Source organism: Solanum lycopersicum, chromosome 5 (genome assembly GCF_036512215.1).
Source record: "Solanum lycopersicum chromosome 5, SLM_r2.1".
Taxonomy (NCBI): domain Eukaryota; kingdom Viridiplantae; phylum Streptophyta; class Magnoliopsida; order Solanales; family Solanaceae; genus Solanum; species Solanum lycopersicum.
Genome location: NC_090804.1, coordinates 8,573,451 through 8,645,539, shown reverse-complemented (window position 1 = coordinate 8,645,539; position 72,089 = coordinate 8,573,451). Strand labels below are relative to the sequence as shown.

Genomic DNA, 72,089 nt, shown 5'->3' with positions numbered 1-72,089 from the left:
ATTTGAGGTTTTCCATCCGATAGAGCGGTGATGATAATTTTGCAAATGGCCAGGGGACAATAACTTGATATTATTAAAACTAGTCAGACTTATGGCTATTTTTGTCCCTTTTCCTATATAAATGATGAAAATATCAAAAATTGCTTCAATTCTTTATGCATTCTTCTTACTCTTCAATAAAATTGTAGATTTTGAAGTCGAACTGAATTTGTTTGTCGATCTAACAAAAGTAGCCAAGTTGGAATATTAAAATTTCCTATATAAATGATGAAAATATCAAAAATTGCTTCAATTCTTTATGCATTCTTCTTACTCTTCAATAAAATTGTAGATTTTGAAGTCGAACTGAATTTGTTTGTCGATCTAACAAAAGTAGCCAAGTTGGAATATTAAAATTAAGATAAGAAAAGATATTTCAATGAAAATAGGAGGGATGTGTAGAACACATAGGATAACAAAAGGCAAGAGAAAAGTAAAGTTTGATTGTTTCATTCATGACAAAGTCAAACAATAAAAAAGATTTCCTCAAAGATAACAACAGGGTTCCGTTCTTCTCTGGTTATTCAATTACACATAAACAAGAAAGACCACTCCAGGCCCACAAAACTAATAGTACTTCCAAGCAAAAACTAAAACACATTGCTGTCTTTTGCTCCCCAGCAGCATCAATCAAGCCTTAGCCATATGGCAGATCAAATCAATCACACGGGAACTGCAAAACATAATACATACATATATGGTGGTGTTAAAACTTCACTAGTGCCAATGTGTCAAAGAGAAAAAGCTAAAAGCACACAGCATTACCTGTAACCCCATTCGTTGTCATACCATGACACAACTTTCACAAAATTCTTGCTCAAAGCAATTCCAGCCTTGGCATCAAAAATGCTTGACCTACACCAAATGTTATTATTTCACATTAAACTAAACTCAAATACAATTCAAGACGACCCCCTTATGAGTGAACTGAACAAAGTATATTACCTGCTGTCACCAACAAAGTCTGTGGAAACCACATCATCTTCAGTGTATCCCAAGATACCCTTCAATTTACCCTCTGATTCCTCCCTATGAACCAACAACACACAAATAGGTTAGTCTTTGTTGCACAAGGGACCAACCAAAAACAACACAAAGTGATCAAACTGAAACTTACTTGATTGCAGCCTTAATGTCTTCATAGGAGGCTTCTTTCTCGAGTCTTACAGTAAGATCGACAACGGAGACATCAGCAGTTGGTACTCTGAAGGCCATTCCAGTCAATTTGCCGTTAAGTTGTGGGAGCACTTTTCCAACAGCCTACATTATAGTGAATGCAACTAAATCAAAGATAATACAAACTACCAAGTCTAATAGCTCTGTCATTACTGAAAGACATGAATTTGCAAATTAGACAACAAGTCAAAGTAATGACACTGGTATATATATCCAATAACTACCTTGGCTGCACCAGTGCTGCTAGGGATGATGTTGAATGAAGCAGCTCTTCCACCTCTCCAGTCCTTCATGGATGGACCATCAACAGTTTTCTGGGTGGCTGAGTAACAAATCATTACAACAGGTTAATAACTAGATATAAAATTCAAACACATCCAAATCTCACAGTGACTGCGAAAAGACTCACCAGTCATGGCGTGGACAGTGGTCATGAGACCCTCAACAATGCCAAACCTATCATTGATAACCTTAGCCAAAGGTGCAAGGCAGTTCGTTGTGCAACTAGCATTGGAGACAATGTCCAGCTCTGGCTTGTATTCATTCTCGTTGACACCCACAACAAACATGGGAGCATCTTTGCTAGGAGCAGAGATCACAACCTTCTTGGCACCACCCTGAACAGACAAACATCCAAGTAAATTAATTCGCTTTGTTTTCTCGGCAAATGTAGATCTAACACTGACAAACAAGATCTAAGATGTTTCATAACTATATTCAACAAGTTTCAAAAATACGCGTGCATCATAGATCAAATCTAACAACAGAAATGCAGATAGAAAAATCAATCAATCACACATACCTTCAAGTGAGCAGCAGCCTTGTCCTTGTCAGTGAAGACACCGGTTGATTCAACAACGAAGTCAGCACCAGCTTCACCCCATGGGATATCTTCAGGGTTCCTTAACAATAGTCGAAATCCCTTCAGCAAAAAACTAAACTGAACTAAACACAATGATTTATTCACTGGAACAAAAAAAATACCTGATTCCAAAAACTGTAACAGCCTTCTCTCCAAAGAGAAGTGTCTTCTCATCCTTGACCTTTAGCTCATGATGCTTCCATTGTCCATGTACTGAATCATACTTAAACATATATGTCTACACCAACCACACAGATCCAAGTTAATCCCCTCTACAGATCTAGTCTAAGCACATAAATGAGTAAAGAGATCTGGTCATCAACAAACAATACCATGTAATCAGTGGAAATAAATGGATCATTCACTGCAACTAGTTCAACATCATCTCTCTGTAGAGCAACTCTAGCCACCAAACGACCAATTCTACCGAATCCTATTTCAAACAATAATATTGAAAAACTAAAAATCAACATCACACACTACCAAACACAAGCAGATCCGCAGATCCGACTAATTAAACATAAAAATGAGAAAAGAGTTACCGTTGATTCCGATTTTGATCTTTCCGTTTGCCATTGCTAAGAAAAAAAAAGAGTATGAAAGCTTAAGCAAAGATGTAAGAGAGAGAAATTAGGTTATGGTGTAAACCACAGTCAATGTAGCAAGAAATGTATGGCTGTAGTGCGGAATATAAAGGAGTATTAGGGGAGGGAGGAGTCACGTGACTAGTGAGGGGAAAGTCACGTGAGTAGTGGTTGTCTTGGTGAAAAAGAAATGAAATGCCGAGTCAGCAACGCATGGTTTGAACCGTCGGAAACTTCTAGAAAGTGAGAAGAAATAAACCTGGCGGAGCCGGTTGATTTGGAATATTCAAAAATCAAGATGGTAATCTTTTTTTTTCTTACGAGCCCATGGTAATTATATCCCACAGATGTAAATTACCATTTGTATAGAACCTAGATTTGTGAGTGTATTTATACGTGTTAAACGAGATTGTATCGATTTTTTTAGATTTTAATTGTATGTTTAAATGATTAAAATGTTATATTTAAATTTGAATATTGAGTGATTATGATTGTTTATTTTTCAATAATAGAATAAATATTATTTATTATTGTATAAATGTAATAAATGTATAATTTAAATAAAATTATAATTCGACAATCAAGAGAGAAAAGATATTCAACCGACACGAGAACTTGGAGAGGGAGAGTAGATGTATACAGACAGAGTTTGACCTCTATGGAAAATAAATAAGCATTTTGAAAAGAGAACAAATGAAAATAAGACTCCTGTAGATTTGTGAAATTTTATTGATATATTCATATTAAATTTGAAATAATTTATAAATTTATGATATATTGATCAAGTTAAATTAGCGATTAATAAAGTTTAAATTAATACTTAAATCAAAATTACATTTAGATCGATCAATTAAGTTGGCTAAACAAGTCTAACTCGTATTCTTCAAGTCTGAGGTCCTCTAAAATTACTTGAAGACTAAATATCCCCAAAATCTTAGCTTACAACTATATAAAGAGTCTTTATAAGATCAAAAAAATCCTAGCTTACAACTATATAAAGAGTCTTTATAAGATCAAAAAATGAAGAAAAGAAGAACAAACGAAGATACATAGAAAATTGTTGTTCTTTTATGGTGATCTGAACCAAATGTTGAACCACAAATATAAGTGTTGAATCACATTTTCATCAAATCAAGAATTGTTAGTGAAAAACTTACAAAATAGTAAAATTGCAAGATTACAATTGAAAATAAAATGAAGAAATTAATCTCTTCAGGTTGAGGCGCGGATATCTCGCTCTCTTTAAGGAGATTCAAGCTCACTGCAGCAAATGTTTTCACCGGTCCAGCAGTAGTCCTCTTTGACTTGTCCCCTCCAGGATACAACAGCCTTCACAAAGTATAACTCAACAACTCTGGGCAAGAGTTGAGTCTAAAGCTCCACAAAAAAGAACACTTCCCTTCAACTAATAAGAACTCTCTTTTAGACTAACTCTTTCACTCTTTGTTTTCTCTTATGAATTGTGTGTCTCTAAAACCAAATGAAGACTACCACTATTATTAGTGGTAGTCTTCATTTAGTGGTAGTCTTCATTTGGTTTTAGAGACACACAATTCATAAGAGAAAACAAAGAGTGAAAGAGTTAGTCTAAAAGAGAGTTCTTATTAGTTGAAGGGAGGTGCTCTTTTTTGTGGAGCTTTGGACTCAACTCTTGTCCAGAGTTGTTGAGTTATACTTTGTGAAGGCTGTTGTATCCTGGAGGGGACAAGTCAAAGAGGACTACTGCTGGACCGGTGAAAACATTTGCTGCAGTGGGCTTGAATCTCCTTAAAGAGAGCGAGATATCCGCCCCTCAGCCTGAAGAGATTAATTTCTTCATTTTATTTTCAATTGTAATCTTGCAATTTTACTATTTTGTAAGTTTTTCACTAACAATTTTAAGGAGATTCAAAGATGGCTACAATTGAAAAACCGCGGATGTCAAGATGGGAGATCTTAACAAGCCATTTCGGTTCAATGGTAACCATTTCAAAAGATGGAAGGGCATTGCAGAGTAAGTATGATACCGAAGAGGCTGGAGCGAAAAAATATGCAGCTAGTAGATTTTTTCGTTTTCAAATGGTGGACAACAAATCTGTAGTAGATCAAGCTCAAGACTTCATCATGATTGTTGGAGAGCTTAGGTCCGAAGAGGTTAAAATTGGAGATAACCTTATTGTTTGTGGCATAGTGGATAAACTTCCACCTTCTTGGAAGGAATTTCAAAAAACTATGCGTCACAAACAAAAGGAAACCTCTCTTGAAACCTTGATAATGAAAATCCGCATGGAAGAAGAAGCAAGGGGCCAAGATGCACTTTTACAAACTGAAGAGAACAACATCACATCTTTAAATTTCATTACTTCGAATAATGCTAAACCTGAAACTCACAAAAATACTTCTTTAAAGCCTAAAAAGAAAAAATTTAAGAAAAATAATGGTAGATCTCCCAAGAAAAATAATGGTGAAAATCACCAAGTTCAAGAAAAGGGACCATGCTTTGTTTGTGGCAAGAGTGGGCATATTGCTCAATTTTGCAGATTCCGAAAATGTAGTCCTAACCCTCAGGCAAACGTTACCGAAGAACCTTTTGTGGCGGTGATTACCGACATAAATATGGTTGAGAATGTTGATGGATGGTGGGCTGATTCTGGTGCAAACCGTCATGTCTGTTATGACAAAGACTGGTTTAAAAATATACTCATTTTGAGGAGCCCAAAACCATCATGCTTGGTGATGCTCACACTACTCAAATGCTTGGAAAGGGAGATGTTGAATTGTGTTTTACTTCTGGAAGGATATTAACATTGAAAGATGTACTTTATACTCCTTCTATGAGGAAAAATTTGATGTCTAGTTTTCTTCTTAATAAAGCAGGCTTTAAACAGATTATTGAATCTGATCGATATGTAATAGTGAAGAAAGGTATTTTTGTGGGGAAGGGGTATGCATGTGATGGGATATTTAAGTTGAATGTTGAAATGAATAAAACTTCTACTTCTGTTTATATGCTTTCTTCTACTAATTTTTGGCATGCTCCTTTGTGTCATATTAATGATCGTTATGTTGAAATCATGAGTAGTTTAGGATTAATCCCAATGGTTAAAAAGAATTTTGAAAAGTATGAGGCTTGTAGTAAAGCCAAGATCACTAAAAGGCCTAATTTTCAAGTTGAAAGAAAAACTGATTTGTTAGAATTAGTTCATACTGATATTTGTGAACTTGGTGGAATTCTAACTCGTGGAGGTAATAGATATTTTATCACTTTCATTGATGATTTTTCTAAGTTTACATATGTTTACTTGATGAAAAATAAAAGTGATGCTTTTGAAAATTTCAAAACTTATCTCAATGAGGTTGAAAATCAGTTTGGAAGAAAAATAAAAAGAATTAGAAGTGATAGAGGCCGTGAATATGAATCAAATGAGTTTAATTCTTTTGTTAGATCATTGAGAATAATTCATGAAACTACTCCTCCTTACTCTCCTTCGTCTAATGGAGTAGCAGAAAGGAAAAATAGAACTTTGGTTGAATTGACTAACGCCATGCTTATTGAATCACATGCACCTTTAAATTTTTGGGGTGAAGCTATCTTAACTGCTTGTTATGTGTTGAATCGTGTGCCTCATAAAAAATCTAAATTGAAAATTTTTGAATTGTGGAAAAGTTACAAGCCAAGTTTGGGATATCTAAGAGTTTGGGGTTGTCTAGCCTTTGTGAGGCTAATGGATCCCAAGATTACAAAGTTGGGTAAGAAAGTTACTACTTGTGCTTTTCTTGGTTATGCTTCAAATAGTACAGCCTATAGATTTTTTAATCTTGAAGATAATATTGTAATAGAATCTGGTGATGCTATTTTTCATGAAAATAAATTTCCTTCTGATACTAAAAATAGTGGGGGTCAAAGGATTGAACAAAATATTTTGTCACTACCTAGTTCTTCTACTTCAACTTTGAAAAATAAAGAAGTTGTTGATTTTGAGTTAAGAAGAAGTAAAAGAGCTAGAGTAGAAAAAGATTTTGGTCCTGATTTTTATGTGTTTAATGTTGAAAATGACCCTCTAACTTTAAAAGAAGCATTATCTTCACATGATTCTATTTTTTGGAAAGAGGCTGTAAATGATGAAATGGAATCTCTAATTTCTAATAAAACTTGGAAGTTAGTTGATTTACCACCGGGTTGTAAAACAATTGGTTGTAAATGGGTCTTACGGAAAAAGTTGAAACCGGATGGATCTATTGATAAATACAAAGCTAGGCTAGTTGCAAAAGGTTTTAAACAACTAGAAGGCCTAGAATTTTTTGAGACTTTTTCTCCGGTAACAAGAATTACATCCATTAGACTTTTAGTTGCTATGGCTGCAATTTTTTATTTGCAAATTCATCAAATGGATGTAAAAACTGCTTTTCTAAATGGAGACCTAAATGAAGAAATTTATATGGACCAACCCGAGTGTTTTGTTAAAGCAGGCCAAGAAAGCAAAGTATGTAAACTTACTAAATCCCTGTATGGCTTGAAACAGGCACCAAAGCAATGGCATGAAAAGTTTGATTCCTGCATGATTGAAAATGGTTTTAAAACAAATGAGTGTGATAAGTGCATATATCATAAGTCTTGGAATAATTCTCATGTGATTATTTGCCTATATGTTGATGATTTGTTGATCTTTGGCTCTAACATGAATGTTATTGATGAAGCTAAAAATGTTCTTAGAAGCCATTTTGATATGAAAGATCTTGGTGAGACAAATTTTATTCTTGGAATAAAAATAACAAGAACATGTGAGGGGATTTTCTTTGACCAGTCACATTATGTTGAGAAAATTTTGAAAAAATATAACTTTCATGATTGCAAGCATTTTGCTACTCCTTTTGATTCAAGTGTTCACTTATTTCCTGTTGAAAGTGAAAATGATGTAATAAATCAAAAGGAATATGCTAGTATAATCGGAAGTTTGAGATATGTGACTGATTGCACTAGGCCTGATATTGCATATGCAGTAGGAGTACTTGACAGGTTTAAAAGCAAGCCAGATAATGAACATTGGCATGCTATAACAAGAGTTATGAGATATTTAATTGGAACGAAAAATTGTGGTTTGTTCTATAAAAAATATCCTGCTGTACTTGAAGGCTTTTGTGATGCGGATTGGAACACTTTGTAAGGTGATTCCTGTTCTACAACTGGTTATGTCTTTACTTTAGGTGGTGGTGCTGTTTGTTGGAGATCAAAAAAGCAAACTATAATTGCTAACTCTACTATGGAGGCTGAACTAATTGCTTTAGCTTCAGCTAGTGAGGAAACGAATTGGTTAAGAGATTTATTGTTTCAAATTCCTTATTTTGAAAAACCAATTCCTCCTATTTTAATTCATTGTGATAGCACCGCTGCAATTGGTAGAGTTCAAAACCGTTATTACAACGGTAAATCCAGACCTATAAGGAGGAAACACAGTAATGTAAGATCGTATTTGACAAATGGTACCATTAATGTTGATTATGTCAAATCTTGTGATAATCTTGCAGATCCTCTTACGAAGGCCTTAACAAGAGAAAAGGTCTGGAGCACATCGAGGGGGATGGGATTGAAGCCTACAAATCCTTGAGTCATATATGAGGAAACCCAACCTGGGGACTAGAGATCCTATAACCAGGTTCAAAGGGAAAAACTAATCATATGATGACTTGTTGTGAAAAATGCACTAATTTTTTTTCCCTCCCTATGATGTGAGTGCATTATTTCCTGTAGTTTGTGAAGGTTGAGTTGATAAAACTCTTAATGAATATCTGTAGCCCGTATGGGTGGAGTGTTAATCTTACAGGAGCACTCTCGACAGATTTCACCTATGTGATGTGTGGAAGTAGGTCGCTTCCTATGAGAATGGGGCTTATTCTCAAATGCACTCATGAAACCGGGATAGCACATGGCCATAACGTGCTGGTTGTTAAAGCTCATGTCAACACCTTGATTATTATGTATGAGCAGTGATATTTTATTTTCCTTAAGCAGTCATAGTTCAAGTCTGAGACCACTACGACTCTTGAGTAAAAGTTACTGTTTCACTAAGTAGAGGTTCAATGCAGAGCACACCTTCATTATGCATAGTAGTCTTCCTTTAACTGATATACTCTCTTATCTAAATATTAAAATGAGTGGGGGATTGTTAGGTTATTAGCATTTTAATAATCTAACAAGAACAAGTGTTGAACCACAAATATTTCATCAAATAAAAAACAATCGTGAAGAGTAAAATCAGAAAATTACATTTTCCTTTTTCAAAGATTGTAACTGTTGTTTATGCTGCTTTACCATTCTATTTTTTGTTTGCCTGTTTTATCTTTCTCTTGATTGTTGTATTACAGGAATGGAATTTTAGACATACACAACTCTTAAAGAGTATGAATAGAAATATGACTTTAAATCTTTTAATCAAAACAAATGTTTTCAAATTCATTAAGAGATTATTTTTTATTAAAAATAAAAAATTTAATTACCTAATGTCTTAACAATTTAGATTTAGATCTTCATTATAATTAAGTACAAATCAGTCTACTTTTTAAAAAGGAAAATATCTTTAATAATCTTTAATCTGAATTCTAATATTAAAATATTAACACACATATCTACAAGATAATATATGTAAATAACTTGAATACAGTTATAAACATGAAATTTAACTTGAATACAAATATACAATTGTAGACATTTGAAATTTTATGTGTTTCAAGAAATGTGTTCCTTTCACTTGAGATTCTTGAAAATTAATTAATCCTAATCTCTAACTCATGCATTTATAAAAGATAGATACCATAGAAGTTTCATAAATTCATGAGATATTTATAAAGAGATCAACATATGACCTCCTATGTTTGAGAAATACTATAACTTTAACATTCTCAAGCCGTGCAGAGAAGAATCAAGAGATGAATAAAATTCTACCAGCAATATTTATGATCAAAATATGGCGTTCAATTCTAGTTGACACTCTATTTTAAGACGTATTCAATTTCAATCAGATTTTTTGGAGGTTACCTGAACCCTAGATTTGTGTTTATATAAAGATGCCACTAACAATCTCAAATCACGGAGAAGTATTTTTTTAAAAAAATGAATAGAATGAACAAATAGATTTTTACCATATTGTTTCATTCACATTTTATTTATGATCGTTTTATTTTTAACATATTTAAAATTTGTTTAGAAAATGAGTTTCTTGGATTATAATATTAGTCTTTGAGTATATTATAATGTTAGATTTAACCTAATGACAAAATTTGTTATGAATTATGATCCCATTTCCTTGAATAGGTAATTAGATTTAAGGGCAAATTTGATAGATTTTCTTGCGTGAAAAGTTTGGGTATAATAATTATTACTCGTGTAAATTTAAAAATATGTAGATGTTTAATCTAATTGTAGTTGGCTAAAAAGTAAACATAAATTTTGTCGTGATTATATTTGGTAGTGGCATATTCTATGGTATATTCTATAAAATTAAGGGTGATGACTTTTAGATATGGACTTCTCAATAGTTTGAAATTCCACTTAAAAGACATCTCAAAATTCAAGTACATTTTAATTTCAAAGTTGGTGTTATTTCTCGTCATACTAGTTACAAAATATATTCAAAAATTTATTTTTTGAATAGTGTCAATAAATGACAGTAAATTATTTGATTACAGTATAAAATCAATAACCGATAAATATTATTAATATTGATAAATAATAAGTGCTATATATTGATCAAATAATATTAAATTTTATTCTAAAATGAATGATAATACATCATTCATATGATGGTAAATTATCTGATTTTTGCCGTGCAAATCTAATGTGAAAAGGCCCGTTGAATCGTACATATTTAAAGTTTTTTTCTTCATTGATTGTTGATTTTTATCCGGAGTATTCAAAACAGTCAAAGCTAAAAAATAAGTAAAACTTCCTCTTAAAGGGTGTTTACACTAATTTAATATATGTATTTCATGTGTTAAAATTTATAATTTATTTTATTTAACTTTAATTAATTAATATGTGTTTTACTTCATCAATTCACATAATAATGAAAATTTAAGTAATTTGATGTAAATATCCGATGCGAATAATTTCTTTTTTATAAAAAAAAATAAAAGATAAAACTCTAAAACTAAAGCGGGTTCCATAATTTGTGAAAAATCATGCACTACTATTTAAATTAAAAGGAGGTCATAATAAACACTTTTTAGAACTCCGAAAATACTCTTATTAAAGTAGATATATCGAAGGAGATATGTCTGCTTTAGCCTCATCCTCTCTCTCTCTCTTATTCTTATACAAGAGAAATCATTAAAATTAGGCTTGAATTCAAGTTTAATCCAGCTACAACGTGAATATTCAACACTGAATATAAAACTCCAAAAAAATATGGCTTTGGAAATTATTTAGTTTTCGACTTTGATTTAATTAATCTATGTATATAAAAAAGGGAATACAATTCAAGAAAAATTATCTAATTCTAAATCTATCTTGCCACTTATGATTTTGTATAAATGTAAGTTCTACTTTGAAATTCGAATTGGCAAGGAGAAAGTAGGAGTAATATGTTATACTCCTTTTTCGCTCTTCCACGATGTCACGGTTCAACTTAAATGATCATTAAAAAAATAATAATTGGTATGCATTTTTATCAAATTATTTCTATTAAATGGTGTTTACTATTTATTGAGTCTTATATAACAAATATTTAATATTAAGAATAAAACATAAAAAAAACTATATGCCAAAATTAAGAAGTAAATATAGAAATTTATTTTAGAAATAATCGAAAGTGATCTAAGTTGAATACATATTTGAAATTAGTCCAAGCAAATTTGGTATAAGGATTACTATTTCACTTTATTTTCATTAAGTCAACCTTAATTATTATATACATAATATTATAATCACAACTAATTACATTTTTTTTTTAAAAAAGAGTCAAGAGAATGGAAAATGAGATTTTTGCAAAATAATCAGATAGCCTCATTTTCAGTTATATACATTGAATGAAATGAAGTCACTTTCTAATTAAATTAATGAAATATTGAGGTAAAGTGAATCCTTAATCATTTTTTAAAAAGTTAGTTGGTAGGAAACTTTAATTAATTATTTTTTAATCTGTCAATGCTAAGCACTCATGTCTCTTAGAAATATTCATTGTTCTTTTAATATAAGAAAAATCGAATTTGACAAAAGAAAAAAAAAACAAGAAAACAAGAAAAAACAGCTAATTTATATTAGGTTTTCTCCAATGTAAGGATTGGAGAAAAGCACAACAAAAAAGAGACAATTTTGGCTTATTAAAATCAACATGATCTGAGATTACAACTTAGAAGAAACAATTTATTTTTTTTGTAACTATTGTTTGCTATATTGCATACTTAAAACATGTTTAAAAATTTAAAATTATCAGTGAAACCGTATTCACAAAGAAGAATAAAAAGTGAAACTAGATCTAAGAATGAGATAAGATTAGATCTGATCCAGATCCAATCGAAAAATGACATTAGAGATTAACTTCATAATAAAAAAGTTTTAAAATGTGGTGGAGAGTAGAGTTCTTGAATTCGAATTATAAATATAAAAAAATATTAGTAGGAGCCACTAACCCGGATGATGTCCTACGTTTAATTAACGGTGTGCTATTTACCGTAAGAACTCAACTCCTTCACTAAAATGGAGACCTATTATCACTACGCCAAAGGTATGACTTTTGTAAAGGATGTCCAACTTTAAAAATATATATATCCTGTAAATATAGAATTTGTAATATACGACGTAATTTTTCGATGAAAGGTGAAACACCATGAGATAGCTCTAGCTTCTCCCCTATCTACGTGATACATATCCAAATTGATTATCTTTCATACTGAAATTTAATATCGAATAAAAACTAAGAAAAAAACCTTTTTATTTCTCATAAGAAATAAACTCTAGACATACCAATAAAATTATATCAAGCTATTATTTAGCAGTAAAATATTAACATGACATCAAGAGAACCATTAATTTATTTTTTTCTTTTTCATGGTCTGTGGCATGACTTTAGACGTCATTGAGTATGCTACTTGTTGCGTTGACTAATATTGGCAATAATTCAACTATAATATTCGAATACTTTTTCATTTGTTGGGGGTTGAGTTGTAAAAGTCAATAGAAATTATTAACATTAAATATCTGATATAGTTTTTTGAGAAATATATTAATTCTTTAAAAATAACATAATTTTTATTTATAAATTTAAAACAATGAAAAATGCTAATAAGTATAATAAACATGTTACGTGAATTATTTTTTTAAAAAAAATATAAGCTCCAACTTATTTATAAATATTTTTCAAATTTAATATATACAATACTTAACAAGTTTTATAATGAGACTCAAGAACGAAAAGATTGTAATCAATAATCAAGATCATTCACAAGTTAGATCACAAGAAAATTGTTCTTATTCGTTAACGTATGCTTAGAAATTCAAAAAAACAAATAAAACTAAACTGCTAAAATAAATTTAAAAATGAATATTTATAGCACATGAAAATACCAATAAAAATAAAATTCGTGAAGCAAAACGGCATCGCATTGTCACACTAGTTTTGAGTCGCGTTTGAATTGTGATGAGAATTAGATAAAATACGTCACTACATTTTAAAGCTTGTTTGGATTAGCTTAAAAGCTCATCAAACTGACTTAAACGTTATTTTTTTTTACTTATTTAAGTGTTTGACAATTCTCAAAGAATAAACTTATTTTAAGTTTAAAAAAAAACTTATTTTAAGTCAAAAGTTAAAAAATGAGAAATGAGTATTTTTTTTATCTTTTAGCTTAAAAACTCTTTTGAGTTGACCAAATATTTTGCCTTTTTGCTCTTATTTCTTTTATTTTTATTTTTATTTTTATTATTGTTGTTGTTATTATTATTATTATTATTATTATTGTTAGTTCTACTATTATTATTTTATTATTTTATTATTATTACTCTTTATTATTAATATTTTTTTTTATTATTTATTTTATTATTCTTTATTATTATTATTATTATTATATATATGTGATTGAAATTTTGTGTCGTTTACAAGTGTTGGTGTAATATACCATAAGTACAATAAATTGCAGTTGAAATAAAATGAACAAAAATGTATAAACAAATCTGTAGGTCAAGCCACGAATATCTCGCTCTTAATTAAGAAGATTCAAGTCAACTGCGGCATAATCTACACCGATCCAGCAGTAATACTCTTGACTTGTCTCCTCCAGGATACAACAGTCTAACAACATGTACAACTTAAATAACTCCGAATTAGTTGAAGAGTCCAAAACTCCACAAAAGGAACACCTTCCTTCAACATGGATCCGTCTCCTCTCCGTTTCTCTTCTCTCCATTTTCCCCAAGTTCCTATTTGGATTAATGACACATGTCATAGGTTAGAATAAATGATTAAGATTTAATTTTTCAAAGTAAACCTCTCACCATGATTTAATTAATAAACATATTATATATCAAGTATCAAAATTATTATAATATCACAATCTTAGCAACATATTATTTTGTCCATAAATATAGGGAAAAAAGGTTCTCTTCCTATTATTTCTTTTTACGTAGGATTTTTTTCTTTTATATAATTTTTTTTATCTAATTAGATAAATAATTAACCGAATAGAAGTATGGAAACTATAATTAACATACCGTATGTACTGGTATTACTGTATTCTTAATTTTATTATGAAATTAAAATTAGTTTGTCAAAATGGTTTGATTATCTCTAGGTAATTTATTAATCACGAACCAATATACCTTTAACAAAAGATTACAATAAAAATATTATATAAAAGAAAAATAAAAGAAAGATCCTACGTAAAAAAAATTATAGGAAGAAAACTATTTCACATAAATAATATGGACAAAATAATATGTTGCTTAGATTGTGAGATGATAATAATTTTGATACTTGATATATAATATATTTATTAACTATATCATGGTTAGAGGTTTACTTTGAAAAAATCTTAACCATTTATTTTAACCTATGACATGTGTCATTAATCCAAACAAAAACTTGGGAAAAATGGAGAGAAGAGAAATGGAGAGGAGCCGGATCCCCTTCAACATATAAATGAGGATCATAGAGGAGGTGATGTGGCACCTCTCTATGACTTCATTTGCATTTAGCTTTTTGTTTTTTTTAATATATAAATTAAATATTATATCACTAAAAATTACTTAAATTATTACAAATAAATATTTTATTAAGGGAAAATGCACATGTACCCCCTCAACCTATGCCCGAAATCCCATAGACACACTTATACTATACTAAGGTCCTATTACCCACCTGAACTTATTTTATAAGTAATTTTCTACCTCTTTTTAGCTTACGTTGCACTAGTTTGAAAAAAAAAGTCAAACATCGTTGGGCCCACAAGATAGAGCCACGTAGGCTAAAAAGGAGTAAAAAGTTATTAATAAAATAAGTTCAGGGGGGTAATAGGACTTTAGTATAGTATAAGTGTGTCTCTGAGATTTCGGACATAGGTTGAGGGGGTACTTGGGCATTATCCCTTTTATTAATGGAGGATCATTTATAGCAAAAATTCTTCATATTTTTTTTCTCACTTATAATAAAAGGAGAAACATAACTTATTTATTTTTGACTTTTTTTAATTTAAATTAATTATTGTATTGTAAAAATATATTGCTTTATTTGTACAATAAATATTTTATCAATGTAGGAACATTTATAAAAAAATCTCTCTATATTTTTTGTCTGTTTGTTTATCTCACTTCTAATCATGAAATGAGATAATTATCTCAATATTTCATGTGTATTAGCCCAAAAATATTTTGGTGTATGACTTCCAGATGACTTCTTTGTGAAATCTTTAAAGAACCCTCCATAGAGATTTAGGGAGCAGTACGTACAATCTCAAAATTTTTAGAGTCTAGTGCATTTAGGGGGAAGTTTACAAGAATTAAGAGATTTCCATTGTTTTTAAAAATAATTGTAGTGATTCCATTCGTTTGATGAGAAATAAAAAGGAATATCAAAAATTCGAGTGGCTGAAGCTAAAGTAGCCACTTTCGAAGTAATAGAAAGAAAAGAAATGACTAAAATGTTAACTTTTACACATCTCAACTAATTTCAGGAAATACTTGCTATCCTTCTATCAACAACAAGTATTAGGTAACTATATACGGCAAAACTTTTTTTCTTTATAATGTTCTTATTGTTGGGTTAGAAAAAGAAGGATAAACACACAGTCAACTTGTTCAATTTGTCAAGATATTTATTAAGACACTCGAACTAAGTTTTATTTTAATTGAACACCTCAACTTCTATAAAGAATTTTAATTAGACACATTCAATTTACATTTTGAAAAAAAGACTTCTGCTTATGTTTTCATATAAATTAAATATATAGAAGATAGGAACATGCATGAAACTAAAGTAAGATACTATATTATTATAATCCAACATAATATGTTTGCAAACCAGATTAAACAATCCTTTAAGTTTAGATCAATGCCATAATGATTTAGTCGGGTCCCAATCTGGTTAACCGGACACTACGTGAAACCAACAAAAAGGTTATCTAAAAGGCAGAGTTTCACATTGCTTCCTCAACCTGATCTACAACCGCAGATCAAAGACACAGACCTTCTTGTTTGCGAAACAAGCTGCAACCTTGTTGCCTTTCTTGTTCCAACACACTTCAAAAATGCCGCCATCGCCATTGTAAGTTCTTACAAGCTTGGCCTCCTTCACCGACCATATATTCATGCATTTGTCCACTGATCCACTTGCCAAGTACTCACCATCCGGACTAAATGCAATAGAGTAAACAGGTTCCCTGGATTCAAAATGGAACAAAACCGACTTAGTAAAAACCAAAAACATTAAACAAGAAAGATACAAAGATTTGATGAACTAAAAGAAAGATACACACGTATTGATAGTTCAACTGAGTACTAGTAAACAAATTCCATAATACTTGAGCCTAACATTTGACAGTTAAATAAGTGTAAATTTATTAAGAGTGCCTCACTATCTCCTGTGTCCGTTCCAAGTAGACATAATTAGTTAACATTCGCTGTGACTGTTGAAGCTGTGAAGAAGACGCCCTTGGTGAACATCCCATAGCTTCACGGTAGAGTCAAATGAAGCACTACATAGACACACAATAAAACAAAACCAATAATCTCAATCAAGAACCTTGTGCTACCACCACATGTGAAATAATACTGTAAATATGACCGTAGCAATAGATAGCATACCTTGCCAGCAACAACTGTTGATTCGGATTGCTTGTACCAGCGCTAGTTTGACTCCATTTGATGGTATATATCTCCTAACAAAACCATAATAGTCAGGAGTTAATGTCTGATTTGATTAAATGAATCAACAAAGAAAAATAAGAACAAAAAATAGATACTTTGCTATGTTCTCGGAATCATGCTCCATATCAGCACAAAAACAATAAATTATTGACAAAATCCTTGAGGGCCAGTGGCACACCGCACCGCCTCTCTACCTTATCCCATTTAAAAATACTAAGCTTATGTCTGCTGCACGGTTCGAAATGTGACATGCGCCTAACCTTTAGAAGGACAAGATAGGAAATACCTTAACTGTGGTATCATCAGAGCAAGAAGCCACCAAAGAACCTGAGGGGTCCCTATCGATAGCATTGATTTCATTCTGCAATGGCAAAGTAAACAACCCTTTAAGACTATTCCCAATGGATACATCAATGTTCGAATCAAGCATAACATGCTAAGATTCAGTCGTCACTTGATGTCGAGAAGTTTTTGACTGGTTTGTTGTCTCCAACTTTACAAACATTTTTCATGCTGTCAGCAGAGCTGGTCGCGAAAGAATCATTGTTTCGCCAAGCAACATCAAGCAATTGACCTACATGGGGCCGTATGAACATAATCAAAACAAAAAAAAACAAAATCTATCCTTGCTCAGATATGAGGTAAATTATAAAGAATCATTGAAGCAACAGAACACCTGAATGAAATCCAAATTGCTGCTTTGATTCTCCAGACTTTACATTCCAAATAACGGCAGTTGTATCAATACTACCGCTAAGGAGATAATTACCTTTCTCGTTCCACTTCAAAGACATGATTGGCCCTTTATGTTTGTTAAGAGTACTAACCAATTCCCCTGTATGAAAAGTCAGTTAGAGAAAACAAGACACGAAAAACACTGATAATTTATACATTCAATCTTCAAAACAAGTTTTTCCTCCATGCCCCTTACCAGATAGTTTCCAGATTCTTGCTTGGCCATCGTAAAAACCTGTCGCAAGCAGAGTACCCTCTCTCTGTATAAGAAAAAGTCATAAAAACAAGATCAAATAATAACAAGAAAATTAAAGATGTAACTACAAGCAATGCAGTCTAATTTTAGAAAGTCCACCAGAAAAGTATAGATCAACGAAAGTCACCCTAAAACAAGGAGTATAAAAAACTCACATTCCAGTCAAGTGATGTAACATCCTTGTTTTCCTCAGTTGCTTGACTGTCCAAATGGTTCAAATCCAAAACATTTGGGATAGTAGAATTAAATGGACCATCTCCGATATACCATATTCTAGCAGTCGCGTATCCAGACCTAACGTGTTATTACACATGGTTAGCTATAATCTACATGAATATGAACATTAGTTGATCCATATACGAGAGAAAAAAAGAAAGAAATGCTACTAATACTTACCCAGATGCAAGTAGTGACCTTTCTGGACTCCAAGCACAAGCAAAAACCTAGTAAGAGTATTGAAACAAAAGAGAATTGTAACGTTAATACATCAGACAGATAACAGAAGATCACACCTATTGAGAAATCATAGCGAACCTCAGATGTGTGTCCTTCAAAGACCATTATATCGCTCCTTTCGCTGTCATGTTCACGCTCTTTTTCCTTGTGCTATTTGTCCATCTCTGTTCTTCTTGTGGGTTCTCGTTTGTGGTCAGCATTCGCCTTACCTTTCCCCCTAAGTTTCTTTTCTGAGCCTTCTCGTTTTTATCTTTTATTATTTTCCGCAGCTCATCTACACTCTTTGTAATGAGATCCATAGGCTCTAAAGGCTTGAAGTCTTCATTCATATCGGTATTATCCTACATTCCGTAGTTATATTGGTTAGTACAGAGTAGTAAAAAGAACTAAACTTCATATAAATATTTGCCTTACATTGCTGAAATTGGTTTCCAGTTCAAGATACTGAATCCCCTTTTGTACTTATTGAACAAGACCACCAGGAGGAACTAGATGTCCATCGATCGTGCTCGTATTGAGACCTGCCTCGTATCCAAAAGTAAATGCTGCATGTGTGAATCCTGAAAAAATATATCAGCAAAATCAGTAGATGGATTAGATATATACTACCCAAAAGCAAATGCTGAATCGGTATAGTCCATCACGATCAAATTTACTTCCTCATGGGCAAGAGTTGTTAAGTTTATTTACTTCTATCTAAAAATGGAGAGACAAATACAAAATTTAAATGAGATGTTTAAATTTGGTAATAAAAACAACATTCAATTTACTGAATTCAAAATTTATTATTCTAGTGGATCAAACCAAGCAAACAACAACAACATGTTTTTCGATGCAGAAAAAATGTTTTACTTTGCAGAATTTTAACATTTCTAACAACAACAACATGTTTTCGATACAGAAAAAATGTTTACTTTGCAGAATTTTAACATGTCTAACGACAACTACATGTTTCGATACTAAAAAAATGTCTACTTTGCAAAATTTAACATCATGTAACACGAACATGTTTTTTGATACAGAAAAATGTTTACTTTGCAGAATTTAACATCATCTAACAAAAACAACATGTTTAGATAGAGAAAAAATGTTTACTTTGCAGAATTTAACATCATCTAACAACAACAACATATCCAGGGGTTGATGTGTATGCAAACCTAAATCCCTACCTTGTGCAGATAGAGGATCAAGTTTTCAAACTCGGATTCGTAGGAATTTCAGAATAGAAACACAACATCAATTAAAATTGGATAGATATAACAAATTCTGAAGATGAGAATTAAATTGCCTGTTTCAAAGAGATAGCGGAAAACAATAAAATTGAGGAACTCAGAGGTTAAAGAAGCCATGGTTGTGAATTGTTGGCGGCTTAAACTTAAACAGACAAATGAATTACTATCACTTCCTCTCATATATATAGAGGCAAAAAATATGGTGAGTGGTAATTTTGGGATGTATGAAAGTTATGTTGGTTCCAATAAAGGCATTTTGAATGAATTGTTGAATGACTAAGCTACCCTTCAGGCTCCAATAAATATATTTCTTTTTTAAACAATAACACCCTGGTTTAAATAAAAATTATGTTGCCAAGACTTGAATTGTTAAATTTATTTGATCATATTCTTTGGGAGAGTTTGATTTGGATTGTTTTTTCCTTCGAGCTAAGATAGAACTTATTAAAACCTATCAGTGTAAAAATCAAATGCGATGCATTTTTACCTAAACTATATGCTAGATTCGCCTAGGGTTTTGTATCGGTCGGTTCTATTCACATTTAAAGTTTATCAAGAAATATGATACATATATGAAAACCTTTAATGAGCCATATATAGGGAGTTGGAGGAGTAGTCTATACAGTCTCACAATTATTAGAATCCATTTTAGACATTTAGGGGCCAATTAATAGGATTTAGGCAATTTTCTCAGTTTTTAGTGTGTATAAACCCATGAATATTTTAGTGAAGTATCTTCTAGGCGATTTCTTTGGAAAGCATTATGAAACCCTCCGTAGGGAGTTGGGGAGCAATACCTTCATTCTCACAATTTTTAGTGTCCATTTTAGGGACTAAGTGATTTTTTTAAAATTTTTTTGTATGTGTTAGGCCAAGAATATTTGGGTGATATGACTTTCGAATGATTTTTTTGTGAAACCTTTACTGGACCCGTCGTAGGGAGTTCAGGGAGGACAACATACAGTCTCACAATATTTGGAGTTTATTTTGGGCATTTAAGGGGGCATTTACAAGAATTTGACAATTATATCAATTTTTCATGTGTATTAGCCCAAAAATATTTTGGTGATATGGCTTCCAGATGACTTCTTTGTGAAATTTTTGTAGAACCCCTCGTAGAGATTTAGGGAGCATCACGTACAATCTCATAATTTTTAGAGTCCATTTTGCTAATTTAGAGGGGCAATTTACAGGAAATAAGCAGTTTCCATAGTTTTTTTTTGTGTGTATTACCTCATGCATATTTTGTGATTTGTCTTCCGGATGATTACTTTACGAAATATTTACAGAACCCTTCATAGGGAGTTAAGGGAATAATATGTACAATATCACAATTATTAGAGCCCATTTTGGACATTAAGGGGCAAATTTATAGGAATTAGGCGATTCTCTCAATTTTTTGTATGTGTTAATCCATAAATATTTTGGTGATATGGCTTAGAGACGATTTCTTTGCGAAATCCTTATGGAACACTTCATAGGGAGAAGGGTGATCAGTACGTACAATCTCACAATTTTTAGAGTATATTTTACTCATATAGGGGCCAATTTACAAGAATTAAGGGATTTTCTTAATTTTTTCGTGTATGCCCAAGAATTTTTTGGTGATATGTCTTCCATAAAATTTGTTTGTCGAATCTTTGCAGTACTCTCCGCAAGGAGTTGGGGGAATAATAGGTACAATCTCACAATTTTCTTATAATCCATTTTTGAAATTTAGGGGTCAATTTATATAAATTAGGTGATTTTTTCAGCTTTTAGTGTGTGTTAACCCATGTACATTTTAGTGATATGACTTTTGAACTATTTCTTTGTGAAACCTTTAAGAAATCCTCTGTAGGAAGTTGTCGGAGCAATACATATACTGTCACAATTTTTAGAGTCCATTTTGTGGCAAATTTATAGAAATTAGACAATTTTTTTAGTTTTTCTTAGTTGCTAGCCCATAAATATTCTGTCATAAAAAAAAAGGCTTGATACCAACTTTATAAACAAGTCAGAATATTCTATTTAGATATTTAAATTAGGCATGTTCAATTGAAGCATGACTTATATCGAAGGTCTAAATGGAATATTTTGACAAGATAATTATGTATTAAGCCAAAAAGTACCTCTATATGATTGATAAAACAATCAAAGAAAGCAAGATCCCATACAACGTCTTACACCTTATGTCCAAATAAGCGTATAATTTAACTAGAATGAAAAATTTTCAGTTCTCAAGTTCTTTTGAAGTACTCCTCAACGTCTACAATCACATATCAAACAAACAAACGTTCTTGTTTACGAAACAAGCTTTCACCTTCCAGCCCTCGTTGTTCCAAATCACCGTTATAAGTTTTTACAATCTTGGCCTCTAATGAGTCTACTGGTTTGCTGATATATTTTTTCAGGATTCACACATTCAGAATTTACGTTTGGACACGAGGCTAGGATCAATAAGAGTATAGTGGATGGAGATCTAGTACCTTTGGATGCTTTTGTTAAACTTCCGCACAAATTGAATAAGAGCATCAAAAGGAACTAGATGTTTACTTTGCAGAATATAACATCATCTAACAGCAACAACTTGTTTAGATAGAGAAAAAAATGTTTACTTTGCAGAATTTAACATCATCTAACAACAACAACAACATATCCAGAGGTTGGTGCGTACGCAAACCTAAATCCCTACCTTGTGCAGATAGAGGATCCAATTTTCAAACTCGGATTCATGGGAATTATTAGAATCCATTTTAGATTTTAGGGACCAATTAATAGGATTTAGGCGATTTTCTCAATTTTTAGTGTGTATAAGCCCATGAATATTTTAGTGATATAACTTCTGGGCGATTTCTTTGCAAAGAATTACGAAACCCTCCGTATGGAGTTGGGGAGAAATACCTACATTCTCACAATTTTTAGAGTCCATTTTGGGCATCCTGGCGCTAACTTGTAGGAATTCAAAGATTTTTTTTACTTTTTCGTGTGTGTTAGGCCAAGAATATTCGGGTGATATGACTTTCAAATGATTTTTTTGTGAAACCTTTATAGAATCCTTCGTAAGATGTTAGGGGAGGACAACATACAATCTCGCAATTTTTAGAGTTTATTTTGGGCTTTTCGGGGGTCAATTTACAAGAATTGGGTGATTATCTCAATTTTTCATGTGTATTAGCCCATAAATATTTTGGTGATATGTCTTCCAGATGACTTCTTTGTGAAATCTTTATAGAACCCTCATTAGAGATTTAGGGAGAAGTACGTACAATCTCATAATTTTTAGAGTCCATTTTGCGCATTTAGAGGGGTAATTTGCAGGAATAAAGCGATTTCCATAGTTTTTGTGTATTAGCTCATTAATATTTGGTGATATGTCTTTCGGATGATTTCTTTAAGAAATATTTACAGAACCCTTCATTGGGAGTCAAGGGAACAATATGCACAATATTACAATTATCCGAGTCCATTTTGGACATTAAGGGGCAAATTTACAAGAATTAGGCGATTCTCTCAATTAGTCCATAAATATTTTTGCGATATGACTTACAGACAATTTCTTTGCGAAATCCTTATGAAACCCTTCATAGGGAGTTGGGGGATCAGTACGCACAATTTTTAGAGTCTATTTTACTCATATAGGGACCAATTTACAAGAATTAAGCGATTTTCTTAATTTTTTGTGTATGCCAAAGAATTTTTTGGAGATATGTCTTCCACAAAATTTCTTTGTGGAATCTTTACTTTACACTCCGCAACGAATTGGGGAATAATAGGTAAAATCTCACAGTTTTCTTAGAATCCATTTTTGAAAATTAGGGGTCAATTTATAGAAATTAGGTGATTTTTCAGTTTTTCCTGTGTAATATCCATGAATATTTAAGTGATATGACTTTCAAACTATTTCTTTGTGAAACCTTTACGAAATCTTCCGTAGGAAGTTGTGGGAGCAATACACATAGTGTCGCAATTTTTAGAGTCCATTTTGTGGCAAATTTACAGAAATTAGACAATTTTTTTTAGTTTTCTTAGTTGCTAGCCCATAAATATTGTGTCATAAAAAAACAGGCTTAATACCAACTTTATAACCAAGTCAGATTATTCTATTTAGATATTTAAATTAGGCATGTCCCATTGAAGCATGATGTAGATCAAATGTCTAAATGGAATATTTTGACAAGTTATTTATGTATTAAGCCGAAAAAACCTCTATAGGATTGATAAAGCAATGAAAGAAAGTATGATACCAACCATATGTCCAACTAAGCGCATAAATTAACTAAAATGAAAAAATTTCAGTTCCCAAGTTCTTTTGAAGTACTCCTCTACGTCTACAATCGCATATCAAACACACAGACCTTGTTTACGAAACAAGCTTTAACCTTGCAGCCTTCTTTGTTCCGAAACACTTCAAAAATGCCTCCATCGCCGTTATAAGTTTTTACAATTTTGGCCTCTAATCAGTCTACTGGTTTGCTGATATATTTTATCAGGATTCACTCATTCAACATTTACTTTTCGATACGAGGCAGGGCTCTATAGGAGCACAATAGATGGTCATCTGGTTCCCATCAATGCACTGATTAAAATTGTGCAAAAGGGTCTTCAATATCTTTAGTTGGAAACCAACTTGAGCAATGTATGCCTTACATTGCTTAAATTAGTTTCCAGCTCAAGGTACTGAATAACCTTTTGCACAAGGTTAATAAGCGCATTAATAGGAACTAGATGTCCATCCGTAGTGCTCCTATTGATGCTATCCTCGTATCCAAAAGTAAATGTTGGATGTTTGAAACCTGAAAAAATATATCACCAAAACCAGTAGACCGATTAGATATATACTATCCAAAAGCAAAAGCTGAATGTGTGAATCCTGAATCCGTACTAGTCCATCACGATCAAATTACTTCCTCATAGACAAGAGTTGAAAGTTAAATTTATTTAATCCTATCTAAAAATGGAGATATATATATAAAATTTAAATGAGATGTTAAAATTTGGTAATAACAACACATTAAATTTACTGAATTAAAAAATTTATTATTCTAGAGGATACAACCTAGGAAACAACAACAACAAATTTTTGATACAGAAAAAATGTTTACTCTGCAGAATTTTAACATTTTTAACAACAACAACATGTTTTCGATACAAAAAAATGTCTACTTTGCAGAATTTAACATCATCTAACAACAACATGTTTTCGATACAGAAAAAATGTTTACTTTGCAGAATTTAACATCATCTAACAGCAACAACATGTTTAGATAGAGAAAAAATGTTTACTTTGCAGAATTTAACATCATCTAACAACAACAACATGTTTATATAGAGAAAAAATGTTTACTTTGCAGAATTTAACATCATCTAACAACAACAACATATCCAGGGGTTGGTGTGTACGCAAACCTAAATCCTTACCTTGTGCAGATAGAGGATCCAGTTTTCAAACTCGGATTCATGGGAATTCCAGAATAGAAACACAACATCAATTAAAATTGGATAGATATAACAAGTTCTGAAGATGAGAATTAAATTACCTGATTCAAAGAGATAGCAGAAAACAATGAAATTGAGGAACTCAGAGGTTAACGAGGCCATTGTTGTGAATTGTTGGCGGCTTAAAATGAAAGTGGCCATCCTCTCATATATATAGAGGAAAAAATTAGGGTAAGTGAATTTTTTGGGATGTATGAAAACGTTATGTTGGTTCCAAAAAAGACATTTTTAATGAATTATTGAATGACTAAACTACCCTTCAGGCTCCAATAAATAGGTTCCCTTTTTAAAACAATAACACCCTGGTTTAAATAAAAATTATGTTGCCAAGACTTGAATTGTTAAATTTATATATTCATATTCTTTGGGAGAGTCTGATTGTGATTTTTCTTTCCTTTGATCCAAGATAGAACTTATTAAAACCTATTAATGAAAACATCAAGTGCGATGCATTTTTATCTAAGCTATATGCTAGATTCTCCTAAGTTTTTGTATCGGTCGGTTTGATTCACATTTGAAGTTAATTTATCAATAAATATACTACATAAAATGCATATATGAAAACCTTTAATGTACCATCTGTAGGGAATTGGAGGAGCAATCTGTATAGTCTCACAATTATTAAAATACAATTTAGACATTTAGGGGCCAATTAATAGGATTTAGTCAATTTTCTCAGTTTTTAGTTTTTATAAACCCATGAATATTTTAGTGATTTAGCTTCCGGGCGATTTCTTTGGAAAGCATTATGAAACCCTACGCAGGGAGTTGAGGAGTAATACCTGCATTCTCACAATTATTAGAGTCCATTTTGGGCATTCAAGGGCTAATTTACAGGGATTAAGTGATTTTGTTTTCAATTTTTTGTATGTGTTAGGCCAAGAATATTTGGGTAATATGACTTCCGAATGATTTTTTTGTGAAACCTTTACACAACCCTTCGTAGGAAGTTCTGGGAGGACAACATATAGTCTCACAATTGTTAGAGTTTATTTTGGGCTTTTAGGGCGCAATCTACAAGAATTGGGCGATCATCTCAATTTTTCATGTGTATTAGCCCAAAAATATTTTGGTGATATGGCTTCAGACGACTTTTTGTGAAATATTTATAGAACCCTCTGTGGGGATTTAGGGAGCAGTACATACAATCTCATAATTTTTAGAGTCCATTTTGCGCATTTAGGTGGCAATTTACAATAATTAAGCGATTTCCATAGTTTTTTTTAGGGATAATGCACAAGTACCTCTCAACCTATGCTCGAAATATCAGAGAATGACTTATTCTATACGAAGGTCCTATTACCCTCTTGAACTTATTTTATAAGTAATTTTCTACCCTTTTCGGCCTACGTGGCAGTATCTTGTGGGCACAATGGTGGTTGACTTTTGTTTCAAGCTAGTGTCACATAGGCCGAAAAGTGGTAGAAAATTACTAATAAAATAAGTTCAGGGGGGTAATAGGACCTTAGTATAGTATAAGTGTGTCTCTGCGATTTCGGCATAGATTGAGAGGATACTTGTGCGTTTTCCCTTTTTTTTATTGTGTGCGTTAGCCCAAGAATTTTTTGTTGATTTGTCTTCTGGATGATTTCTTTGCAAAATATTTACAGAAACCTCCATGGGGAGTTGATGGAACAATATGTAAAATATCACAATTATTAGAGTCTATTTTGGATATTAAGGGGCCAATTTACAGGAATTAGGCGATTCTCTCAATTTTTTGTATGTGTTAGCCCCTAAATATGTTGGTGATATAACTTACAGACGGTTTCTTTGCGAAATCTTTATGTAACCCTTCGTAGGGATTTGAGGGATCAATATGTACAATCTCACAATTTTTAGAGTCTATTTTACTCAAATAGAGGCCAATGTATCGGAATTAAGCGATTTTTACAATTGAGTTAGCTAATCTAATGTGCATACAAGCATCCCTTTCCTTTTATTTTGGAATTTGACACTATTTGAATAAAAAATATTTTTTCGTGTGCTCTAGAATATTTTGGTGATATGTCTTCCAGAAAATTTCTTTGTAAAATCTTTACAGTACACTCCACAAGGAGTTGGGGGAACAATAGATATAATCTCACAAGTTTCTTAGAATCCATTTTGGAAATTTAGAGGTCAATTTATAGAAATTAGGTGATCTTTTAAGGGTTTCGTGTGTGTTAACCCATGAATATTTTGGTGACATGATTTTCGAACTATTTCTTTGCGAAACCTTTACGAAATCTTTCGTAGGAAGTTGTGGGAGCAATACGTATAATATCGAAAATTTTTAGAGTCCTTTTTGGTGTAAATTTACAGTAATTAGACGATTTGTTTTACTTTTTCGTGGTTGCTGGCCCATAAATATATTGTCATAAAAAACAAGCTTGATACCAACTTTATAAGCAAGTCAAAATATTATATTTAGATATTCAAATTAGGCATGTTCAATTGAAGCATGATTTAGATCGAAGGTTAAATGGAATATTTTGACAAGTTAATTATGTATTAAGCTGAAAAGAGCCTATATATGATTGATAAAGCAATGAAAGAAAGGATGATACCAAACAAAGTCTTACACCATATGTCCAAATAAGCGCATAAATCAACTAAAATGAAAATTTTTCAGTTCCCGAGTCCTTTAGAAGTACTCTTCAACGTCTATAATCGCACATCAAACACATAAACCTTCTTGTTTGCGAAATAAGCTGCAACCTTGCAGCCTTCCTTGTTCCAACACACTTCAAAAATGCCTTTGTCGCCGTTATATGTTTTTTCAATCTTGGCCTCTAATAAGTCCATCGGTTTGCTGATATATTTTTTCAGGATTCGCACATTAAACCTTTACTTTTGGACACGAGGCTAGGATCAATAAGAGCACAATGGATAAAAATCTAGTTCCTTTTGATGCTCTTGTTGAATTTGTGCAAAAGGGTATTCAATATCTTGAACTGGAAACACATTTGAGCAACGTGTGGGTTACATTGCTCAAATTAGTTTCCACTTCAAGATTCTAAATATCCTTTTGCACAAATTGAATAAGAGCACCTAGAGGAACTAGAAGTCCATCCATTGTGCTCCTATTGATCCCTGGCTCGTATCCAAAAGTAAATGCTGAATATGTGAATCCTGAACAAATATATCAACAAAACCAGTAGACCGATTTGGTATATACTATCCAAAAGGAAATGTTTAATGTGAATTCTGCATTGGTACTAGTCCATCATGATCAACTTTACTTTCTCATGGGCAAGAGTTGAAAGTTAAATATATATTTAATCCTATCTATAAATGGAGTGACAAATACGAAATTCAAATGAGATGTTTAAATATAGTAATAACAACATATTCAATTTACTGAATGAATCAAACCTAGTAAATAACAACATGTTTTCGATAGAGGAAAAATGTGTACTTTTCAGAATTTAACACCATGTAACAACAACAACATATCCAAGAGTTTGTGGGGAGGTTGGTGTGTTTGCAAACCTTAATCCCTACTTTGTACAGATAGAGGATTTAGTCATCAAACTCGGATTCATAGGGGTTTCAGAATACAAACACAATATCAATTAAAATTGGATAGATATAAATTACCTGATTCACTGAGGTAGCGTAAAACAATGAAAATGAGGAACTCAAAGATAAAGAGGCCATTGTTGTGAATTGTTGACGGCATATACTAAAAGAGGCCATCCTCTCATATATATAGAGGCAAAAAAATATTGTTAAGTGTGAATCGTTTGGGATGTATGAAAGGTTATGTAGGTTCCAATAAAGGCATTTTGAATGAATTGTTGAATGACTAAGCTACCTTTAGGCTCCAATAAATATATTTCCTTTTTATAACAATAACACCCCGGTTTAAATAAAAATTATGTTGCCAAGACTTGAATTGTTAAATTTATTTATTCATATTCTTTGGGAGAGTCTGATTTCAATTGTTCTTTCCTTCGAGATAAGAAATAACTTATAAAAACCAATCAATATATAAATCAAGTGGGGATGCATTTTTACCTAAGCTATACGCTAGATTCGCCTAGAGTTTTGTGTCGGTTGGTTCGAATTACATTTAAAATTTATCAATAAATATACCACATATAATACATACATGAAAACCTTTAATGAACCATCTCTAGGAAGTTGGAGGAGCAATATGTACAGTCTCAAAATTATTAGAATCCATTTTAGATTTTAGGGACCAATTAATAGGATTTAGGCGATTTTCTCCATTTTTAGTGTGTATAAACCCATGAATATTTTAGTGATATACCTTTTGGCGATTTCTTTGCAATGAATTACGAAATCCTCCATATGGAGTTGGGGAGAAATACCTACATTCTCACAATTTTTAGAGTCCATTTTGGGCATCCAAGCGCTAATTTGTAGGAATTCAAAGATTTTTTTTACTTTTTCGTGTGTGTTAGGCCAAGAATATTTGGGTGATATGACTTTCAAATGATTTTTTTCTGAAACCTTTATAGAATCCTTCATAGGATGTTAGGGGAGGACAACATTCAATCTCACAATTTTTAGAGTTTATTTTGGGCTTTTCGGGGGTCAATTTACAAGAATTGGGTGATTATCTCAATTTTTCATGTGTATTAGCCCATAAATATTTTGGTGATATGTCTTCCAGATGACTTCTTTGTGAAATCTCTACAGAACCCTCAGTAGAGATTTAGGGAGAAGTACGTACAATCTCATAATTTTTAGAGTCCATTTTGCGCATTTAGAGGGGTAATTTGCAGGAATTAAGCGATTTCCATAGTTTTTGTGTATTAGCTCATGAATATTTGGTGATATGTCTTCTGGATGATTTCTTTACGAAATATTTAAAGAACCCTTCATTGGGAGTCAAGGGAACAATATGCACAATATTACAATTATCCGAGAACATTTTGGACATTAAGGGGCAAATTTACAAGAATTAGGCGACTCTCTCAATTAGTCCATAAATATTTGCGATATGACTAACAGACGAATTCTTTGCAAAATCCTTATGGAACCCTTCATAGGGAGTTGGGGGATCAGTATGCACAATTTTTAGAGTCTATTTTACTCATATAGGGACCAATTTACAAGAATTAAGCGATTTTCTTAATTTCTTGTGTATGCCAAAGAATGTTTTGGAGATATGTCTTCCACTAAATTTCTTTGTGGAATCTTTACTGTACACTCCGCAACGAGTTGGGGAATAATAGGTAAAATCTCACAGTTTTCTAAGAATCCATTTTTGAAAATTAGGGGTCAATTTATAGAAATTAGGTGATTTTTCAGTTTTTCCTGTGTAATATCCATGAATATTTTAGTGATATGACTTTCAAACTATTTCTTTGTGAAACCTTTACGAAATCTTCTGTAGGAAGTTGTGGGAGCAATACACATAGTGTCGCAATTTTTAGAGTCCATTTTGTGGCAAATTTACAGAAATTAGACAATTTTTTTTAGTTTTTCTTAGTTGCTAGCCCATAAATATTTTGTCATAAAAAAACAGGCTTAATACCAACTTTATAACCAAGTCAGATTATTCTATTTAGATATTTAAATTAGGCATGTTCCATTGAAGCATGATGTAGATCGAAGGTCTAAATGGAATATTTTGACAAGTTAATTATGTATTAAGCCGAAAAAACCTCTATAGGATTGATAAAGCAATGAAAGAAAGTATGATACCAACCATATGTCCAACTAAGCGCATAATTTAACTAAAATGAAAAATTTTCAGTTCCCAAGTTCTTTTGAAGTACTCCTCTACGTCTACAATCGCATATCAAACACACAGACCTTGTTTACGAAACAAGCTTTAACCTTGCAGCCTTCTTTGTTCCAACACACTTCAAAAATGCCTCCATCGCCGTTATAAGTTTTTACAATCTTGGCCTCTAATCAGTCTACTGGTTTGCTGATATATTTTATCAGGATTCACTCATTCAACATTTACTTTTGGATACGAGGCAGGGCTCAATAGGAGCACAATAGATGGTCATCTGGTTCCCATCAATGCACTGATTAAAATTGTGCAAAATGGTCTTCAGTATCTTTAGTTGGAAACCAACTTGAGCAATGTATGCCTTACATTGCTTAAATTAGTTTCCATCTCAAGGTACTGAATAACCTTTTGCACAAGGTTAATAAGTGCATTAATAGGAACTAGATGTCCATCTGTAGTGCTCCTATTGATGCTAACCTCGTATCCAAAAGTAAATGTTGGATGTTTGAATCCTGAAAAAATATATCACCAAAACCAGTAGACCGATTAGATATATACTATCCAAAAGCAAAAGCTGAATGTGTGAATCCTGAATCCGTACTAGTCCATCACGATCAAATTACTTCCTCATGGGCAAGAGTTGAAAGTTAAATTTATTTAATCCTATCTAAAAATGGAGATACATATATAAAATTTAAATGAGATGTTTAAATTTGGTAATAACAACACATTCAATTTACTGAATTCAAAAATTTATTATTAGAGAGGATACAACCTAGCAAACACGACAACAAACTTTCGATACAGAAAAAATGTTTACTTTGCAGAATTTTAACATTTCTAACAACAACAACATGTTTTCGATACAAAAAAATGTCTACATTGCAGAATTTAACATAATCTAACAACAACATGTTTTTGATACAGATAAAATGTTTACTTTGCAGAATTTAACATCATCTAACAGCAACAACATGTTTAGATAGAGAAAAAATGTTTACTTTGCAGAATTTAACATCATCTAACAGCAACAACATGTTTAGATAGAGAAAAAATGTTTACTTTGCAGAATTTAACATCATCTAACAACAACAACATATCCAGGGGTTGGTGTGTACGCAAACCTAAATCCCTACCTTGTGCAGATAGAGGATCCAGTTTTTAATCTCGGATTCATAGGAATTCCAGAAAAGAAACACAACATCAATTAAAATTGGATAGATATAACAAGTTCTGAAGATGAGAATTAAATTACCTGATTCAAAGAGATAGCAGAAAACAATGAAATTGAGGAACTCAGAGGTTAAAGAGGCCATTGTTGTGAATTGTTGGCTGCTTAAAATGAAAGTTGCCATCCTCTCATATATATAGAGGAAAAAATTAGGGTAAGTGAATTTTTTGGGATGTATGAAAACGGTATGTTGGTTCCAAAAAAGGCATTTTTAATGAATTATTGAATGACTAAACTACCCTTCAGGATCCAATAAATAGATTCCCTTTTTAAAACAATAACACCCTGGTTTAAATAAAAATTATGTTGCCAAGACTTGAATTGTTTAATTTATATATTCATATTCTTTGGGAGAGTCTGATTGTGATTGTTCTTTCCTTTGATCCAAGATAGAACTTATTAAAACCTATTAATGAAAACATCAAGTGCGATGCATTTTTATCTAAGCTATATGCTAGATTCTCCTAAGTTTTTGTATTGGTCGGTTTGATTCACATTTGAAGTTTAATTTATCAATAAATATACTACACATAATGCATATATGAAAACCTTTAATGTACCATCTGTAGGGAATTGGAGGAGCAATCTGTATAGTCTCACAATTATTAAAATACATTTTAGACATTTAGGGGCCAATTAATAGGATTTAGTCAATTTTCTCAGTTTTTAGTTTTTATAAACCCATGAATATTTTAGTGATTTAGCTTCTGGGCGATTTCTTTGGAAAGCATTATGAAACCCTACGTAGGGAGTTGAGGAGTAATACCTGCATTCTCACAATTATTAGAGTCCATTTTGGGCATTCAAGGGCTAATCTACAGGGATTAGGTGATTTTGTTTTTAATTTTTTGTATGTGTTAGGCCAAGAATATTTGGGTAATATGACTTCCGAATGATTTTTTTGTGAAACCTTTACACAACCCTTCGTAGGGAGTTCTGGGAGGACAACATATAGTCTCACAATTTTTAGAGTTTATTTAGGGCTTTTAGGGGCGCAATTTACAAGAATTGGGCGATCATCTAAATTTTTCATGTGTATTAGCCCAAAAATATTTTGGTGATATGGCTTCCAGACGACTTTTTGTGAAATATTTATAGAACCCTCTGTGGGGATTTAGGGAGCAGTACATAGAATCTCATAATTTTTAGAGTCCATTTTGCGCATTTAGGGGGCACTTTACAATTATTAAGCGATTTCCATAGTTTTTTTTAGGGATAATGCACAAGTACCTCTCAACCTAGGCTTGAAATCTCAGATAAAGACTTATTCTATACGAAGGTCCTATTACCCCCTTGAACTTATTTTATAAGTAATTTTCTACCCTTTTCGGCCTACGTGGCATTATCTTGTGGGCACAACGCTGGTTGACTTTTTTTCAAGCTAGTGTAACGTAAGCCGAAAAGTGGTAGAAAATTACTAATAAAATAAGTTCAGGGGGTAATAGGACCTTAGTATAGTATAAGTGTGCCTCTGTGATTTCGGCATAGATTGAGAGGGTACTTGTGCGTTTTCCCTTTTTTTATTGTGTGCGTTAGCCCAAGAATTTTTTGTTGATTTGTCTTCTGGATGATTTCTTTGCAAAATATTTACAGAAACCTCCATGGGGAGTTGATGGAACAATATGTACAATATCACAATTATTAGAGTCTATTTTGGATATTAAGGGGCCAATTTACAGGAATTAGGCGATTCTCTCAATTTTTTGTATGTGTTAGCCCCTAAATATGTTGGTGATATAACTTAAAGACGGTTTCTTTGCGAAATCTTTATGTAACCCTTCATAGGGATTTGAGGGATCAATATGTACAATCTCACAATTTTTAGAGTCTATTTTACTCAAATAGAGGCCAATGTATCGGAATTAAGCGATTTTTACAATTGAGTTAGCGAATCTAATGTGCATACAAGCATCCCTTTCCTTTTATTTTGGAATTTGACACTATTTGAATAAAAAATATTTTTTCGTGTGTGCTCTAGAATATTTTGGTGATATGTCTTCCAGAAAATTTCTTTGTAAAATCTTTACAGTACACTCCACAAGGAGTTGGGGGAACAATAGATATAATCTCACAATTTTCTTAGAATCCAACTTGAGCAATGTATGCCTTACATTGCTTAAATTAGTTTCCAGCTCAAGGTACTGAATAACCTTTTGCACAAGGTTAATAAGTGCATTAATTGGAACTAGATGTCCATCCGTAGTGCTCCTATTGATGCTAACCTCGTATCCAAAAGTAAATGTTGGATGTTTGAATCCTGAAAAAATATATCACCAAAACCAATAGACCGATTAGATATATACTATCCAAAAGCAAAAGCTGAATGTGTGAATCCGTAATCCGTACTAGTCCATCACGATCAAATTACTTCCTCATGGGCAAGAGTTGAAAGTTAAATTTATTTAATCCTATCTAAAAATGGAGATACATATATAAAATTTAAATGAGATGTTTAAATTTGGTAATAACAACACATTCAATTTACTGAATTCAAAAATTTATTATTAGAGAGGATACAACCTAGAAAAAACAACAACAAATTTTCGATACAGAAAAAATGTTTACTTTGCAGAATTTTAACATTTCTAACAACAACAACATTTTTTCGATACAAAAAAATGTCTACTTTGCAGAATTTAACATCATCTAACAACAACATGTTTTCGATACAGAAAAAATGTTTACTTTGCTGAATTTAACATCATCTAAAAGCAACAACATGTTTAGATAGAGAAAAAATATTTACTTTGCAGAATTTAACATCATCTAACAGCAACAACATGTTTAGATAGAGAAAAAATGTTTACTTTGCAGAATTTAACATCATCTAACAACAACAACATATCCAGGGGTTGGTGTGTACACAAACCTAAATCCCTACCTTATGCAGATAGAGGATCCAGTTTTCAAACTCGGATTCATGGGAATTACAGAATAGAAACACAACATCAATTAAAATTGGATAGATATAACAAGTTCTGAAGATGATAATTAGATTACCTGATTCAAAGAGATAGCAGAAAACAATGAAATTGAGGAACTCAGAGGTTAAAGAGGCCATTGTTGTGAATTGTTGGAGGCTTAAAATGAAAATGACCATCCTCTCATATATATAGAGGAAAAAATTAGGATAAGTGAATTTTTTGGGATGTATGAAAACGTTATGTTGGTTCCAAAAAAGGAATTTTTAATGAATTATTGAATGACTAAACTACCCTTCAGGCTCCAATAAATAGATTCCCTTCTTAAAACATTAACACCCTGGTTTAAATAAAAATTATGTTGCCAAGACTTGAATTGTTTAATTTATATATTCATATTCTTTGGGAGAGTCTGATTGTGATTGTTCTTTCCTTTGATCCAAGATAGATCTTATTAAAACCTATTAATGAAAACATCAAGTGCGATGCATTTTTATCTAAGATATATGCTAGATTCTCCTAAGTTTTTGTATCGGTCGATTTGATTCACATTTGAAGTTTAATTTATCACTAAATATACTACACATAATGCATATATGAAAAACTTTAATGTACCATCTGTAGGGAATTGGAGGAGCAATCTGTATAGTCTCACAATTATTAAAATACATTTTAGACATTTAGGGGCCAATTAATAGGATTTAGTCAATTTTCTCAGTTTTTAGTTTTTATAAACCCATGAATATTTTAGTGATTTAGCTTCCGGGCGATTTCTTTGGAAAGCATTATGAAACCCTATGTAGGGAGTTGAGGAGTAATACCTGCATTCTCACAATTATTAGAGTCCATTTTGGGCATTCAAGGGCTAATTTACAGGGATTAGGTGATTTTGTTTTTAATTTTTTGTATGTGTTAGGCCAAGAATATTTGGGTAATATGACTTCCGAATGATTTTTTTATGAAACCTTTACACAACCCTTCGTCTGGTCGTATGAAACTGGCATGCATCCTGGCTAGGGAGTTCTGGGAGGACAACATATAGTCTCACAATTTCTAGAGTTTATTTTGGGCTTTTAGGGGCGCAATTTATAAGAATTGGGCGATCATCTCAATTTTTCATGTGTATTAGTCCAAAAATATTTTGGTGATATGGCTTCCAGACGACTTTTTGTGAAATATTTATAGAACCCTCTGTGGGGATTTAGGGAGCAGTACATACAATCTCATAATTTTTAGAGTCCATTTTGCGCATTTAGGTGGCAATTTACAATAATTAAGCGATTTCCATAGTTTTTTTTAGGGATAATGCACAAGTACCTCTCAACCTATGCTCGAAATCTCAGAGACAGACTTATTCTATAAGATGGTCCTATTACCCACTTGAACTTATTTTATAAGTAATTTTCTACCCTTTTCGGCCTACGTGGAATTATCTTGTGGGCACAACGCTGGTTGACTTTTTTTTCAAACTAGTGTCACGTAGGCCGAAAAGTGGTAGAAAATTACTAATAAAATAAGTTCAGGGGGTAATAGGACCTTAGTATAGTATAAGTGTGCCTCTGCGATTTCGGCATAGATTGAGAGGGTACTTGTGCGTTTTCCCTTTTTTTTATTGTGTGCATTAGCCCAAGAATTTTTTGTTGATTTGTCTTCTGGATGATTTCTTTGCAAAATATTTACAGAAACCTCCATGGGGAGTTGATGGAACAATATGTACAATATCACAATTATTAGAGTCTATTTTGGATATTAAGGGGCCAATTTACAGGAATTAGGCGATTCTCTCAATTTTTTGTATGTGTTAGCCCCTAAATATGTTGGTGATATAACTTACAGACGGTTTCTTTGCGAAATCTTTATGTAACCCTTCGTAGGGATTTGAGGGATCAATATGTACAATCTCACAATTTTTAGAGTCTATTTTACTCAAATAGAGGCCAATGTATCGGAATTAAGCGATTTTTACAATTGAGTTAGCGAATCTAATGTGCATACAAGCATCCCTTTCCTTTTATTTTGGAATTTGACACTATTTGAATAAAAAATAATTTTTCGTGTGTGCTCTAGAATATTTTGGTGATATGTCTTCCAGAAAATTTCTTTGTAAAATCTTTACAGTACCCTCCACAAGGAGTTGAGGGAACAATAGATATAATCTCACAATTTTCTTAGAATCCATTTTGGAATTTTAGAGGTCAATTTATAGAAATTAGGTGATCTTTTAAGTTTTTCGTGTGTGTTAACCCATGAATATTTTGATGATATGATTTTCGAACTATTTCTTTGCGAAACCTTTATGAAATCCTTCGTAGGAAGTTGTGGGAGCAATACGTATAATATCAAAAAATTTTAGAGTCCTTTTTGGTGCAAATTTACAGTTATTAGACGATTTTTTTTTAACTTTTTCGTGGTTGCTGGCCCATAAATATATTGTCATAAAAAACAAGCTTGATACCAACTTTATAAGCAAGTCAAAATATTATCTTTAGATATTCAAATTAGCCATGTTCAATTGAAGCATGATTTAGATCGAAGGTTAAATGGAATATTTTGACAAGTTAATTATGTATTAAGCTGAAAAGAGCCTATATATGATTGATAAAGCAATGGAAGAAAGCATGATACCAAACAAAGTCTTACACCATATGTCCAAATAAGCGCATAAATCAACTAAAATGAAAAATTTTCAGTTCCCAAGTCCTTTAGAAGTACTCTTCAACGTCTATAATCGCACATCAAAAACATAAACCTTCTTGTTTGCGAAATAAGCTGCAACCTTGCAGCCTTCCTTGTTCCAACACACTTCAAAAATGCCTTTGTCGCCGTTATAAGTTTTTTCAATCTTGGCCTCTAATCAGTCCATCGGTTTGCTGATATATTTTTTCAGGATTCGCACATTCAACCTTTACTTTTGGACACGAGGCTAGGATCAATAAGAGCACAATGGATAAAAATCTAGTTCCTTTTGATGCTCTTGTTGAACTTGTGCAAAAGGGTATTCAATATCTTGAACTGGAAACAAATTTGAGCAACGTGTGGGTTACATTGCTCAAATTAGTTTCCACTTCAAGATTCTAAATATCCTTTTGCACAAATTGAATAAGAGCACCTAGAGGAACTAGAAGTCCATCCATTGTGCTCCTATTGATCCCTGGCTCGTATCCAAAAGTAAATGCTGAATATGTGAATCCTGAACAAATATATCAACAAAACCAGTAGACCGATTTGGTGAATACTACCCAAAAGAAAATGTTGAATGTGAATCATACATTGGTACTAGTCCATCATGATCAACTTTACTTTCTCATGGGCAAGAGTTGAAAGTTAAATATATATTTAATCCTATCTATATATGGAGTGACAAATACGAAATTCAAATGAGATGTTTAAATATAGTAATAACAACATATTCAATTTACTGAATGAATCAAACCTAGTAAATAACAACATGTTTTCGATAGAGAAAAAAATGTGTACTTTGAAGAATTTAACACCATGTAACAACAACAACATATCCAAGAGTTTGTGGAGAGGTTGGTGTGTATGCAAACCTTAATCCCTACTTTGTGCAGATAGAGGATTTAGTCATCGAACTCGAATTCATAGGGATTTCAGAATACAAATACAATATCAATTAAAATTGGATAGATATAAATTACCTGATTCACTGAGGTAGCGTAAAACAATGAAAATGAGGAACTCAGAGATAAATAGGCCATTGTTGTGAATTGTTGACGGCATATACTAAAAGAGGACATCCTCTCATATATTTAGAGGCAAAAAAATATTGTTAAGTGTGAATCTTTTGGGATGTATGAAAGGTTATGTAGGTTCCAAAAAAGGCATTTTGAATGAATTGTTGAATGACTAAGCTACCTTTAGGCTCCAATAAATATATTTCCTTTTTATAACAATAACACCCCGGTTTAAATAAAAATTATGTTGCCAAGACTTGAATTGTTAAAATTATTTATTCATATTCTTTGGGAGAGTCTGATTTCAATTGTTCTTTCCTTCGAGCTAAGGCATAACTCATTAAAACCTATCAATGTATAAATCCAGTGCGGATGCATTTTTTCCTAAGCTATATGCTAGATTCGCCTAGAGTTTTGTGTCGGTCGGTTCGAATTACATTTAAAATTTATCAATAAATATACCACATATAATACATATATGAAAACCTTTAATGAACCATCTGTAGGGAGTTGGAGGAGCAATATGTACAGTCTCACAATTATTAGAATCCATTTTAGATTTTAGGGACCAATTAATAGGATTTAGGCGATTTTCTCAATTTATAGTGTGTATAAGCCCATGAATATTTTAGTGATATAACTTCTGGGCGATTTCATTGCAAAGAATTACAAAACCCTCCGTATGGAGTTGGGGAGAAATACCTACATTCTCACAATTTTTAGAGTCCATTTTGGGCATCCAGGCGCTAATTTGTAGGAATTCAAAGATTTTTTTTACTTTTTCGTGTGTGTTAGGCCAAGAATATTTGGGTGGTATGACTTTCAAATGATTTTTTTGTGAAACCTTTATAGAATCATTCGTAGGATGTTAGGGGAGGACAACATACAATCTCACAATTTTTAGAGTTTATTTTGGGCTTTTCGGGGGTCAATTTACAAGAATTGGGTGATTATCTCAATTTTTCATGTGTATTAGCCCATAAATATTTTGGTGATATGTCTTCCAGATGACTTCTTTGTGAAATCTTTATAGAACCCTCAGTAAAGATTTATGGAGAAGTACGTAGAACTCATAATTTTTAGAGTCCATTTTGCGCATTTAGAGGGGTAATTTGCAGGAATTAAGCGATTTCCATAGTTTTTGTGTATTAGCTCATGAATATTTGGTGATATATCTTCCGGATGATTTCTTTAAGAAATATTTACAGAACCCTTCATTGGGAGTCAAGGGAACAATATGCACAATATTACAATTATCCGAGTCCATTTTGGACATTAAGGGGCAAATTTACAAGAATTAGGCGATTCTCTCAATTAGTCCATAAATATTTTTGCGATATGACTTACAGACGATTTCATTGCGAAATCCTTATGGAAACCTTCATAGGGAGTTGGGGGATCAGTACGCACAATTTTTAGAGTCTATTTTACTCATATAGGGACCAATTTACAAGAATTAAGCGATTTTCTTAATTACTTGTGTACGCCAAAGAATTTTTTGGAGATATGTCTTCCACTAAATTTCTTTGTGGAATCTTTACTGTACACTCCGCAAGGAGTTGGGGAATAATAGGTAAAATCTCACAGTTTTCTTAGAATTCATTTTTGAAAATTAGGGGTCAATTTATAGAAATTAGGTGATTTTTCAGTTTTTCCTGTGTAACATCCATGAATATTTTAGTGATATGACTTTCAAACTATTTCTTTGTGAAACCTTTACGAAATCCTCCGTAGGAAGTTGTGAGAGCAATACACATAGTGTCGCAATTTTTAGAGTCCATTTTGTGGCAAAATTTACAGAAATTAGACAATTTTTTTAGTTTTTCTTAGTTGCTAGGCCATAAATATTCTGTCATAAAAAAACAGGCTTAATACCAACTTTATAACCAAGTCAGATTATTCTATTTAGATATTTAAATTAGGCATGTTCCATTGATGCATGATGTAGATCGAAGGTCTAAATGGAATATTTTGACAAGTTAATTATGTATTAAGCCGAAAAAACCTCTATAGGATTGATAAAACAATGAAAGAAAATATGATACCAACCATATGTCCAAATAAGCGCATAAATTAACTAAAATGAAAAAATTTCAGTTCCCAAGTTCTTTTGAGGTACTCCTTAACGTCTACAATCGCATATCAAACACACAGACCTTGTTTGCGAAACAAGCTTTAACCTTGCAGCCTTCTTTGTTCCAACACACTTCAAAAATGCCTCCATCGCCGTTATAAGTTTTTACAATCTTGGCCTCTAATCAGTCTACTGGTTTGCTGATATAATTTTTCAGGATTCACTCCTTCAACATTTACTTTTGGATACGAGGCAGGGCTCAATAGGAGCACAATAGATGGTCATCTCGTTCCCATCAATGCGCTGATTAAAATTGTACAAAAGGGTCTTTAGTATCTTGAGTTGGAAACCAACTTGAGAAATGTATGCCTTACATTGCTCAAATTAGTTTCCAGCTCAAGGTACTGAATAATCTTTTGCACAAGGTTAATAAGCGCATTAATAGGAACTAGATATCCATCAGTAGTGCTCCTATTGATCCTATCCTCGTATCCAAAAGTAAATGTTGGATGTTTGAATCCTGAAAAAATATATCACCAAAACCAGTAGACCGATTAGATATATACTATCCAAAAGCAAAAGCTGAATGTGTGAATCCTGAATCCGTACTAGTCCATCATGATCAAATTTACTTCCTCATGGGCAAGAGTTGAAAGTTAAATTTATTTAATCCTATCTAAAAATGGAGATACATATATAAAATTTAAATTAGATGTTTAAATTTGGTAATAACAACACATTCAATTTACTAAATTCAAAAATTTATTATTCTAGTGGATAAAACCTAGCAAACAACAACAACACATTTTCGATACAGAAATAATGTTTACTTTGCAGAATTTTAACATTTCTAACAACAACATGTTTTCGATTAAGAAAAATGTCTACTTTGCAGAATTTAACATCATCTAACAACAACATGTTTTCGATACAGAAAAAATGTTTACTTTGATGAATTTAACATCATCTAAAAGCAACAACATGTTTAGATAGAGAAAAAATGTTTACGTTGCAGAATTTAACATCATCTAACAAGAACAATATATCCAGGGGTTGGTGTGTACGCAAACCTAAATCCCTACCTTGTGCAGATAGAGGATCCAGTTTTCAAACTCGGATTCATGGGAATTCCACAATAGAAACACATCAATTAAAATTGGATAGATATAACATGTTCTGAAGATGAGAATTAAATTACCTGATTCAAAGAGATAGCGGAAAACAATGAAATTGAGGAACTCAGAGGTTAAAGAGGCCATTGTTGTGAATTGTTGGCGGCTTAAAATGAAAGTGTCCATCCTTTCATATATATAAAGGCAAGAATTAGGGTAAGTGTGAATTTTTTGGGATGTATGAAACGTTATGTTGGTTCCAAAAAAGGCATTTTCAATGAATTGTTGAATGACTAAACTACCCTTCTGACTCCAATAAATATATTTTCTTTTTAAAACAATAACACCCCGATTTACTATTACATCCTCTCATATATATAAAGGCAAAAAATATGGTGTGTGAATTTTGGGATGTATGAAATGTTATGTTGGTTCCAAAAAAGGCATTTTGAATGAATTGTTGAATGACTTGAATTTTTAAATTTATTTATTCAATAACACCTTGATTTAAATAAAAATTATGTTGCCAAGACTTGAATTATTAAATTTATTTATTCAAATTCTATGGAAGAGTCTGATTTCAATTGTTCTTTCCTTCGAGCTAAGATAGAACTTATTAAAACCTATCAATGTAAAAATCAAGTGGGGATGCATTTTTACCTAAGCTATATGCTAGATTCCCCTAGGGTTTTGTATCGGTCGGTTCGGTTCACATTTAAAGTTTATCAATAAATATACCACATACAATACATATATGAAAACCTTTAATGAACCATCTGCAGGGAGTTGGAGTAGTCTGTACAGTCTCACAATAATTAGAATCCATTTTAGACATTTAGGGGTTTATAAATAGGATTTAGGCAATTTTCTCAATTTTTAGTGTGTATAAACCCATGAATATTTTAGTGACATAGCTTACGAGTGATTTCTTTGGAAAGCATTATGAAACTCTCCGTAGGGAGTTGGGGAGCGATACCTGCATTCTCACAATTTTCAGAGTCCATTTTGGGCATTCAAGGGCCAATTTACAGGGACTGTGATTTTTTTAAATTTTTTGTATGTGTTAGGCCAAGAATATATGGGTGATATGACTTACAAATGATTTTTTTGTGAAACATTTACAGAACCCTTCGTAGGGAGTTTGGGAGGGCAACATATAGTCTCACAATTTTTAGAGTTTATTTTGGGCATTTAGGAGGGAAATTTACAAGAATTTGACTATTATCTCAATTTTTCATGTGTATTAGCCCAAAAATATTTTGGTGATATGGCTTCCAGATGACTTCTTTGTGAAATTTTTATAGAACCCTCCGTAGAGATTTAGAGAGCACTACGTACAATCTCATAATTTTTAGAGTCCATTTTGCGCATTTAGAGGGGCAATTTACAGGAACTAAGCGGTTTCCATAGTTTTTTTATGTGTGTATTAGATCATGAATATTTTGTGATTTGTCTTCCGGATGATTTCTTTACGGAATCTTTACAGAAACCTCCATGGGGAGTAGAGGGAACAATATGTACAATATCACAATTATTAGAGTCCATTTTAGACATTTAGGGGCCAATTAATAGGATTTAGACAATTTTCTCAGTTTTTAATGTGTATAAGCGCATGAATATTTTAGTGATATTTCTTTCAAACGATTTCTTTGGAAAGAATTATGAAACCTTCTCTAGGGAGTTGGGGAGCAATACATACATTCTCACAATTTTTATAGTTCATTTTGTGCATTCAAGGGCAAATTTACCGGATCCAGTTATTTTTAATTTTTTTTCTATGTGTTAGCCTAAGAATATTTTGGAGATATGACTTCCAAATGATTTTTTTGTGAAACCTTTAAAGAACCCTTCGTAGGGAGTTCGAGGAGGACAACATACAATCTCACAATTTTTAGAGTTTATTTTGGGCATTTAGGGGAGAAATTTACAAGAATTTGACAATTATCTCCATATTTCATGTGTATTAGCCCAAAAATATTTTGGTGTATGACTTCCAGATGACTTCTTTGTGAAATCTTTAAAGAACCCCTCCATAGAGATTTAGGGAGCAGTACGTACAATCTCAAAATTTTTAGAGTCCAGTGCATTTAGGGGGAAGTTTACAAGAATTAAGAGATTTCCATTGTTTTTAAAAATAATTGTAGTGATTCCATTCGTTTGATGAGAAATAAAAAGGAATATCAAAAATTCGAGTGGCTGAAGCTAAAGTAGCCACTTTCGAAGTAATAGAAAGAAAAAAAATGACTAAAATGTTAACTTGTACACATCTCAACTAATTTCAGGAAATACTTGCTATCCTTCTATCAACAACAAGTATTAGGTAACTATATACGGGAAAACTTTTTTTCTTTATAATGTTCTTATTGTTGGGTTAGAAAAAGAAGGATAAACACACAGTCAACTTGTTCAATTTGTCAAGATATTTATTAAGACACTCGAACTAAGTTTTATTTTAATTGAACACCTCAACTTCTATAAAGAATTTTAATTAGACACATTCAATTTACATTTTGAAAAAAAGACTTCTGCTTATGTTTTCATATAAATTAAATATATAGAAGATAGGAACATGCATGAAACTAAAGTAAGATACTATATTATTATAATCCAACATAATATGTTTGCAAACCAGATTAAACAATCCTTTAAGTTTAGATCAATGCCATAACGATTTAGTCGGGTCCCAATCTGGTTAACCGGACACTACGTGAAACCAACAAAAAGGTTATCTAAAAGGCAGAGTTTCACATTGCTTCCTCAACCTGATCTACAACCGCAGATCAAAGACACAGACCTTCTTGTTTGCGAAACAAGATGCAACCTTGTTGCCTTCCTTGTTCCAACACACTTCAAAAATGCTGCCATCACCATCGTACGTTCTTACAAGCTTGGCCTCCTTCACCGACCATATATTCATGCATTTGTCCACTGATCCACTTGCCAAGTACTCACCATCCGGACTAAATGCAATAGAGTAAACAGGTTCCCTGAATTCAAAAATTGAACAGAACCTACTTAGTAATAACCAAAAACATTAAACAAGAACGATACAAAGATTTGATGAACTAAAAGAAAGATACACACGTACACATATTGATAGTTCAACTGAGTACTAGTAATCAAACCCCATAATACTCGAGCCTACCATTTGATAGTTAAATAAGTGTAAATTTATTAAGAGTTCCTTACTATCTCCTGTGTCTGTTCCAAGTAGACATAATAAGTTAACATCCGTTACCTGTGACCGTTGAAGCTGTGAAGAAGACACCCATGGTGAACATCCCATAGCTTCACGGTAGTGACAAATGAAGCACTACACATACACACAATAAAACAAAATCAATAATCTCAATCAAGAACCTTGTGCTACCACCACATGTGAAATAATACTGTAAATATGACCGTAGCAATAGATAGCATACCTTGCCAGCAACAACTGTTGATTCGGATTGCTCGTACCAGCGCCAGTTGGACTCCATTTGATGGTATATATCTCCTAACAAAAACATAAAAGTCAGCAGTTGATGTCTGATTTGATTAAACGAATCAACAAAGAAAAATAAAGAACAAAAAATAGATACTTTGCTATTTTCTCGGAAATCATGCAATCAGACATCCTGTTTCATGCTCCATATCTGCACAAAAACAATAAATTATTGACAAAAAATCCTCGAGGGCTAGTGGCACATCGCACCGCCTCTCTACCTTATCCCATTTAAAAAATACCAAGCTTATGTATGCTTCACGGTTCGAAATGTGACATGCGCCTAACCTTTAGAAGGACAATATAGGAAATACCTTAACTGTGGTATCATCAGAGCATGAAGCCAGCAAAGAACCTGAGGGGTCCCAATTGATAGCATTGATTTCATTCTGCAATGGCAAAGTAAACAACCCTTTAAGACTATTCCCAATGGACACATCAACGTTGGAATCAATCATAACAAGCTAAGCTTCAGTTGACACCTGATGTCCTGAGAACTTTTTGACTGGTTTGTTCTCTCCAACTTTACAATCATATATCATGCGATCAGCGGAGCTGGTCGCGAAAGAATCATTGTTTTGCCAAGCAACATCAAGCAATTGACTTACACGGGGTCGTATGAACATAAGCAAAACAAAACAAAACAAAATCTATCCTTGATCAGATATGAGGTAAATTATAAATAATCATTGAGGCAACAGAACACCTGAATGAAATCCAAATTGCTGCTTTGATTCTCCAGACTTCACATTCCAAACAACGGCAGTTGTATCAATACTACCGCTAAGGAGATAATTACCTTTCTTGTTCCACTTCAAAGACATGATTGGCCCTTTATGTTTGTTAAGAGTACAAACCAATTCCCCTATAAGAAAAGTCAGTAAGAGAAAACAAGACACAAAAAACACTGATAATTTATACATTCAATCTTCAAAACAAGTTTTTCCTCCATGCCCCTTACAGATTGTTTCCAGATTCTTGCTTGGCCATCGTAAGAACCTGTCGCAAGCAGAGTAACCTCTCTCTGTACAACAAAAAGTCATAAACACAAGATCAAATAATAACAAGAAAATTAAAGATGTAACTACAAGCAATGCAGTCTAATTTTAGAAAGTCCACCAGAAAAGTATAGATCAACAAAAGTCACCCCAAAACAAGCAGTATAAAAAAAACTCACATTCCAGTCAAGTGATGTAACATCCTTGTTTTCCTCAGTTGCTTGACTGTCCAAATGGTTCAAAACCAAAACATTTGGGATAGTAAAATTAAATGGACCATCTCCGATGGTCCATATTCTAGCAGTCGCATCTCCACACCTAACGTGTTATTACACATGGTTAGATATAATCGACATGAATATGAACATCAGTTGATCTATATACGAGAGCAAAAAAGAAAGAAATGCTACAAATGCTTACCCAGATGCAAGCAGTGACCCTTCTGGACTCCAAGCACAGGCAAAAACCTAGTAAGAGTATTGAAACAAAAGAGAATTGTAACGTTAATATATCAGACAGAAAACAGAAGATCACACCTATTGAGAAATCATAGCGAACCTCAGATGTGTGTCCTTCCAAGACCATTACATCGCTCCTTTCGCTGTCATGTTCACGCTCTTTTTCCTTGTGCTGTTTCTCTTTTATTATTTTCCGCAGCTCATCTACACTCTTTGTAATGAGATCCATAGGCTCTAGAAGCTTGAAGTCTTCATTCATATCGGTATTATCATGCATTCCGTAGTTATATTGGTTAGTACAGAGTAGTAAAAAGAACTAAACTTCATATAAATATTTGCCTTACATTGCTGAAATTGGTTTCCAGTTCAAGATACTGAATCCCTTTTTGTACTTATTGAACAAGACCACCAGGAGGAACTAGATGTCCATCGATCGTGCTCGTATTGAGCCCTGCCTCGTATTCAAAAGTAAATGTTGCATGTGTGAATCTTGAAAAAATATATCAGCAAAATCAGTAGGCGGATTAGATATATACTACCCAAAAGCAAATGCTGAATCAGTATAGTCCATCACGATCAAAATTTACTTCCTCATGGGCAAGAGTTGTTAAGTTTATTTACTCCTATCTAAAAATGGAGAGACAGATACGAAATTTAAATGAGATATTTAAATTTGGTAATAACAATAACATTCAATTTCCTGAATTCAAAATTTATTATTCTAGTGGATCAAACCTAGCAAACAACAACATTATGTTTTCGATACAGAAAAAATGTTTACTTTGCAGAATTTTAACATTTCTAACAACAACATGTTTTCGATACAGATAAAATGTTTACTTTGCAGAATTTTAACATGTCTAACAACAACAACATGTTTTCGATACCAAAAAAATGTCTACTTTGCAAAATTTAACATCATCTAACAACAACATGTTTTCGATACAGAAAAAATGTTTACTTTACAGAATTTAACATCATCTAACAACAACAACATGTTTAGATAGAGAAAAAATGTTTACTTTACAGAATTTAACATCATCTAACAACAACAACATATCCAGGGTTGGTGTGTACGCAAACCTAAATCCCTACCTTGTGCAGAATGAGGATCCAGTTTTCAAACTCGGATTCATGGGAATTTCAGAATAGAAACACAACATCAATTAAAATTGGATAGATATAACAGATTTTGAAGATGAGAATTAAATTGCCTGATTCAAAGAGATAGCGGAAAACAATGAAATTGAGAAACTCAGAGGTTAAAGAGGCCATTGTTGTGAATTGTTGGCGGCTTAAACTTAAACAAACAAATGAATTTCACATCCTCTTGTATATATAGAGGCAAAAAATATGGTGAGTGTTAATTTTGGGATGTATGAAAGTTATGTTGGTTCCAAAACAAGGCATTTTTAATGAATTGTTGAATGACTAAGCTACCCTTGAGGCTCCAATAAATATATTTCTTTTTTAAGCAATAACACCCTAGTTTAAATAAAAATTATGTTGCCAAGACTTGAATTGTTAAATTTATTTGATCATATTCTTTGGGAGAGTTTGATTTGGATTGTTTTTTCCTTCGAGCTAAGATAGAACTTATTTAAACCTATCAATGTAAAATCAAATGCGATGCATTTTTACCTAAACTATATGCTAGATTCGCCTAGGGTTTTGTATCGGTCGGTTCTATTCACATTTAAAGTTTATCAAAAAAATGATACATATATGAAAACCTTTAATGATCCGTCTGTAGGGAGTTGGAGGAGTAGTCTGTACAATATCACAATTATTAGAATCCATTTTAGACATTTAGGGGCCAATTAATAGGATTTAGGCAATTTTCTCAGTTTTTAGTGTGTATAAACCCATGAATATTTTAGTGATGTAGCTTGTGGGCGATTTATTTGGAAAGCATTATGAAACCCTCCGCAGGGAGTTGGGGAGCGATACCTTCATTCTCACAATTATTAGAGTCCATTTTAGGGACTAAGTGATTTTTTTTTTAATTTTTTTGTATGTGTTAGGCCAAGAATATTCAGGTGATATGACTTCCGAATGATTTTTTTGTGAAACCTTTATTGAACCCGTCATAGGGAGTTCAGGGAGGACAACATACAGTCTCACAATATTTGGAGTTTATTTTGGGCATTTTGGGGGGCAATTTACAAGAATTTGACAATTATATCAATTTTTCATGTGTATTAGCCCAAAAATATTTTGGTGATATGGCTTCCAGATGACTTCTTTGTGAAATTTTTGTACAACCCCCGTAGAGATTTAGGGAGCAGCACGTACAATCTCATAATTTTTAGAGTCTATTTTGCGCATTTATAGGGGCAATTTACAGATGACTTACAGACGATTTCTTTGCGAAATCCTTATGGAACCCTTCATAGGAAGTTGGGGGATCAGTATGCATAATTTTTAGAGTCTATTTTACTCATATAGGGACCAATTTACAAGAATTAAGTGATTTTCTTAATTTCTTGTGTATGCCAAAGAAATTTTTGGAGATATGTCTTCCACTAAATTTCTTTGTGGAATCTTTACTGTACACTCCGCAAGGAGTTGGGGAATAATAGGTAAAATCTCACAGTTTTCTTAGAATCCATGTTGAAAATTAGGGGTCAATTTATAGAAATTAGGTGATTTTTAAGTTTTTCGTGTGTAACATCCATGAATATTTTAGTGATATGACTTTCAAACTATTTCTTTGTGAAACCTTTACGAAATCCTTCGTAGGAAGTTGTGGGAGCAATACACATAGTGTCACAATTTTTAGAGTCCATTTTGTGGCAAAATTTACAGAAATTAGACAATTTTTTTAGTTTTTCTTAGTTGCTAGGCCATAAATATTCTGTCATAAAAAAACAGGCTTAATACCAACTTTATAACCAAGTCAGATTATTCTATTTAGATATTTAAATTAGGCATGTTCCATTGAAGCATGATGTAGATCGAAGGTCTAAATGGAATATTTTGACAAGTTAATTATGTATTAAGCCGAAAAAACCTCTATAGGATTGATAAAGCAATGAAAGAAAGTATGATACCAACCATATGTCCAAATAAGCGCATAAATTAACTAAAATGAAAAAATTTCAGTTCCCAAGTTCTTTTGAAGTACTCCTCCACGTCTACAATCTCATATCAAACACACAGACCTTGTTTGCGAAACAAGCTTTAACCTTGCAGCCTTCTTTGTTCCAACACACTTCAAAAATGACTCCATCGCCGTTATAAGTTTTTACAATCTTGGCCTCTAATCAGTCTACTGGTTTGCTGATATATTTTTTCAGGATTCACTCCTTCAACATTTACTTTTGGAGACGAGGCAGGGCTCAATAGAAGCACAATAGATGGTCATCTTGTTCCCATCAATGCGCTGATTAAAATTGTGCAAAAGGGTCTTCAGTATCTTGAGTTGGAAACCAACTTGAGCAATGTATGCCTTACATTGCTCAAATTAGTTTCCAGCTCAAGGTACTGAATAACCTTTTGCACAAGGTTAATAAGCGCATTAATAGGAACTAGATGTCCATCCGTAGTGCTCCTATTGATCCTATCCTCGTATCCAAAAGTAAATGTTGGATGTTTGAATCCTGAAAAAATATATCACCAAAACCAGTAGACCGATTAGATATATACTATCCAAAAGCAAAAGCTGAATGTGTGAATCCTAAATCCGTACTAGTCCATCACGATCAAATTTACTTCCTCATGGGCAAGAGTTGAAAGTTAAATTTATTTAATCCTATCTAAAAATGGAGATACATATATAAAATTTAAATGAGATGTTTAAATTTGGTAGTAACAACACATACAATTTACTGAATTCAAAAATTTATTATTCTAGTGGATAAAACCTAGCAAACAACAACAACACATTTTCGATACAGAAAAAATGTTTACTTTACAGAATTTTAACATTTCTAACAACAACAACATGTTTTCGATACAAAAAAATGTCTACTTTGCAAAATTTAACATCATCTAACAACAACATATTTTCGATACAGAAAAAATGTTTACATTGCAGAATTTAACATCATCTAACAGCAACAACATGTTTAGATAGAGAAAAAATATTTACTTTGCAGAATTTAACATCATCTAACAACAACAACATATCCAGGGGTTGGTGTGTACGCAAACCTAAATCCCTACCTTGTGCAGATAGAGGATCCAGTCTTCAACTCGGATTCATGGGAATTTCATAATAGAAACACAACATCAATTAAAATTGGATAGATATAACAAGTTCTGAAGATGAGAATTAAATTACCTGATTCAAAGAGATTGCGGAAAACAATGAAATTGAGGAACTCAGAGGTTAAAGAGGCCATTGATGTGAATTGTTGGCGGCTTAAAATGAAAGTGGCCATCCTCTCATATATATAGAGGAAAAAATTAGGGTAAGTGAATGTTTTGGGATGTATGAAAACGTTATGTTGGTTCCAAAAAAGGCATTTTTAATGAATTATTGAATGACTAAACTACCCTTCAGGCTCCAATAAATAGATTTCCTTTTTAAAACAATAACACCCTGGTTTAAATTAAAATTATGGTTCCAAGACTTGAATTGTTAAATTTATTTATATTCTTTGGGAGAGTCTGATTGTGATTATTCTTTCCTTTGATCAAAGATAGAACTTATTAAAACCTATCAATGAAAATATCAAGTGCCGATGCATGTTTACCTAAGCTATATGCTAGATTCGCCTAAGGTTTTGTATCTGTCGGTTCGAATCACATTTGAAGTTTAATTTATCAATAAATATACTACATATAATGCAGATATGAAAACCTTTAACGTACCATCTGTAGGGAATTGGAGAAGCAATCTGTATAGTCTCACAATTATTAGAATCCATTTTAGACATTTAGGGGCCAATTAATAGGATTTAGTCAATTTTCTCAGTTTTTAGTGTTTATAAACCCATGAATATTTTAGTGACTTAGCTTCCGGGCGATTTCTTTGGAAAGCATTATGAAACCCTATGTAGGGAGTTGAGGAGCAATACCTGCATTCTCACAATTTTTAGAGTCCATTTTGGCATTCAAGGGCCAATTTACAGGGATTAAGTGATTTTGTTTTTAATTTTTGTATGTTTTAGGCCAAGAATATTTGGGTAATATGACCTTCCGAATGATTTTCTTGTGAAACCTTTACACAACCCTTCGTAGGGAGTTCTGGGAGGACAACATGTAGTCTCACAATTTTTAGAGTTTATTTTTGGCTTTTAGGGGCGCAATTTACAAGAATTGGGCGATCATCTCAATTTTTCATGTGTATTAGCCCAATAATATTTTGGTGATATGGCTTTGAGATGACTTTTTTGTGAAATATTTATAGAACCCTCTATGGGGATTTAGGGAGCAGTACATACAATCTCATAATTTTTAGAGTCCATTTTGCGCATTTAGGGGGCAATTTACAATAATTAAGCGATTTCCATAGTTTTTTTTAAGGATAATGCACAAGTACCTCTTAACCTATGCTCAAAATCTCAAAGACAGACTAATTCTATACGAAGGTTCTATTACCCCCTTGAACTTATTTTATAAGTAATTTTCTAACGTTTTCGACCTACGTGGAATTATCTTGTGGGCCCAACGCTGGTTGACTTTTTTTCTAGCTAGTGTCACGTAGGCCGATAAGTGGTAGAAAACTACTAATAAAATAAGTTCACGGGGTAATAGGACCTTAGTATAGTATAAGTCTGTCTCTGCGATTTCGGCATAGATTGAGAGGGTACTTGTGCGTTTTCCCTTTTTTTATTGTGTGCGTTAGCCAAAGAATTTTTTGTTGATTTGTCTTCGGGATGATTTCTTTGCAAAATATTTATAGAAACCTCCATGGGGAGTTGATGGAACAATATGTACAATATCACAATTATTAGGTCTATTTTGGATATTATGGGGCCAATTTATAGGAATTAGGCAATTCTCTCAATTTTTTGTATGTGTTAGCCCCTAAATATGTTGGTGATATAACTTACAGACGGTTTCTTTGCGAAATCTTTATGTAACCCTTCGTAGGGATTTGAGGGATCAATATGTACAATCTCACAATTTTTAGAGTCTATTTTACTCAAATAGAGGCCAATGTATCGGAATTAAGCGATTTTCACAATTGAGTTAGCGAATCTAATGTGCATACAAGCATCCCTTTCCTTTTATTTTGGAATTTGAAACTATTTGAATAAAAAATAATTTTTTGTGTGTGCGCTAGAATATTTTGGTGATATGTCTTCCAGAAAATTTCTTTGTAAAATCTTTACAGTACCCTCCACTAGGAATTGGGGGAACTATAGATATAATCTCACAATTTTCTTAGAATCCATTTTGGAAATTTAGAGGTCAATTTATAGAAATTAGGTGATCTTTTAAGGGTTTCGTGTGTGTTAACCCATTAATATTTTGGTGATATGATTTTCGAACTATTTCTTTGCGAAACCTTTACGAAATCCTTCGTAGGAAGTTGTGGGAGCAATACGTATAATATCGAAAAAGTTTAGTCCTTTTTGGTGCAAATTTACAGTAATTAGACGATTTTTTTTACTTTTTCGTGGTTGCTGGCCCGTAAATATATTGTCATAAAAAACAAGCTTGATACCAACTTTATAAGCAAGTCAAAATATCATATTTAGATATTCAAATTAGGCATGTTCAATTGAAGCATGATTTAGATCGAAGGTTAAATGGAATATTTTGACAAGTTAATTATGTATTAAGCTGAAAAGAGCCTATATATGATTGATAAAGCAATGAAAGAAAGCATGATACCAAACAAAGTCTTACACCATATGTCCAAATAAGCGCATAAATCAACTAAAATGAAAATTTTTCAGTTCCCGAGTCCTTTAGAAGTATTCTTCAACGTCTATAATCGCACATCAAACACATAAACCTTCTTGTTTGCGAAATAAGCTGCAACCTTGCAGCCTTCCTTGTTCCAACACACTTCAAAAATGCCTTTGTCGCCGTTATAAGTTTTTTCAATCTTGGCCTCTAATAAGTCCATCGGTTTGCTGATATATTTTTTCAGGATTCACACATTCAGCCTTTACTTTTGGACACGAGGCTAGGATCAATAAGAGCACAATGGATAAAAATCTAGTTCCTTTTGATTCTCTTGTTGAACTTGTGCAAAAGGGTATTCAATATCTTGAACTGGAAACAAATTTGAGCAGCGTGTGTGTTACATTGCTCAAATTAGTTTTTCAGTTCAAGATTCTAAATATCCTTTTGCACAAATTGAATAAGAGCACCAAGAGGAACTAGAAGTCCATCCATTGTGATCCTATTGATCCCTGGTTCGTATCCAAAAGTAAATGCTGAATATGTGAATCCTGAACAAATATATCAACAAAACCAGTTGACCGATTTGATATATACTACCCAAAAGGAAATGTTGAATGTGAATCCTGCATTGGTACTAATCTATCATGATCAACTTTACTTTCTCATGGGCAAGAGTTGAAAATTAAATATATATTTAATCCTATCTATAAATGGAGTGACAAATACGAAATTCAAATGAGATGTTTAAATATAGTAATAACAACATATTCAATTTACTGAATGAATCAAACCTTGTAAATAACAACATGTTTTCGATAGAGAAAAAATGTGTACTTTGCAGAATAACTCTAATAATTTTTATGTCCGTAACCTCCAAATTAAATTTGTAAATTTATGATGTCTTATGGTATTCCTTTATTTTACCTATAAATTCATACTAGTTTCATGAAGATTCACATTCACAATTATCTTTTCTCTTTTCATTATATTGGTTTGTTGGTTTGTAACCAAAAAAAAAGTACATGAAGGTAAGAAATATTTCATTGCAAGTTTTTATTTTTTATTTCCTTTTTTTTTGTTTATATAAATTCGTATTTGATTTGTGAATGAAACTAACATGTAACAAAATAAAGTACTTGAAGTTAATAAATATATCATTGTCAAGTCCTTATTTTTCATTTCCTTTATTTTGTGAATATTCACATACAAAGTTATAATTTATCTTCTTGATCATACTTGTTTGTAAATTAACTAATATGTAACAAAAAAGGTATATGAAGGTAATATATATTTCATTCTAAAGACTTTCTTTTTATTTTTATGTACTTAGACGTGCTTTCTTAATATATATTTTTTATGTTTGTATTATCATTTATCAAGTAAGTATGATTAAAAAAATCTCTGTAATTCTTAACAATGTGTTGTCCGTATGCAATTGCTCTTTATAATAGTAAGTTTTTCAGATATAGTTTGATTATAATATTTGTTAGATTTCAAGAAATAATTATTATTTAGTATTGTTAGTACTGTTGAAAAGATAATATATAACTATATTACATATAGTTTATAATTTCTTTCTTTCTTTTGATATAATTATTTTTATTTGGTTTTTTTTTTATTCAGTTTGTTGCATATAATGAAGAGTTTGACATATGGGTCAAAACATGATGGCGAATCTCTTTGCAAAGGAAGATGGTAGAAGGAAAAAAGATGAAGCATAATTAAAGACTGTTTTTTCACTTTGAATTGTATTAGCAACTTAGTTACTTTTGCTAGAGTTTTTTAAATTTTGATTTATATAAATAATTTAGCTAAACATATTATATTGTCAATGCTAATCATTTTATCCTTTAGTATTCTACTTTCTCTTTGTTAAGAAGAAAAATTAATATAATTATTTCATTTTAACAACAACAAAATATTTATGATGATTTGGATTTCATTTTTATTATAATCATAAAAAAGTAATTGAAAAATAAACTATTACTCCCTCCATCGGGAATTGTTTGTCATGTGAATTTTTCGAAAGTCAATTTGACTAATTTTTAAAGTTAAATTAGATCACATTAATTCAATATTTTTTTTTAAAAGAATTAGATATCCTAAAACTATATGAAAAGTACTATAAATTACAATTTTTAGCATGTTAATATGACGAAAAAATACATCTTAAAATGTTAGTCAAAGTTTTTATAGTTTGACTCTAAAAATAGAAACCATGACAAATAATACCGGACGGATGGAATATTTCCATGATGTCATTTTTTACGTATGTAACAATCTCTTGCTGTTAATTTTGCTTTGAAATGTATTTATAATTTTTATGTAGTCACCAATTATTAATTTCCTCTGTTTATTTTTTGTATTCTCACCCCCTATTTTTATTTATTTATTTTACAAATAAACATAATTAGGAATACATTTAATATATAATAAAATTACACATTTCAATTAGTTGTAACTCATGTCTCTTCATCTTACTTATAAAGTTTAATATTAAATATTATACATAACTTTTACATGTTTTATTTTTCGTAAGTCTTACAAATATTTAATTAATGTTTACAAAAATATAATAAGCAAATGTAACAATAAGGAAATAATAATATAAAATTTTGTTTTGACGAAATCAGAGTTTAAATAGAACATTAGTACTCCTACAAAAGATAGAGAAAATTAAAACATATAAAGTATTTTCAATCTATTACAGTGTATTGTTATTTCAACAATATTATCTCTTAGTCCATTTACTTCACAAATGAGGAGAAATATTGATATTATCTATATATTCGATATTAACCTAAATATTATATATTTCATATTTTCATCTTATAAATATTTTATATAATTGAGAGAAGCGCGAATAGTTTTACTAGTGTGGGATAAAAGTGATTGAAGGTAATCTTACAATTGTTGTATGTTCTTTTTGTGAATGTTATATAGAAAAGCTTTTGTCATTATTTTATAAGGACATATTTAGGCCAACATTATTATACTAATAAACGTATATTTAACTCCTATTGTTAAAGGATAACAAATTTGGACCATTTCATAAAGTAGATTAATATATTTGATCTTTTTCCTAATATATATTTTTGAATGAGTTAATATGTTGAATCTATTTCCTAGCTCTAGAAGGATGCTTTACCGTTTCTAAAATAAAATTCATATAATAAAAGTTACATTATTATAAATTCATTGAATAGTGGATGACCATTTGGTTTATTCATGAACTATTAAATTTATGTATGTGTATTCCCTAGATGATATGAACACCCCCCCCCCCCCTTTTGGATAACAATATAGATGACTATGTATCTACTAGTTAAATGACTTTTGGGAGTGATATTTCAACACTATGAATAGAGATATCACTCACCATTTGATATACACTTGAATAAGAAGAAAATTCCTCTTATGAGAATCAAGGTACTATATGCATAAAATCAGGTATGTATTTTCTAAATATTTTTATGATTTAGAATACAATAGTATTCAATCACTAACAATTATCAGGAACCAAAGGCATATACAACTATTGGTTGAATATGACATGCTATACAAAACATCTTAAATGGAAGAAGGTATAAAATTTTAATAGCATGAGTTTGAATATTATTTTGATTGTTTTGAAAGACTCAAAGGGTAAGTCATGTTGTACTTCGGTCTATTATACTGTGGGTTAAGGGTAAGACGATGGATTGAAGTTTCATCGCACCAAAAGGGTAAGACATCAGGTTAAAGTCTGGATGCACCATAATGAAAAATATCTAAGGATAAGATGATAGATTCAAGTTCTATCGCACCAAAAGGGTAAGACATCAATTTGATTTTTGATGCACCATGATTGGGTTCAAGTCCTATAGAATTATGGCGTAACACGCCTTATATGGGTAAGACATTTAGTTTGAGTCAATGCACCATAGCGATGATAAAATAATGACTAAGAAAAATAATATACTTTTGATGAAAAGCCTTGAAATTTGTCCTATTGAATTTGCTCCATTCCTTGAAAAGAATGTGGTAGCAACATATGATAACTTTGGATTCTGATGTTGACTTGCTCCATTCTATCGTATGAATGTGGTAGCAGTAAATAATTAGTCTGAAAGATGACAAATGATTAACAATATGAAAAAGTGCATGAAAGGACGGAATTATAATAGTCATCATTGTGGTAATTATAAAAGGAAGAACACTATGAGTTCTCCAAATAGTCCTTCGAAATGTGAAGGCAGTTTTCATTATCAAAATGGAACGAAAAGACATTGGACTTGTGAATGTTGTCGATCCAATAATTGACAAGTTTATAAATTCTCCATCAAAAGACAAGAAGATAAAGTGATGGTACACTTGATCTTTCAAGTTGATGTTGAGGTGTATCATGGAAATATGATGAATTTTAAAATCATGACGATGTACTTATAATGCAAATTTATGAAGTACATATAAATGATTAGTCCATTCCTTGAAGTGAATGTGACTTGTGATGAGTATCGTGAATGCTCGACCATTCTATAAGAGAATGAGTCAAGATGTGATAAAATCATTATGGATTGAATATATGCCACAACTCACCTCTATGGAGGTCTGAGAAAAATGATATATACCAAAATTCACTCTACGGGAGGTTTTAGAGGAAATAAATTTTATTGCCAGAAATAGTTAATGGTATTGTATGTTTATACGTCACTATGGTATGTTTATTGTGAACTACCGAAAGGGCAAAAGAAAGAAATAGTTCTTGTCTATAAGGGTTGTAATCATTATTGTGTGGCAATACAAATTTGTCATTAGTTGTGTACCTATGGTACAACAAAAGTAAAGCAAGAAACATGTCTTGCTCGTAATGATTTTGATCATGACAATGATAATATAATTTTCTCCTTGAAGGAGATGCTCACCATAGGGATGGTGTCAGGGAATATGTGATAGTACACAAAATTAAATTGCAAGCTCTAACGAGTTGTACTATTATCAAAGGAATAATATTGGGTTGTAGTAAATTTCAAAAGAAACTTTTTAAGTTTCGGATGAATTGAAAAGAAATATTGAGACTATAAATTATGAAAAGATTTAATATCTTTAAATTATTACAATCGAAGAGGGTTATAAATATTACCCATTTTTTCTCGTGTTTGTTGCACACAAACATGGGCATGTTGATGGACACATGCAAAAGAAACTATAAGTGTACTGAAATAAAGATCAGTTGGCATGATCAGTTGACCATTCTGATTTAAATGTGATGCAAATGTACTTGAGAATTTATGTGGCTTATCTGATGAAGAAATAAAAGATTCTTCAAGAATTCTCTTGTATTGCTTGTTTTCATTGTACCAGCTAAGGTTGGAATTGTAATACCCTGAAGTTTTTGGAACATATAAAAAGGTGAGTATGGTCCCATTCACCTTCCATGTGGATCATCTGCAACTATAGGATAGATACATCTATGCGATGATCACATGTGTTTTATTGTCAACTTACAAATTGGTATTTGTAAGGTTGTTTGCTCGAATTGTTAAATTAAGAGCACAGTTTCAAATTATGAAATTATATTGATAATGCTGGTTGATTTAGCAAAAATTATATGCCTCCAACTATAGCTAAATCATGGTTAAGAGAACAGAAATCCCAAAACAAAATATGGTCTGAAATAAATTTATTTAACATGTAGCAACACATGTATGCATCAAGTCAATAAGGTCTCCCCATTAATATTGGTTTAGGGTCAGGAGCCATATAATTTTTATCTAAAATGTTAAATGTGCAGTTATGATTTTAATTGCTCCACCATGCATAAAGATGAATTCCCAAATAAGGTTGACATGAATGTTAGATTTTCTAACATTAGGGGAAGAGACGATTTTGACAGCTGAAAATTATGTGTGAGCTTAATTATGAATTATCTAGATTCTCGTTAAATATATATGTGAATTTAAAGTTCTAGGGATAATTCATTTGCATAATGTTGTAAATCAATTGTCAGATGAATGTACTGACCCTATGATATAATTCAGCTGCAAATGCTCCAATCTGAAGTCCTTTAAGGACAGAGTCTATGATACGCCGAAAGTGTAATAGGCCAATCGGTTTCAAATATAAAATTTCTTGAAGAATGAAGGAGCAAATGATCAATATGATCATGATAACGAGGCAAGTGCTATAAAATAGCACATTGACATAACACTTCATAAAACCTCGGAAAAGGTTAAGGTACCTAAAAAAAGAAAAATGAAAAGATCTCGATAAGTTATGTCATATTGGAATAGATATCAAATAACCGTCGACAGTATCTTTGATATGAGGTAGCGCTCAATGATATAAATTGTGACGATGATCTTGAATTAAAATCTGTCATATAGTGTGGACAGATAAAAGGTTGGCCAAGTAAAATGCATGATTCAAGTATATTGTTTCACTTACAAAAGTGACGTTTTGGACAGATAGTCCATAGATCAAGGTATAATATCAGTGGGGTATAAATAAATTATTATGCGATTGTATAACCGTAAGATATCAAATATGGTTTGTGCCTTGGGGCATAAAGATTTGTCGCAAAAATCCTGACATTTTTGAAAATATTTTTCTCGTATGGTGGATGCAATGAGGTTTTTTTTGATCTGGTAACATATGAAAAACTTGTATGCATGTAACGAATAATTGCAATGTCTAGCTAGACAACAGAGGTTATATGAAAATCCTTGAAACAATCGAGGTGTCTGAAGCATATAAGAGTTTGAAAGAAACTTTTTTAATAAAGCTTCAAGAATCCTTATTGGATTGAAATAGTCAAGGAGGAAAATGGTACAAAAGAGTGACCCTAATTGTATTTGTATTTTATGAAAAGGTCTTGGTAAGACAGAATTTTGTCTTGACCTACTGATTCATAATTTGACAAATGAAATATTTGTCTAGCAGTGCACATACACAGATATGTTTTGATGCGTTTTATATGGATAAATCATATTCATTGAGTACCCCAATGATTATGAGATTGCTTAGAATAAATGATGATTCAATTTGATCTCAAAAGAAGGATGAAGAGCTTCTTAGTGATGAAACTCCATATCTTGGTGCAATCAGGGCACTAGTGCATCTTACTAACAACATTACCAGATATTTATTTTGCAGTAAATTCACTGGCAAGATTTAGTTTCTCCCCGATAAAAGGACATTGAAATGGTGTTGAGCACATGGTTGAATATCCATGAAGGACCATAGTTATGAGTTTATTCTATTTTGAGGAATTCAAGACAAAATTGATTGGTTACGCAGATGCAGAATATTTATCTGATCCGCATGAAACTCTATCTCAAGCACTCTATGTGTTTGCATGTGGAGGCACAATAATATACTGGCGATCAATGAAATAAATGTTGCTATGCAGAAATAAAAGTCCTCCATGAAGCAAGTCGAAAGTACGTCTAGTTGAGATAAATGACACACCATATTCAGGAAATGTGTGGTTTTTCTTTGAAAAAGAATATACCAACCACAATGTACAACGATTAGAGACATCACCATAGAAATTAAGTGATGTTTTAATCAGGGGGAGTAAAATACGCGTTGCACTCTTTTTTCCTTGACCGAGATTTTTTCCCACTGGATTTTCCTGGCAAGGTTTTTAATGAGGCAACAAATAATGCGTATCAAAAGATATGTGTACTCTTTTTTCGACCCTAGGATTTTTTTTCCCATAAGATTTTTCCTAGTAAGGTTTTAACGAGGCACATTATCTATGGACATCCAAGGGGGAGTGTTATAAATCCATTGAATAGTGGATGACCATTTGGTTTATTCATGAACTACTAAATTCATGTATGTGTATTCCCTTGACGATATGAACCCCCCCCCCCCCCTTTGGATAAAATGTAGATAAATATGTATCTAATAGTTAAATGACTTTTGGGAGTGATATCTCAACACTATAATTAAGATATCACTCACCTTTTTGATATACACTTGAATAAGAAAAAAATTCCTCTTCTTCTATCACTCACCTTTTTGATATACACTTAAAAAAGAAGAAAATTCCTCTTCTTCTATCTACTTCTCTTGTCTTCTTCTCTTTATGATTATATTCTTATAGCTTGATTTTATAAAATACATAAAATTATTCCAATTTGTTTTTATAGTTTTAAAAAATCATAATTATATACAAAATATTTTAAAAGTCGAATCCATATATATTGTGTGAAAGGTACGGCTCAAAGACATTCTAAAAAAAATGAACGTGTCACATAACTTATTTTAACGTACTAAAAAAAGGGAAAATTTATGTGATTAAGTAAATATCTACTCCAGCCATTCCATTTTATGCAACACTTTTCGTATTTTGAGATTCAAATAAGTCTATTTTTTATCAGAAGTTTTTCATAAATCCTTTTAACATTTTGAATTATCAATTATTGTGACTTATTTCTCTTTACATAGTTTACAAATATATAAATTTCATTTGAAAAAACTGAAGATTTCATATGCAAATGTCCAGTCAAAGTTAATCTGTTTGACTCTGAAAAACAAAAAAGTCACATAAAATGGGACAGAGGCAGTACTAGTTAATTAGCTAACATTGATATAGTTTGAGTTAATTATAGCTCGAAGCTTAATTTTAGTAGTTATTATGTCATTTCTTCCCTCTCTCTTGCCTCTCTCCTCATTTATACATAAACAAATACAAATTATACATATACATATAAAATATATGACAAACATATTAAATTAGCCTCTTTCCACTCTTTCCTCGCTCTCCCGATCTCGCTCACTTCTCTCCTCCCTGTCCCAATCTCGCTCACCATATATACAAATACATATGTATATCAATTACATATATATAATTATCTTACAGATATACAAATACATTTCAGCTCTCTCCACTATATGCTCTCTCTCGCTCCCTATCTCCTCCCTCTCCCAGTCTTGCTCGTGTCTCTCCTCTATATCCCGATCACGTCATCCATATATACATATATAATTCGATAGATATACATATATAATTCGTCTATTTGCATTCTCTGGCTCGCTTCTATCCTCCCTCCAATGCATGACTACGAATCGTAATTAACAAACTATAACTATGAAACATAATTAAGTTATTATGGAATAACTATAAGCGAAACTTTCCCAATAAAATAACATGTAAACAAAAAAAAAATTATTACACAATGCAATACATAAAATTTAGTAGTAAATTACATATGCCTCTCATGAACTTTTGTCATATAAACACCAAAACAATGTCAATGTTTAACACACAAGCATAAGAAATCACAAGAACTATAAGGGTGAAGTTTATAAGGGAACTCATTTTTTGATGTTGCTCGAATTTTTCAAAAGTGTTATTTATTGTATGTCAAATTCTCTAAAAGTAATAACTTTTTAGATAATTTAGCACGGATATACAACATTCTTAAAGAGTTTAAGCAATATAATCTTTAATTTTATTTGATTGGACGATCAAACTTGCCTAATTTCCATAAAGATGACATAAATAAGGGGATAAACTTTTGAACACTATCCATGCTTTATTTCTTTTATCATTCTTGCAGATTGAAAAGAAGAAAAAAACTTGGGCTTCGTGATCTTCTAAAGTAAACCCGATTTCCTACAAGGAGAGGAAGATTTCATATTAGATATTTCATGATCATTAAGGCATATTTAAAATTTAAAATTCAGTCAATATAATGTTATCATCGTAATATCAATTACGTTTTGTAAAAAATCAAGAAAATATCAATATATGTGTGGATTAAATAAAAAAAGCTTTAAAGATTATTTCTATATAATTTATTTTTTAAATAAATAAGAGACTGAGGAAAATTACCTGAAATAGCTCATTGTTGGCAATTGTAGAATTAAACATTTTTGGAATGATCAAATAAGCAAAGACAAGGAATTAATTAACTACATTGTGTTTGATTCCATTTGATGGAATATTCACACACACACACACACACATATATATATATCACCTTCAACTTGAAAATTAATTGATTAATATTTAGACAAGGAGTACCTTTTTATAGGTTCATTAAACCTGGTCACTCCTTTATTTGCACGAGTATATGAGTATATCGTTTAGTGTAAAAAAAAATTATATTAATAATTGTTTTTAATTAAAATTAGTGAATTGTTTAATTTTCATTATTATAATTTATATATGTGTATTTATAAATATCTTCTGGATAATTTAATAAGGTAAAAATATTTCACGATAATAATATATATAATTTAAATTCATTTAAATATCAAGCCTACCTAAAATATCATGCATATGTTAATTTCCCTCTCATTTTTAACATGTAAAGTGAGTCATAGAGGGACCTTACAGACTGTATGTATGACCTAATTCTTTTCAAAAAGTTAATTGGAATAATTATTAATTAATGTTGACTCCAATATTTAATTACTTTTGTATTTATTTTTATTTGTCTATTTTATTAAATATTATTATTTTTATTATTCAATTAGAGAAATTAAGTGATTTTTATCATTAATATTAATCATGAGTTTTTATATTTAAAAGAGTAATATAATATAATTGTCATTTTATTCATTGCTTTTTACGGGATGCATGTACTAAATCAATACAAGATAAATAAAAATAGATGGAAGAGATTTGTTTAAGCATAAAAACACTTTACGAGATTTGTTTCTATAAGTGGAGTAAGATATTTTTAAGCTATTTATATTGTGCAGTAAGATATTTTTAAGCTATTTATATTGTGCTAAAGATATGTTTTATCGAATAGGTGAAGAAAAGATAAACTTGTTGCAATAAGTGAAAGAAAAGTATTTTTAATCAATATATAATACATTAAAGACATTTTAATTTTTTTTATCATTTAGTAAATTATCATATTTTTATTTTTCACTTAATTTAAGAAATTTTGAGACTATAATCTAATGATACTTTTACTTTTAAGTAAAATGAAAATATTAAGAGAAAATGTAAGAAAATGATTTAAATCTTAGTCAGTTATAAAAAATACTAGATGAAATTCTAACATTTCATTTATAAAATTAAAATAGTATATGATTAAATATTAGATTTGAGTCTAATTTGTTTAAAATGATACATTTACGAGGTTTATTTTTGCCAATTTTAAAAAATTATGTACAAAATTCAAATAATCGCCAAAATAAGGTAATTTAAAAGAATATCCTTATAACTAGTTGATCTTGAAATTCTTGAATTTCAAATTCAACTCTTAATTAGAATGATTTAAACTTGAGGGAACGGAAGTGTTTAAAATTCTTCAAAAATTATGAAATTGATTATTCTTTAATCAAAATTAATCATATCCAAAATAATCAAATTTGCCATATCTCATATCCCATCAAAGTAACTATTCAAAATCGATACACTTAATTCACCGCTAAGAAATCACTGAAAATTAGAATAATTATTTTCATATTATCACGAAGTTTTCAACAAACAAATCGACCTTGCAGATTATTTTTGCCACGTAGGCACGCAAGGGGTAATATATTACTTAAAAAAAAGTTGGAGGGGGTAATAGGACCACATCAAAGATAAGGTGTGTCGTAGGGATTTTGGGTATAGGCTAGGGGTAATTGGGTATTATCCCAATGAATTTATAATGAAGAGGAACACTCTATTTATAGGAGAAATCTAACTTGGTCCCCAAGTAGGACTCTTTAACCATATCCTAAAAAGGACTCCACATGTAGACATTTACTATAATACAAATAATTTATAACACTCCCCCTGAATGTCTAATTCATAAATGACGTGCCTCGTCAAAAACTTTACTAAAAAAAACTTTAAGAAAAGAAAAAGCTAGTAAGGAAAAGAGTACACATATCAACTAATACACATCTAAGCTGCCTCATTAATAATTTTACAAGGAAAACCAATGAGACAAAACCTCGTAAGGGAAAAAAAGTACATCGCGTATTCACTCCCCCTAATGTTCCAAGCTTGTGCATCATCTTCTTAAAAGTTGCAGTTGGTAGAGACTTGGTGAATAGATCAACCACATTGTCACTTGAACGAATTTGTTGCACATTTATATCATCATTCTTTTGAAGTTCATGTGTATAGAAAAGTTTCGGTGAAATGTGTTTTGTTTTATTTCCTTTTATGAATCCTCCCTTAAGTTGTGCTATACATGCTGCATTATCTTCATATAAAATGGTGGAAACTTTATCACATTTCAAACCACATTTCTCTCGAATGAGATGTATCATAGACCTTAACCACACACATTTTCTACTTGCTTCATGAATAGCTATTATTTCAGCATGATTAGATGAAGTGGCTACGATGGACTGCTTTCTAGATCTACAAGATATGACAGTCCCTCCACATATAAACACATAGCCTGTTTGGAATCGAGCTTTGTGTGGATCAGATAAATATCCTGCATCAGCATAACCAACAAGATTTGGGCTACAATTAACAGAATAAAATAAGCCCATATCAGTTGTCCCTTTAAGATATTGCAAAATGTGTTTGATCCCATTCCAATGTCTCGTAGTAGGAGCAGAACTATACCTTGCTAACAAGTTAACAACAAAAGTTATATCAGGCCTTGTAGTATTAGCAAGATACATTAGTGCACCAATTGCACTAAGATATGGTACTTTAGAACCAAGAATTTCTTCATCCTTTTCTTGAGGGTCAGAATGGATCCTTATTCACATCAAGTGAACGAACAACCATCGGAGTACTTAATGGATGCGCTTCATCCATACAGAATCTTTTCAACACTTTTTCTGTGTAGGCAGATTGATGAACAAAAATACCATTTGTCAAATGCTCAATTTGCAAACCAAGAGATAATTTTGTCCTTCACAGATCTTTCATCTCAAATTCATTCTTTAAATAATCAATTGCCTTTTAAATCTCTATTGGAGTTCCAACAAGATTTATGTCATCAACATAAATAGCAAGTACAACAAATTTCGATATTGTTTTCTTTATAAAGACACATGGACAAATTGCATTATTTGTATAACCTTCCTTAATTAAATACTCACTAAGACGGTTATACCATATGCACCCAGATTTCTTCAAACCATATAATGATCTTTGCAATTTAATTGAATATATTTCTCAAGATTTTGAATTACATGATTTAGGCATCGCAAATCCTTCAGGAATTTTCATGTATATCTCATTATCAAGTGATCCATAAAGGTAGGCTGTAACCACATCCATCAAATGCATTTCAAGTTACTCATGGACTGTGAAACTAATGAGATAACGCAATGTTATTGCATCCATAACGGGTGAGTATGTCTCTTCATAGTTGACGTCAAGCCTTTGAGAAAATCTTTGTGCCACAAGGCGTGCTTTATACCTTTGTATTTTATTTTCGCACAAAAATCCATTTGTAACCAACAGGTTTAATATCATTAGGTATTTGAACTATAGGTCCAAAAACTTCACGCTTGGCAAGTGAATTCAACTCTGATTGAATTGCTTCTTGCCATTTTGGCCAATCATTTCGTTGTCGACATTCTATAACAGATTGAGGTTCATGATCCTCATTATCTTGCATGATATTTTTTGCAACATTATATGCAAAGACATAATCAACCACTATTTCTGATCGATTCATATTAGTTTCAACATCTCTTAAATTTATGGATAGTTCATTATTTCCTTGAGTTTCAAGTTCATTGATTCTTTCATGAATATCAAACTTATTCAAATTTTGAACTTCCATATGAGATTCTTTCATAGTGTCATCTTGACATTTAATCTTTCTTTTTCTAGGATTTTGATCCTTAGACCCCAATGGTATACCACGCTTTAGGTGTGTTTTTGACTCATTAGCTATGACACCAGTGGATGGTCCTTTAGGGACATCAATTCGAATTGGGACATTCTCTGCAGGAATATGTAATTTAGTAATCCTTTTCAAATCTGTAAATGCGTCTGGCATTTGATTTGCAATTTTCTGCAGATGAATAAGACTTTCCAAAATGAGGGCTCAACATATGGGACCTCAACCAGGGAGTCTTCGTTAGCAAACACAGAGTCTACTTCATCCATTCATACGTACCTCATTCAATTCATTCATAGGCTAGTGTGAACACCAACAATACCTAGGATGTAGTTTAAGACTTTCATCGGATTTGCTGTGCAATGATCAGGAACAACCTAATGTCATTACCTGAATCTAGCTCACCTCTTGATTGTCCAATCATAACACCTTCGGTATCATTCATTTCTTTATATGATTCATTTGAGGCTGGCCTCATTCATTCATTGGGAACTTTAACTTTAACCGACATAGATCATGTGAGCATCATGAAATCCAGTGTCTGCCCCACACCGAAAAGAGGTGGAATCACCGACAAAAGTGATTCAATAACATGCTAGCGTATATGGAAATTTAACCCCGCCAGATCCCTATAGTGGCAATATAGGTTCAAATACTAGGAGATGTATGGAGACCCATACTCGGCAAGCCGGACAGTCTCATCTCATGAGAGTTATGTGAACCTCCGCCCTTCTCGAAAGAATGCATCACCGCTCATAGCTAGCCTATCGGTGCTCAGTATAAAGTTTCATTACATTCAACTCATACATCATGGAAGTTGGCTTCTAGTATGAGGACATCGTAGCTCAATAGATGATTTCTCATCTCATCATTAGTATTAAGTGTTTTAAACTCAATATTTTCATTAGAGTGTTCATCGAGACTGATCTCTTCATTATCTTAGACTCTCATTGGTGAGTACGTGTTGGTAACATTTACTTAGGCTCATTTGAGATTGCTCTCATTATATACATTAGCCTCACATCATGATTGTCACCACATTCTTCATTTCGTTACGTATATCTTAGGTTCACTTATTCTTGAACGTATGTTAAACTTATGTGTCTATACATACAAGTCATGGGGCTTCATTTATAATTCGTTAAGTGATTCTTATTTTCCTAAGATTATGTATTACAAGATTTATGTATCTTGTATATTTACCAAGATCTTGATTTTTTATCTAAGTAGATGGCATTATTCTTGAATATTTTACTCACGTACGACTTATGTATCAATACGGAGGTTTGGGCACGGGAACCCAAATCTTGAATCACTTGGATATCATTTATATTTTTCATTGATTTATTTTCTAATATTCATAACATTAGAACTCTAAATTAAATCTCAACATCTTCATTAAACAATTAATTTTCTATTTTAATTAGAATTCTAACTTCAATCTCAACATTTATATGAAAGAAAGAAATTTTCTATTTTAAATAGAATTCTAAATTAAATTCTAACATTTACATAAAAGAATTAATATTCTATTTTATTTTTAATTAGAATTCTAAATTAAATCTCCATATTTACATCAAAGAATTAATTTTCTATTTAAATTAGAATTCTAATTTAAATCTCAATATTCACATGAAGGATAAAAAAAAATTATTTTAATTTTTACTATTAATTAACCGAAAGGTTGGGGGTTTGAGCCCCCACAACCTCCTTATTTTTCTTTTTACATTCCATCTTGGGAGCTGCTGAGGGGCGTGGGATCGATTTCCCACGACCCAATTCTTTTCCCTTAATTAATTTCCCCTTCCTTGGCTTCTCATTTTTGCTACTAGTCGATCGAAGGGTTGTGGGATCGATTCCCCACATCGCCCTCCTTTTTTTTCTTCTTCCTTCTTCTTCCCTTTTCGCATGTATCGGAAGGTCGTGGGTTCGAATCCCACGCCTCCCATTTCCTTTTTCCTTCTTCTCTTTCCCCCCAGGTCACGTGTTCGGTCCCCCCAGACCCCATTTCTTTTCCTTCTTTTTTTTTCGCGCAATACAGGGGCTAAGGGTTCGATTCCCCCCAGCCCCATTTTTTTTCTTTTCTCTGCGAATTTCGCCGGCTCCCAGGTTCGAGCCACGCATGGCACCCTTTTTTTTTAATTATTATTTAAGGCTTACTTTTGTGAGGTCTCGGGTTCGATCCCTGCAGACTTCACCTATTTTTTTATTTTTTTTTGTTCAAAATTTCCAGAATTCATCTACAACTTATTTTCAGGTTCTCGAACATTACTCCACAATTTTATACATCATTTTTGCGGGTTAATTTAACATGTATTTCTTATACATTCGTTAAGGCTCTTAAGACAAGTTTAGATGGATGATTTGATCATTTATTTTAACTAGAATTTATAGCATTTCAACCATGTGAATATTACGATTTTAAGAGCCTCTAATTGCACATAAAAGACGAATAACCTCTATGCTATTAACATGCTAATGAAAAACTCAAAATCATGATCACAATCTTGCACAAATACATACGTATTTACATTCATATTCTCAAAAGACACAAAATATAAACACATTGTCATGAACACATACTCAAAACGAGATCATCACCACAAACAAGTATCCCTAAATTCTACCAGCAAGAATACCCAACCTAAGATCATAGGGGGCTAGTGACAGGGGCATGCAACGGGGAACAACCTTAGTTTCGAGATGAATAGTTTGAATCATAAGGGGCCTCTTGGGAAAGGAGCCAAGAGAGAAGAAACTCATACCTTAATCGATGTTCAAACGTTGATGTTGATATCCGGAAAACTCCTCCAAACCACTCCCAATTTACTTCAGCGTACACCTCACTCGACGAACCTCTCTTAGCCTTGACGTTTTGATTACTTTTTCTTTTACTTAAAAATTCTTGTGAGTTCTTCAAGTGTGATTAACTCTTGTTGTATTTTCAGTTCTTGAAATTTTTGGCAAAAACCAACGTGAGACAAAGATATGGAGAATGTGGGAGAGAGATAGAGTGTTACTAGGATTAAGAGACTAAATTCAAGACTTAGTCAAATAGGATTTAAATTAGATTAATACAAATCTGATTTATTTTAATTAATACGTAAAAGGACCATTATGTCCTTAAAATTTTCAGATTTTTGATTAATAATTAAATCACCTTAAGTACCTATTACTTAATTAATTTATTTATTTCTGGATTGCTACAGAGACCATCTTGAAGAAGCATCTATTAGAACCATAAAATATATAAATGACCCCTAGGTGGTGAATAGGTCCACAAATATCCCCATGTATAGATTTCAAGAACGCAGGGGACTCAATCTTAACTTTCATTGGTGATGGTCTCACAAATAATTTGCCTTGATAACAAGCAGTACAAAAAAAATTCACCATTTAAAAGAACTTTTAGGTGTTTTAGAGGATGTCCATTCGAATTTTCTATAATTCGTCTCATCATTATTGACCTAGGATGTCCTAGACGATCATGCCAAAGTACAAATGTATTGGAATCAGTAAACTTCTTATTTACTATAAAATGTGTCTCAAATGCACTAATTTTTGTCCAATACAAGCCAGAAGATAAAGTAGAGAACTTTTCTCTAACACATGTCTGCCCAGAGACATTCTTGGTGATACCAAGATATTCAAGATTTATTTCATCCATTGATTGGATATGATAACCATTTTCACGGATATCTTTAAAACTCAACAAGTTTCTCTTAGATTTTGGAGAAAACATAGCATTATTAATGATGAGTTTAGTTCCCTTGGGCAAAATTACAATGGCTCTTCGAAAACCCTCAATCATATTAGTACTACCAAAAATTGTAGTAACATTTATTTTACATATACTTAAATGAGAAAAATATTTCTTATTTTTTAATATCGTATGTGTTGTACCAGAATCAATCAAACAAATATCTTCATATTTCGATAATATGTTCTTAGAATTATCCATATCTTCACGTGAAATGACATACACAAAATAAATATATATTAAATATTAGTGTTGTCAAAAGGGTACAATATATTCAAAAGAATAAATTAATAATTAAATATTAAAAATTGAGCCTTAATTTATTGTTTCCTCTAAGTAAAAAACGAGTTGTTAGGAAAATAAAATAAAATAATTATTTAATCCTAGTTAATAACAGACTGCATGTTTTTAACATTAGATCAAATTAAAGGCCAAATATAGTACAAACACATGATAAATCCTAGTTAATATTAGAATTTATGTTTTTAACATTAGACCAAGTTAGAGACCTAATATAATACAAACACGTGATAAAGTTTAGTATTTGACTAATTCTATCATATTAGAATCATATAAATAAATCCAGAATTATATATTATTTAATTAAGAATTAATGAACAAGCTAATGAACGACTAAACTAATTTAAAATACTAATACTCATGCAAACAACTATCATTACATGAAATCTATATATATATATATATATATATATATATATAAATCTGGATATGAAAGTGCTGATGTGGCACCCCTCATAGGCCAGCATTAGAATTTATATATTTTATTTTTTTTAAAGCTTTTTTTCTCTCTTAATTTTATCTTGATATATTAGTTAAATTAAATAAATATCCTCTATTCATTATTTCTCTTTAAATTCCTCCATTAATACCTTTATTATTTTAGGTATATATAAGTTACAATTTATCCCTTTAAATATTTAAAC

General features: G+C 31.8%; 2 protein-coding genes, 1 long non-coding RNA gene and 1 pseudogene across 3 annotated transcripts; all 4 read right to left on the bottom strand.

Moving 5' to 3' along the window:
* Positions 1-467: 467 nt before the first annotated feature.
* Positions 468-2,740, bottom strand: GAPC2 (glyceraldehyde-3-phosphate dehydrogenase). The gene is given in 10 exon segments (NM_001279325.2): positions 468-712; positions 805-894; positions 985-1,068; positions 1,157-1,299; positions 1,440-1,537; positions 1,625-1,832; positions 2,018-2,117; positions 2,200-2,315; positions 2,410-2,510; positions 2,620-2,740. Coding segments are annotated over 10 exon segments (1,017 nt in total). The 5' UTR covers positions 2,654-2,740; the 3' UTR covers positions 468-669.
* Positions 2,741-16,283: 13,543 nt separating this feature from the next.
* LOC101254489 (WD40 repeat-containing protein HOS15-like) lies at positions 16,284-25,249 on the bottom strand. Its single transcript, XM_069298168.1, has 13 exons — positions 25,189-25,249; positions 24,279-24,444; positions 21,945-22,045; positions 18,909-18,997; positions 18,647-18,778; positions 18,378-18,424; positions 18,137-18,275; positions 17,922-17,985; positions 17,667-17,825; positions 17,494-17,564; positions 17,277-17,351; positions 16,928-17,001; positions 16,284-16,503 (listed from the first exon to the last, which is right to left on the bottom strand). The coding sequence occupies exons 1-13, from the start codon at positions 25,247-25,249 to the stop codon at positions 16,284-16,286; spliced, it is 1,398 nt and encodes a 465-aa protein (XP_069154269.1).
* A 19,305-nt stretch (positions 25,250-44,554) lies between these two features.
* LOC101254203 (WD40 repeat-containing protein HOS15-like) lies at positions 44,555-47,061 on the bottom strand (annotated as a pseudogene).
* A 15,984-nt stretch (positions 47,062-63,045) lies between these two features.
* On the bottom strand, positions 63,046-63,588 carry LOC109120349 (uncharacterized). Its single transcript, XR_002027810.3, has 2 exons — positions 63,452-63,588; positions 63,046-63,232 (listed from the first exon to the last, which is right to left on the bottom strand). It is a non-coding gene; the product is annotated as an uncharacterized lncRNA (long non-coding RNA).
* Positions 63,589-72,089: the final 8,501 nt, after the last annotated feature.

What these genes read in the sequence shown, in the direction of transcription:
- LOC101254489 (XM_069298168.1), bottom strand. Translation starts at nt 25,249, where the DNA reads ATGGCCTCGTTAACCTCTGAGTTCCTCAATTTCATTGTTTTCTGCTAT. An exon ending in GTAAGGCATACATTGCTCAA is followed by an intron (nt 22,046 to 24,278) that starts GTTGGTTTCCAA and finishes AAAATATATCAG; the next exon opens with CAAACCAGTAGACTCATTAG. An exon ending in CTGCTGACAGCATGAAAAAT is followed by an intron (nt 17,352 to 17,493) that starts GTTTGTAAAGTT and finishes TTGCCATTGCAG; the next exon opens with AATGAAATCAATGCTATCGA.